Raw genomic sequence first — 72,089 nt, 5'->3', positions numbered from 1 at the left:
GCAACAAAATTACTTCAAATGAAAATAAGCCATTGAGTTCACTGCTGGGGTCTCCTGAAGTTATCAGCCATGGGCATCTGACTGAATTGCTACTTTTATAATCTCTCAGTGAATGCAACCCCTTCTTAAGTCCAGTGCTGACAGTTACCAAACATATTGTGCTACATTGACTGTCAGCATACCAGCCTGCTCCACTCCCCTCTCACCATTGTGTATTCGTTCTGGCCTATATCGCCTTACTCATAAATCATATCTCAACTTCTTTGTTCAAGGAACAGTTTTATGAGAAAAAGAGGAAAAATGTGAGGTAAAATCAGGGGTTTCAGGCCAAATCGGGTACAGTTGAGCGGTATGTCATAAATACATGCAAAAGCTATTAGTAAGTGGGACAATTTTATAGCATAAGTTTTTGTAATAACCCTAAGTGATTTAGCTTTTAAATAAATTAGTTGCACTCCAAACTGCAGTCACTCACACAGTACAACTGAATGATGATGAACTAGAAGTAGAAAAAAAGTTATCCACTGCAAACAGTTCAACTCCAGCCTCCAGTACTAAGTACAGTACAGTACAGCAGCCACTAAGTGCTATATCCAGTCAGTAAGTAGCAGCAGTGGCCTAAGCCACAGCTTCCAGCTGACAGTGGCACTCTATCCACAAAATAAAAATCCCATGAATTGAATAGACCATAGAACTTTCAGTTCCGGCTGACTACAGATTTTTTGGGAATGCCACTTGCTATCATGCTTAGCTTTTAGCCCACAATTACTGAATATAATGGTGAAGTGATTATTTTAAAATGCCAGCAAACAAAACAAGAAAGAATTCAACATCCTTTGTCAAAGGAAAAAACTTCAAAGACCAATACATGTAAGGTTCAGTTAAGGCATAGTTATTTACTTGCCGCAAGGAGACAAAAACATGCAAATTCAAGGATTTGTCTAACTACTAACAGGAAGTATGCTTATTCTTATACTATTTTACAAGACATGGCTTTCTATGGCTGATGTAATCAAACACAACTTTCAGTATTGTTCTACAGCAGATGTTACTCAGATTTTCTGCTGACATGACTAGATTTGTGAGAAACTTTTGAGAAAAAACAACCTGGCCTTGGTGGGCACTAATTCGTTTACAAGCTTCCATTGTATAGTGTTACATTTCAAGGTACTCTTCTAATTCATATACAAGCAAATGCTGATTGCAATTCATATTTTCAAACAGGCTTTGTCCTAATTATCTATAGCTTCTACAGCTGTGTATTTTCTCACAGCACCAACGGAACTTCTTGTCTAAGCTTCATACAAGTAGTATTGTTCTATTCATTATTTTCCTAACATAAGCAGGAATCATCTGCTTCTCAGTAAATTTCCAAGGCACAAGCAAGATTTTAGCTAACAATACAAGGTCAGAAAGCATCTGCAGTTTGTACAGATTTATGCAGTATGAAATAGAATAAATGTGTTAACCCTTTTCAAGCTCTAAATGCACTACGCATATTACTAATACACACATTAATACATATTTTTCTGACATTTCCCCCCTTTTAATACTTTTATTCTACTTTCAAAATAAGCATAAACAGTTTGTTTTCTTCTCCTAACCTCTTCCACTCAGGATTTGTAGTTAAGAGTGTCATTCAGTTTAAACTTATGAAAGCATTTTCAATCTTTTAACTGTTCTTCAAACTCAGCACTTTGATATAAGGTTTCAGAAACTGACATGTCTATCAAGTCTTTAATCAGTCTTTTCATGCAGGGGATGCCACAACAATCACATACTCCCAGCAGGAGCATTCCTACACAAATGGCAATCAGAATTTTCATTAGGATGGTACCCCACTCCCCAAACCATTTCTAGAAAAAGTCCGTCAGTGGGTTTGGGCCAGGTTTGGTCATGGCTGACACCTGCTGAATTACCTCAAGATGATTGTCTATCTCATGTTTATGAATATATGAAACGCATTATTTTTGGATTAAAGTGCAAGTACCACCTCTCACCGCTAGGGTGAAGTCAAGAGCCATGCAGTTTTGAAGTACTACAGTTCTCATAGCATTCAGTTCATCAGTCACCAATTCGAGAGCGGAAAAAGTTGCATTACTCATTACTGCGAGAAGTTTCGATAGTTTTCTCAGCTCCCAGATGGATTTCACTGCTCCATATGCCGGTAATATGCCTGCCCACGATATAACACTATCACTCAAGTCCATATGTCTCAGTCCTTTGCCTATGGAATGATGGTCTTTCCAACGCGCATTGATTTGTCCCACTGGATTTACAGGTTTCTTGATGACCTCTCGGACATTTTGAATTTTTCCTCGAGGCAAAACTGCAGTGTGTCGTGTGGCCGGAACCAGGTAACCCAAAAAACAATTGCCGGACCAATTCTCAGGTAACCATTTGTATGCCTTTCTGCCACACACAAAATAACAGTCCTCTACTTTAGTAGTAACCTTGCTATGAATATACACTTGCCCTGCATGAAACATTTTTCTATCAATTATAGACAGTTGTTTATAAAGAACAGAATTATGTTTTACTTCATCAAGTGTTTTGTGCATCAATCCAAGAAATGAATCATAGTTTGTATTACAATAAAGATCTACATTGTTACCTTTAGTGTAACATTTATAAGGAACAGTCACATTGCAATTGCTCCAACCCACCTGAACAGTATCATTTTTATAAAAACACACAGTTCCCTTTTGTGGAACAGACAAGTGCAATGCTATTTTATCTTGTGATGTAATGGTTAAGGTATCACAAATCAAGTTCTCCCAGGTCTCATTGACCCCTAGGGGGACTGTAGTCCTTAATAACCCCCTGTATGCTGTCGGCAAAGCTGTGCAAATCCAGCAATTAGAAACATTGAAAGTCTCAGCATACACATATTTAATTGCCTGGTAAGTGTTAAAGTTTGGATGCCAGTGTATGAGTAACGCTTCACGTTTATTCAGTTCAGTCTGTGTGGCTGGGAAAAGGAAAGGCCACAACAAAAAGATTATTGTCACTAGTACAGTTAACAGGATGATTATGCAATACATCTGAGGAAAGGGTTGTTCTGCATTCCTGTTTCTTCTGGACTCTATTATTTTTACTCTTGGCATGTGACAAGATTTTTGTCCGGTTCAAAGTTTTTGACTAATTTACAGTGCGTCAGGTGGATCCAGGAGGCGCACTCCGCTATCTTGACTGCAGTGGGTGTCGACAGAAGCAATTGATATGGACCTTCCCACTTTGGTGATGCCCAATTCTTTCTCTTTACTGTCTTCACCCAGATCCAAGTTCCAGGGGACACTGCCACTTCTGACGGTCTGGTTCATTCTTTATCTGAAACAGAATTTGACTGCAACAAATGTTTAGAATTTAACAAGTTTCGCATGTACTCAGCTAGTGTACTGTCTGCTTCCTGGTCTGCAGGCAGGAGAGATTTCCACTGAGGTATATAATAAGCCCTTCCAAATAATTTTTCAAAAGGAGTCAATCCTTTTTCATTCGGAACAGTTCTCATGCTCAACAGTTCCAGGGGCAGACAGTACACCCAATTTCTCTGCGATTCTACTATTAACTTCCTTAGCTTATTCTTTAAAATCCCATTATGCCTCTCTACTAGCCCTGCAGATTGTGGGTGATACACGCAATGATTTTTTAAAGAAATACCAAAATGTCTACTTAACTGTTGTATGGTCTGGTTTACGAAGTGTGTGCCATTGTCACTGTAGATCCTTTCCAGAAAGCCCAATCTAGGGATGATTTCTTTAACAAGAACTTTGGCCACAGTTGCTGCATCTGGATTTTTAGTCGGAAAGGCTTCCACCCATCTGGAAAACATATCTACAATGACAAGACAATACTTCTTATTTTCACATTTATTCAACTCTATGAAATCCAGGCATACAGATAGTATGAAATGGATATGGTGGTGTAGGGAAACTCTCTTGCTTGGGCTTTAATGCCCCTTGTGCATGATGTTTATTACAAACATGGCACATCGAACAGAATTTTTTATTGTAATTTAAGAATCCATATGTCATTCACACTTGGTTCACCAGCTGTACCATCCCCCCTGTTGAGACATGGCACTGCCCATGGCTCAACAAAGCTGCATATCTAAACAAATTAGACGGCAATATCGGATCTCCTTCTTTAGAGATGTACAGCCCCTTTTCGAGAATTGCTCCTCGTTTTACCCATCTTTGTTTTTCAACTTGCGTAGTAAGTGTCTGCATTGTCTTTAACATTTCTAAGTCTAAAATCTCAGAGGGTTGTAATTCCTCATTCCAAAGAAATACTTCTGAAGCTGCATGCTTTGCAGCTGTATCAGCTCTCGCATTACCTTTTGAAATCCTGTACTGTTGCTTGGTATGAGCTGTGCATTTATAAATAGCTACTTTCTGAGGTAACTGAATAGATTCTAAAAGATCTAAAATAAATTGTGCATGATTGATTGGTTTGCCAGTAGATGTTATCATTCCTCGATTTTTCCACTGTTGCGCAAAAACATGTACAGTAGAAAAAGCATACTGGCTGTCAGTAAAAATGTTCACACATTTACCCTTTGCTAAGGTACATGCCCTTGTCAAGGCAATCAATTCTGCTGCCTGTGCAGATAAATTGTGTGGTAAAGATTTTGCTTCTATAATCTCAATATCAGAAACTACTGCATATTCTACTAGGTTCTGTCCTGCAGGACCCCTTTTGCATGAGCCATCCACGTAGTATGTCACCTCAGCATCATCCAAGGGAACATCCGTAAGGTCTTTTTTAGGCAGTGTCTTTTGCTCAATCACCTGCAGGCAGCTGTGTGGTGTGCCATCTGCAGGGGTTGGGAGCAAGGTAGAAGGGTTCAACAATATAGTCATACAGGAAAGATGCCTAGCAGGAGAAAGATATGCTACCTTCTCTTGCAGTAAAATAATCGCAACTGCATGAGGCACTCTCAATGTGAGAGGGTGGAACAAAACTACTGAGGCCGAAGCCTGTACTGCCATTGCAGCTGCAACTACTGCTTGTACACAGTGGGGTAATGACCGTGCCACTGGGTCCAGTTGTAATGAATAATAAGCAATAGGACGTTGCTTGTCCCCATGCTGCTTTGTTAACACTGATGTCATATAACCTTGCTTACAATCTACAGTTTGGAAAACACGTTTATGATAGTTTGGTAATCCCAAAACTAATGAGGACACTATTAACTGTTTCAGTTTGCAGAAAGCAGATTCTGCTTCTGGTGTCCATTGTAACAAATCCTGTGCTGCCATAGACTTTTTATAAATCAGGTTAGTCAATGGTGCAGATTCCAAGGCATAGTTTGGAATCCAACTCCGACAAAAATTAGCCGTACCCAGGAAGGACATCATTTCCTTCTTGCTAGTGGGTTTTGGTGCTTGCAAAATCACTACTTTTCTGCCCTCATCTAATGTCCTACCCTCCTTGGATATTACATATCCTAGGTATTTAACTTGTTTTTTCCAAAGCTGCAGTTTATTTTTGTTTACTTTATGTCCCTCAGTGGCTAAAAATTGTAATAGCGCTATGGTGTCTTCTTTACAATCTTGCTGGGTGGGGGCCGCCAGCAGGATATCATCAACATAAAGCAAAATCTGGCTACCTCTTGGTGGGGTAAATCCCGCCAGGTTGCTTGCCATTTCTTGTGAGAATATTGTTGGACTTTCACAATACCCCTGTGGTAGTCGCGTATATGTATACCTTTTCCCCTGAAATGTGAATGCAAACCAATACTGGCTGTCAGGGTGTATCGGTATCGAGAAGAACGCATTGCTGATATCTACCACAGAAAAATATTTCTGTTGAGGTTTTAAATCATTCAACAGGGTGTGTGGGTCTGGCACCGTAGGTGCCCTTGGTATTACTGTGTCATTTACAGCTTGTAAATCTTGGACCATACTCCACTCTCCATTCGCTTTCTTAACAGGAAATAAGGGTGTGTTACATGGTGAATCAGGAGATTCCACCAGCAACCCTTCCTTAAGTAAAGCTGCTATAATAGGTTTGATTCATACCTCTGCATCTTTTCTTAAGGGATACTGTCTTTTTTGTGGTCTAAATGCTGACTTTGGCGTTATAGTAACTGGTCCCGCTGTACGAATAAGTCCTACATCTGATTTTCCTGTTGACCAGAGAGTTTCTGGTATATTATGTAAGGCATTCTCTTCCTCCTTCAATAGGAGTGCTAATCAGCTGTCCTTGCTAGACTGCAATTGTACAGTTGGGTGGGTCTGAGTTATCCAATTCAACTTCTGCATTTGCATTCCCTGTTCTGACAGTTCTAACTCTGTCTGTTTTTCCCATCTCGTGACTTTTTCTCCTAAGTCTACCCATTTTACATTCTTGCCCTTAGTTAAGCTAACATGTGGTAATCTATTAGATTTATAGAGTGCAAAGAACTCCTGGGGCAATGAACAACTGGCTACACTGTTCCCTTCTGTATCCCAGTACAGATTACGTAATATCAATCTGTTTGCATGATTTCTAAACAATTCTTGCTCATATTCCTTACCGGGTCCTGGTGTGTTACAATAATAGAGTACAGTGCAACAAATGCTGTTTATCAATGTCAAGGGAGGGGAATTTGCTGATGGCTACGTTCATCAACTCTTCGGTCACTGCCCCTGGACCAGTCATAACCAAGTCCTGGCTGTACCAATAAAACATTTTGCCCTCCGTTTGCACTGCAAAGGTATCAATTTGTCGCTGTGCTTCCATACCCTGCATAGTCGGAACTACTGCTATACCAAATAGCTGCATAAGGTCTCTGCCCAAGAGGTTTACTGGGCATTTTGCAGAAACAACAATTTTGCTTTTCTGGGTCAATCCTGAAACAGGATCAGTTATCACAATATTATGGGAGAGGGACTCCCGATACAGCTGTTCATTAGCTGCTTTCACTAATATGTAATCAGGTGACTCTGAGTTCTCTGGCAGTTTGGAGGGATGTATCAGGGTCCGTGATGCCCCTGAGTCACACAAGAATCTGACTTCCCTCCCTTCTACCAGGAGTGTAACTTCTGGTTTCGTGTCTGCTAAATAGAGCTCTAAGCTCAATAAAGCCAAATCTAATATTTAATTTTCTTCACTATCCGTGACTTCCTGCACTTCCTCTATTTCTTCTGTCACATTCTCTACTCCCTCTATCACATTCTCATTTGTCCCTTCTCTGCTATCCCCTTCTAGTGATTCCTGACTATCATATAGTTAGTCCTCACCCTCCTTATCTTCCGTGGTTGCTTTCTTGTTTTTCTTGCAATCCCTTGCCAAGTGTCCCTTCTTACCGCATTTAAAACATTCACCCCTTTTCTTTTGCCCTTCAAAGTCCTCTGATCGCTGATCAGATTGTTTGTTTCCCTGGGAATTTATCTTGCCCTTTTTCCCGGACTGTACTACATAAACTTCTGCTCCATCTTCTACAGAAAATACTTGGGCTTTCTTTTTCTTTTTGCTATTAAAATGCCTAGCATATTCAAGTAATGACTGTAACCTGCTTGTACGATGATCTACTATGTGCTTTGTAATAAAGCTGCTTATGGGTGCAATACTGCCTTTCAAAAATGCATTCTTTAACTGCTGCTCATATGGGGAATCATGTGTCTGATCTTCAGGAACCTGCATTCCACGATGGTTATTAAAATATTCTAATAGTCTGGCATAATATCTGTCAATAGTTTCACCTTCTTGTTGGATGCATTGATTAATGCAAGTCCAGTCTGCCCTAGGCTTCCATTTCTCAGAGATTCGGTCTGTAAGACTTTTCACTCTGTTGTCTAATTCTGTGCTGCTATGTGGGAGGGGCCTGAGTGCAACGTCACAGGGATTCCAGTCGCCACTAATCATGTGCCAATCTGGTCCCACAATTTGTCTGACTACTTTTTCTACCTCTTCTCCATTTAAATTATAACTTAGTCTCATTCCTTGCAAATCTTCTAAGAACTTTCTAAAATTAACTTTTGGATGGGGAATTCCCTCAGTGGCTTTCCAGATGTCTTCCGGAGTCCATGGTCTAGACACTAGAATAGTTGGGTCCTGACCTTCTTGCCCTGCCTGAGGATTAGGCAGTTCTATAAGTGGGCATATTTCTTCTTCACTCATAAATCGTGAATTTCTACCCATTTGATATAACTCAATGTCCCCTTTTGAGTTTCCTGCCTGTGTTCGAGACCTGGTCTCGACGGGATCTCTAATAAACGGTTTTGCTTTTGCAGTGTCTCTACTTACAGTGACAGCAGGATATCACAGGGGTGAACTAACTTGTTCACTTGCCTCATATTCTGGTAAGGGAGGTGGAGGGGCTGACGCTATTACTAAGTTATTGTCCTCCCTATCTAAAAACATTGCTTTTGAATTATTACTCTTTTGTTCCCTTCGGTTTACTTCCTCAATCCACCTGTGTGCCTGAGGAATTCCTAATTGACGTTGCTTTTTTACCCAACCTTTAGAATCGGTTTTAAGCTGTTTGACAAGTTTGACAAGCAATGATTTTTCTAGTTTACCATCAAATTCATACTTATTAACCCATTTTGAGTAGTATTTAATATTATCAGCACGCTGTGACTGCACGTATTTTGCATCTTCGGTTAACGGCGGACTTTGGGATCTTTTTGTACAATTATTACCCATTTTGTTCTACCCTTTTAATCGTTACGTAACTCCTTATTTTTAATGTGGTACCACGGATTTTGTTATAGTCTCTTCAGAATGACTGCCTACCTGCTCTGTTTCCCTGATCTATGACAAGACAGCAATTTTTTTGTCCCTGACTTGTATAAACAAAGTCTTAACAAAATAAATACAAATCTAGTCCCTGATCTAAAACAGAAAAAAAGGTAGATTCACCTTACCTGAGCCTTCGTGATTGATCACCTGGTTCGAGCAAACCCAACTTCAGTCGCAGATCAGAAAGTGGCTGGCCTCTTTTGTATGACAATTCAGTCAGAGGGCTTTTCAACTAAGAAGAACCAATGTGGTTTCTTCCCCGTACGGTTTCAAGCCACCTGGCCTGTCTGATCCGAGGCGAAGTGAGGGTTTCTGGTCCAAAGGACCAGTCTGTCAAAGGAAAAAACTTCAAAGACCAATACACATAAGGTTCAGTTAAGGCATATTTATTTACTTGCTGCAAGGAGACAAAAACATGCAAATACAAGGATTTGTCTAACTACTAACAGGAAGTATGCTTATTCTTATACTATTTTACAAGATATGGCCTTCTATGGCTGACGTAATCAAACACAACTTTCAGTATTGTTCTACAGCAGATGTTACACAGATTTTCTGCTGACATGACTAGATTTGTGAGAAACTTTTGAGAAAAACAACCTGGTCTTGGTGGGCACTAATTCGTTTTCAAGCTTCCATTGTACAGTGTTACATTTCAAGGTACTCTTCTAATTCAGATACAAGCAAATGCTGATTGCAGTTCATATTTTCAAACAGGCTTTGTCCTAATTATCTATAGCTTCTACAGCTGTGTATTTTCTCACAGCACAAACGGAACTTCTTGTCTAGGATTCATACAAGTAGTATTGTTCTATTCATTATTTTCCTAACATAAGCAGGAATCATCTGCTTCTCAGTAAATTTCCAAGGCACAAGCAAGATTTTAGCTAACAATACAAGGTCAGAAAGCATCTGCAGTTTGTACAGATTTATGCAGTATGAAATAGAATAAATGTGTTAACCCTTTTCAAGCTCTAAATGCACTAAGCATATTACTAATACACACATTAATACATATGTTTCTGACACCCTTCAATACCTCTTTTCAATGTATCATAATGTTGGACGGTGCAGTGGTGCAGCGGGTGTGTTGTTACCTCACAGCAAGAGGTTCTTCATTTCAGTTCTTGGCTGGAGTGCCTTCTGTGAGGAGTCTGCATGTCTTCCCTGCTTTTGTGTGGGTTTCCACTGGGTGCTCTGGTTTCTTCCCACATTACAAAGACATGTGTCTAGTGTTTCTCCCTGGGCTGCCACTGAAAATTGGCTTTGTTCCAAGTTGGACTTTCCTGGTAAACAAATGTTAAACAAATAAATAAATTGTGAAAACAGAAGCTTATCAGGTCGCCAAATGTAGTTATGGTGAAAATAAAATGAACTAAATATGTTTGCTGAAATTACATTTGGCAATAGTGGAGTTTGCCTTTTTCTCAACTGTTATGTGAACCCAGTGTTAGTATATATCACTTTGAGAGGTGTTCATTGCGATCTCCCACATGGGTGGTGCAGAGGGTCTTGCCCCCCCCTAGAAAAAAACTTATCTTGGGATGTTCCCTAAAGGAAGCTTTGGTGAGCATTTTTTTTATGTTTTTACATTCACTGAAATTGCCTTTGGTGAATCAACATGAAATCTGTAATAACTGAAGCAGCATCTCAGCTGGATACTTTGCCTTCAGAAGGCATTCTGTGACTGGTCCCCTTCTCTTTATGACAGCTGTCTGACTTTGCCTATTGAAGCCATTCCCAGAGTGTCCTCCTTCTGTCTACGCCAGTTAATTCACTTTGCCTCAGAAGACATTCTCTGATTGGATACCTCTCTGTGCTGATGAGCTACATTTGCAGTATGTGAATCAATCATGGAATGAAAAAAGAGGCCCCACTGTTTGAAGCAGAAACAGAACAGTAAAACACTGCCTCTGATCTATTTCAGATATGGAACATTTCACACAGTATGGTATACTTATGTGCTAAGTTTGTTCCTCTCAAATCACTGAAAAGATTATTATCAATTAATTATCTGAAGCTACAGCAGTTTCACTGATATTGCTTTTCACTGCAGCAGATTTCTTCAAAAGTGATCAATTACCTTGGGTTTCATATGGTTTGTTACCTCTCCTCAAATCACAACCTTTAGTCTTTCAAATGATGACCTGTTCCTCCCAAAATACAGAGCAAGTAGGCAAGATCTCGAACAGTTGTTAAACAACTTCATCTAGAAAGTTCACAGCATGATAAAACTGTGTTTTTATTTACAAAATGTTTTGTAGATGTATCAATATAACGCAGTATTATATTTTTGGTAAAAAATTCTAACAATGACTCTATCACACAATCCCTTTCACGAGAAGCAGTGAATTTTAATGATAAAAATGAGGTGTGTTCCTTTTAATAAAGTTTATTTTAGAGGTATGCTGCAGAAGCGGATGGCATAGCAGGGAATTGTATCAGAATATCTTACAGTGTGAGCACCACAGTGGCTTGCTTGTAAGATCTCTTTTTTACAGCTCGCTTTCTTTTCTGAGTTCTGGTTACTGTCTTTGTGGATTATGTATGCTATCCCCATGCTGAGAGGGTTTTCTCCTAGTGTTTTTATTTTCTATCCACTTCAAAAAAACATGCCAGTATACTCTCTGCAGAACTGTTCACACACAGATGCACACATACGCACGTACACATATATCTGGAAGGATTATGTAACAGGTATAAAGACATTAAAAGCTGTTCATATAGTAATATATGGTACTGCTTTCTAAGCATCATTCAGTTTGTTTTTAGACAGAGGTGAGATATCAATTGTTTTGAAAGCAGACATATATCAACAATGTTGAAAGCACAAAGTGTTGAAAATGAAATTTGCCCCTTCCTCACTACTGTATAATCCTGGAGTTAGTATACATAATTAGCAGGGGGTGGGGTGGGGTGCAAGGAGGCTTTAACCCCTGAATAAAATTGGTTTCAACATTTTGTGTTTTCGACATTTTGTACTTCAACATTTTGAACTTTTGATGAAACACAGGGGAACCATCTATCTATGCTTGTGGCTCCAGGTCATGGCAGAAAAACAGCTATCGACCAGTCCAGTTAACAAATTATAAATAAATAAATTAGCTGATTTTATGCCATGGATAAAAATATGGCTCAACAGTTTATATAGATTCAGTAACGGTAAGCCTGCCAGTCAACTATATGAAAAGTAATAAGTTATATAATTCAGCAATTAGCAGGATTCTGTAACATGTATGTGGACATTAAAAGCTGTTGTTATAGTAGTATATAGTATTGCATTGTGGGAAGCATACAGTTTGCTTTTTGACAGAGGTGAGATATCAACAATGTCAACACCAGACACGAATGAACTTACATGGCAAGATAAAGGGCTTATAGATTTGATATAAAAAGTGACAGACGTGTAAGTAGGGCAGGATGAAGGAGATGGCAAACCTGGTTGCAAGCTGTTGGGGGAGTGATTAGGAATGCGGATGTAAAATACCACAACTGTTGATTTATTAGTTTCATTTAGTAGTGGTATTGCCTTACATTCGCATAAGCGGTTACAACTGTTTAACTGAATACTAATAGGTAGATCAGGACAATCAGAATGCTGGTGGAGATTATTTATTTATTTATATGTTTATTTATTTATTTATATTATTATTTTTTTTTTACTCCTCAGTCTTGGAAGAGCATTTTTTTAATTTTATTTTTCATTTATTTATTTTATCTCCACAAATTTGGTTTGAGGAGGCACCAGTGTAGGGGACTGCCCACAGTACAAATTTCTCAAGGTACTGGTCTAGACAATCAGTTAGTTAATGGTCAGAGAGGACAATATGCTGTCTGAAGAGACAAAAACATTAATTTGATATGGAATGCAACATTAATATGATGGAAACAATAAATGAAGAGGTGCTTTTTCCTAATTTGTGACGACAAATGATGGTTGGGGAATGTACAGCAGACTGGGACCCCCTCTCCACTCCAAAACACATAGGCACACTAGCAGGGAAAGCCATGTGCAACTCTGACTTAGTACTTAGTACTATGCAGCCTCAAATGTTGGTTAAAGCATAGCTATAGAAAAAGGGGGGTGAATTCAGTTATGAGCAGCCCCAAATGTTGGTTAAAGCATAGCTATAGAAAAAGGGGGATGAATTCAGATATTGCTCCTTGACGGTGTTAATCCTCTTGCTGCATTTTGTAAGGCTGATGTTACAGAAATTTGCATACTTGCAGAGAACAGAGTGTTACTGTCTTTACTCACCTCACTCTACAGTTTAACTTTTTAATCACTGTACATATATGCAAAACTAACTGAAGGAAAAACTTCATGTGCATGTCAGTATGTTGTAGGTGAATTTAAAGTTATATCGACAGGTGGCCGAGGTGAAATCCCATGAGTGTCAGCAGCCCCATCCACAAGACTTTGAGGAGTATAACGTCAATAGCTGTTTTCCATTGGAAATCACTGCTGGTGTGATTTCTGCTAGGTTTTACTCTTTTCTGAGATTTCTGTCATGTTCCTCTCTTTTTCTGAGCTCATCAGTACAGTATAATCTACAGCTAGTGGGGTTTGGTTTTATTGGCTTCAAAGCCAGAGTCAGAGTTGGTTTATCTGGTCACATCTCTGACCCGGTGCTCCTCCCTGGAACGCTACATCATATCTGTGCTGCCCTCATGTTGACATGAAGAGCAGAACAAAAACTCCCTTTCCTGATCTAGTGCTCCTCCCTTCTCTTCTAATCACAAAGAGGAGCTCACATAATCCGTGCACCATCCTCATGTCAATGTGAGAAGCAAAAACCAACCAGAAAAGTCCATTCTCGACACTAAAGATTGCACCCTCTGATATCCTGCCGCCAGAGTGGCTGGCTTCCCTTTCACTCCACCCTAGCTCCACTTTTGAGTCACCTCAGTGCACCATAAAGACTTAAAACAATTAAAAAGTAAAAAGCCATAGGCATTCAGAAGCCATGTAGCTGAAACACTGATATGTCCTTAAGAGGTCATCTTAATATATCCCATTGGCCTTCATTACAGAATTTTTTAAGGTATTACACAGAGAAGACTTTAGGTTCTTAGGTTCACAGGTAAAAACTAGGCTAATGACCACCAGTGCCTTTATAAGCTTTGTCATGCAGCCTAACCCAATTATGTCCTAATAAGAAAGAACCAAACCCAGATACTGAATACAAATCCACAATCCAAATAAACTCAGTACATGGCAAGCAGCTTCCACATGCACAAGTCTCTTTAATTCCATTACAAAACTTGATAAAACTCTTTAAAAATGCCATAAAATAAAAGCAAAACCAGTGACCACCTACCCATTAGCATCCAAAGGTACTCCCACCAACAAATTAAACAACATAGATATAAAGTGTGCCATAGTATCTCTAACTTTAATCCTGCTGAGTTTAACAATAGAGTCTCGTCCATAAATGGGTCCTTCCTCTTTAGCCTACCCCTTGAAAATACTGTACGAAAATGTAACTGCATTTTTATAAACATTCTCAATTCCCTTGTTCCCCTTGGGAATATCAGAGTGAATGCCCTCTTCGAACCTTGGCTCTCTCAGTCTACTCACTCTCTAATGCACAGGAAGGAGAATGCCTGGAAAAACTGGCTGAAATCAGAATGCTCCGTCCACCTCTAAGCTTATAAAGAACTCTGAAACCTCAATAAATAACATGTCATTAATGATATGAAAAATTTCTACATAAAACCTCGAACTAACCCTCATGACAATCCTAAACAATTCTGGTGCACCATTAATAAGGTTCTGTACCCAGGCAGCCCCAGTATACCTAACCCTTGCCCCAACAACTCCTCTTGAAACCGACTCCATACTAACTCATATTTCATAGACACTATCAACAAAGTAACCCAGAATAGCTGAACCTCTGATCTCACTATTCCTCCATGTACCTTAGGCAATATAACTACCTTCTCACTCAAACCTGTCCCCACAGCCTACATAAAATCACTAATAAGCAAACTTAAGCCATGCTCTCCTTCAGCAGACAATCTACCACCAGCCTTCCTAAAGCTATCTGCTTGCTCTATAGCCTGCCTTTCTCCATCCTTATTAACTCTTCTATCCAAGAATCTACAGTCCCCTCTATCTGGAATGCTACACTATTCCAAATACATAAATGACACCACTCCACTGAACTCTCTAACTATAGGCCCATAATCAGTCTGCCCCCCTCTCTTCCTTCTCACCAGTCAGTACTGGTGTACCTCAAGGTTCCATTCTCGGACCACTACTATTTAATATCTTCACTAACTGCCTTCATACTTCCTGCTCTCAGTCTTGTCTTGTATAATACACTGATGATTCCACTACCATCTGCACTTCTGATAATCTTCCACACCGCCACACTTTAACCCAAAACTCCTTCTGTTCTGTCAAACATTCACCTCCATACTTTATCCCAAAACTCCTTCTGTTCTGTCAAACATTGGCTAACCGACAATCAACTTGTACTTAATCCCAAAATAACTAAACTTCTCTTATTCCTCCAAAAATTTCTTTCTCACCTTAAAATCACTATTTACTATTACATCCCTCAACAACACCATTATAAACCTAGAAATTCCCACCAAGCTTCTGGGTTCTGTCATTGATGATCAACTAAAATTTGATCTCTACTTCCAAAATTGCATGAAAAAAGACTCACCACAAATTAGGCTTACTCTATAGAAACAAAAAAGTCCTCACCAAGGAGTCTAGACTCTCCTTTGCCCATGCCCATCTACTTCCCTGTCTTCGATATGCCTCACTGATCCTAACCAATCTACAATTCTCTGTAAATTCTAAACCTGAGCTCGCCTAAAGCAAAGTTGCTAGGTTCGTAGCAATTCAGCCATATAACTCATACCACTGCCTTTCTCTCAAAGCCCTAAACTGACTTGAAATCCCTCACCAGTTCTTATGACCTGAACCGCTCCTTACTCACTCAATTATCAACAAACCTGCCTCCTGCCCCATCACCTCTTATCTCCTTCTGTACTCCTAACCTCCCTCTCTCTGCAGTGCTGATCAACTTCTCTTAGAAATGTATAAGCCCAAAAAAAAAAATTGGCCAACATCGCTACAGCTATTCTATTGCCATAGCTTGGAACAAACTTCTGTTGTCTATCAGAACTATCTCCAATACCACAATTTTAAAAAAGTTTTAAAAGAATCTCTACTGAACTCATGGATCTGCTTCTACCACAACCCTGCCTAACTCTATTATATTTTTCATTCCATATTTCTTTATTCCAGGCCCTGCCCATTTGCTGACTACCGTACTGTATTTTGAGATTTTTATTATATCTATAGTACTATTGCATGTCTTCTATAATCATTTACTTGAATACTTGTGGACTGAACTATTTTTGTACTGTATGTAAGATGTAATAGCAATGTATTGTTACTTGTGTATTCAGTGTCCGTTATGTATCTTAAGCTATTTGTAATCTGTGTCATTTGTACTCTGTGTTACATCTGCTTTTATAACTGTTCATTTTGGAGCTTTTCTCCCTCAGCTGAAAATGGGCTCATGCTCATTCTGACACACCTGGCTAACAAATGTCAAAATAAAATAAATAAAAGTATAATCTAATTTAATTTCAGTATCTAAAGTTACCTGGATACTAACTAGGAAAATGTATCTCCTTTATAGAGCCAAACTGTCTTGCATAACATTTTGTAAATATTCCTATAATCTGTCATATCTGAGAATAACATTTGGAATCTGCACACATCAATTTTTAACATCTTTACTCCTGCCACATCTTATGAATCTAGGAAATGTTTTCCTTTGAAGCTCAATATCTTTAAATAAATGTTCTTTAAAATGTTCTTAATCTTGTCTCACACTACGTTTAATTTATCTCTCCAGCTTGTTTATTTTAGTTTTCAAAGTTACAGTTCAGCCTCTTTTCCACTTCTTATATTGTTTTTGTCTCTCATCTTAATTATCTTGTTTGTACTGAAATATATCCTCCTATGTGTGCCTAGACCCTGATTTAAACATTTTTTTTCATTTTTTACATTTAAACTATTTCCCTTTCCAAACTTGTCACATTCCTTCTGCAGTTTTTCAACCAAATATATCACTCCAGTTAGTCTTACACAGTGATGGTTTTGCTTCCATATACTCTTGTCATTCATCTTCTGTGCATTGGTTTAGATTTCAGTTTGTCAGAATTATCTAGAGATAATTTAACCATTAGAACCCCATGATCACTGCAAATCAACTGTGGTAAAACTTGATGAAAAGTCATAGTCATTTCCTTACGAACACAATATCCACTATGTTCTGCTCCCTGGTAGTTTTTTTTTTTTACAATCTGAAACAATTGTTGTTCCAGAACATATGTTGCAAATAATTCCCTTACTAATGTTGTTGCATCAATATTTTCTTTTTTTAATTAGCATATTCATTAACAACTCATAATATTCTATAACATGAACACATATGCAATTATAATTAACAGAAAAAACAACAACTGTATCACTTTAGTGCATTCCTCGTGCATGGTGCATTTAATAAAATTAGCAGTATTAGCTAGTGTAGCAAACCATGTTTTAAATTACATTATTTACAATATTTACATCTCACATAGAAGTCTTATTGGGTTCCAGTAGTTCACTACTCAGTTTAAATGAGATTGCCCTTTTAGTCTCACCATGTCTTGCACTGCTTACTAATCTTATTGAGATCCCCCACTACTAGTAGATTCTCCTGAGTTCTATAATCAATTAATCTTTCCAAATCCACAATCTGGGGACATCTTTCTTGCTTCTGTAGTCTTGTCAGATATTTTTTTTTACCCAATAACAGTATTATTTCCTCCAGTCTTTCTCTATTTCCCCAATGTACCATCTGTAATCTGTTCCCACCATCCACCGGTCCTGCATTAAGCTCATTCCATGTCTGCTCTGGGGAAAATCTTTCCGAATTTCTACCAGAGTATAAAAATATTTATGCAGGCACTTCCATGCAAATATACTAAAATTCCCAAGCTTGCTGATTTGTCTCAGCCCTTTCCACATGCCACCCAGTGTTGTAACTCTAGGTTTATATCCAGGGCCTTCCCATAGTTTTCCAATAACTCTTGTGCCCTACTTTGTTTAAGATCTCTGATAACTTCATGCAATCTAGTTATAAGACCTTTACTTACATAGTCCTTATTCCTCTACAATCCACTCTGTCATCTGTGGCCTGTCTGCCTCTTTTATTTTTTCACAGCCCATGCTTTACCCCAGCTTGGTAAGGTCCATGTATTAGTGAAAAGCAGATTCTTGCAAGTCAAAGTTCTCCTTCACTTCTTCCCAGTTTAGCAGTAGATCTCCCACTAACATATCTGTACAGCATTTCAGTTGTGTGTGCAGTTTGAACAAATGTCTTGCCACTGCTACCATAGCATTTTACATACCTGTTCTTTTTGGAAGAATATCATGTGCCCACCCTTTCAATGGCTTTTTTTGAATAATTTTCTCAACTGTATAACACAACTCATTCAAGATGGGAAGACTCAATACCTGCATCGGCTAGCCCCAACGTGCCTCCCAGATATCTATTTGTCCCAAACATTTATTTTTTCATGAACTACTATAGTCCATTTTGCTGGTTGTACTGTGCCACTACACTTCCCTAATAAAGAGAAGTAAGAAGCCAAGAAGTGATCCTCTGAGTCTGAAGCTGTTACACCATTTAGGTGCATAAGCAAAGTGACTTTATCCCAGCTGTTTCAGGGCTTTTCCCTCCTTGCAAAAAGTCCATCATACAAGTTCTAAGTTTGTGAATGTCTTTTTTCCTTGGCATAATCCAAAATGTCTGACCCAGGTATAGTAAGTGGGAAATTACATGCAAATGCAGGCCAAGTACCCTTTGCTCCAAATCTAAGTCTTAGGTCATACAATGATTTTTTTTTTTTTTTTTTGGAATTGGATTCATCACTAGTGCATAGGATCTTTCACTGGATGCTTCATATGTACTTTGTAGCCTAATCCCCAGGAATTTAATTTCACTATCTATCCACCAATCAGAGTGTTTCATGCACTGAACTTCCCCTACGGACAAATGTGTACCATTCACCCTGGTTTTCCCCTTATCTATCTTATATCTGGATAGCTTTCCAAAGTCTCTTAATAGGTTCATAGGTTCATACTAGGCTATTTGCCCTAGGGCATTTATAAGCCTAGCCAGAATGTGTTTGGCTTTCGCCACCCATTTTAAATTTATTTTGCTATGCCCTTTTTCGAGGTTAGTATACTGTGCTTCTGTCTAACAGTGACACAGAAGTGATACCCGGGGTAAACCTACGATCTCCCATCCACTCATCAAGATTCCTCTTGAAGAGAGTCAATGAGGGACTCTGCCTAACCTGGACTGGGATTTTATTCCAGAGTGAAGGGAGCCTCTGGGTTATGAATCTGTCCCTCCAGCATGTCCTATTTATTTCAGTGCTGAGGTTCAAGTCTCTCGAGCGCGTAGCTCGATGGGATTTGGATTTTCTGAGGTGCAGCATGTCCATTAATTCCGGGTTGGACATGGCTTTATACGTCAGGCACAGATCGCCTCTGAACAGGTGGTATGCCACTGAGTAGAGCTGGAGTTTCTTTAACCGGGCAGAATATGGCATCTGTTTGAGCCCTTTGATCCTCTTGGTGAGGTACTTTTGGGGACTTTCCAGTTGCTGCAGGTGTCTGGTAAGGTACATTGTACCAAAAGGGGCACTGTACTCAATTATGGGCCTGATGAGTGAAAAGTCCAGGAGTATCCCAACCGTAGTTTACTTAGAGTGAGGATCACATCATCAGCATATTGAGCTATTTTTAATTCCACCCCCCAACTGTAAAGTGCAATACCTGACTGGCATATTTTTTGTGCCATGGTCTCCAGTTATAAAGCAAATAATAAGGGGGGACAACAGCCAACTTTGTCTTGTGCCCTTCGTAATCTTTATGTCCTAAGACAGGTTTCCCCCCATATTTACCTGTACCATAGCTCCCCATAAAGCTCTCTGACCCCTTTTGAAACCTGCCTAGGAAAGTTAAATCTATCCAGTATCCCAAACATATAATTCCACTCTACTCAATGCAAACAGTGCTACCTTTTCTTACTCTTTTGTGCATGATGAATTGATATTAACGTTAGCAAGACCCAATCTGTTTTATGCACTCTCTCCAACTGCAATTCTGCCTTTAGAATCTGAGTCCATTTGAATAGCAACTTCTGTATGAAAAACCTGAAGTCTTTTCCTTACATATTTTCTGGCAGATCTGCTATTGTTATATTTTTTCTCATGGCCCAGTCCTCTTGTTTGATAAGATATGTTTCTAGAAGCTCCATTCTGGCATTTGCAGTGTACAACGTGCTTTCAGTAGTGTGTTTTCCTGAAGAAGAGATTGTAGGGCTTCTAAGTGTTCATTTACTGCCTCTGTTATCTTTCCCACTTGTTAATGTAACTGTCCAATTTAGTATTCACTAACATTCATTCTTGAAAGACATCCCTTAAAGTTATTTCAAGGCCATCTATATCCATGTTTGGAGAGACTGAGTCCTGGTCAGCCATCTCCTTGTGCACCCTTCCTTTTTGAGAAAAACATGTTTTATGAGATATACCAGTTTAGGTTTCTCTGTTTAAGTTTCATTCAATCATTCCTGATCTCTTGGTTCCTTTTATTCAGTCTATTTCCTTAGGTGTGTCACTTTTTTTGTACGATATTCACATTGTCATCGTAAGTGGAGAGAAAAATGTGCTTACTCGCACCACATAAGACTCAAAGTCTGCTATTGAATCAATATTACTCCAGTTTGCTTCAGGTAAATTTAAGTTCCAATCCATTACTATTTATCCTCCTGTGTTTCATGTAAGAAATGAATGAATTTCTTTAAGTGATCAGCATTTAACTTTGGTCTATACACTCCAATTGTTATCTGTTCCAGGCTTGTCTTTATTGCCACAATTACACGAACTACAGCTTGGCGTTATCATTGCACATGTAATAATCTCAGGTCTGATAACAATCTTTAATCCCTATCATAAAATCACTACATGATTTTTTTGTTAGAATGTCTGTTAAAGTAAAACATTTAAATCCTGACAGAAATCTGACAGAAATGGTTTCCAGTCATTGTTTTTTAACCATGCTTCACAAACAATAACAACACTAATCTTTTGAGAATGTAGCAAATTTTCCATTACAAACTTTATTACTAATGCTCTTAGCAAAGATTCTATCTTGTTTTAGCAAATATTGCAATATATCTGCTGCAAAAATTCTCTTGCTTTGTCTTGACAAGTGCACACCATCTTGTCTAAACACATGTACCCAAAATTAGGCTTTGATGTTCTTCACATTTCCACTTTAAAATGGGACATTTTTTCATGTACATATTTACCTAAAAAATATTTTTATTCACTCTGACCTGACTCTCCTTTCTGCAATTGATTTGTTAAAAATATGTGCCAACACCTGTACAAACTATACTAACTAAGACAGCTATACGTTCCCTAGTAACAGTCAGAGAATCCTTGAAGATGAGGTCGTTTATACCAACATGAATAAAAACAGATCCGTACTTCCTTCCATTAAGGTTCCCCTAATAACTGAAATCTCTGGTTACTAGTAAATAATTTCTGACCATATCTGAAGAATCTTAAAATTCAGTAATATCAATTCTATCAATTGTTACAAAGGAATGATCTCTCTTCATCACAGTTAGTTTTATTAACGCCACTGATCTCTCTTTATCACCGTTAGTTTTATTAATGCCACTGATCTCTCTTCATCACCGTTAGTTTTATTAACGCCACTGATCTCTCTTCATCACCGTTAGTTTTATTAACGCCACTGATCTCTCTTCATCACCGTTAGTTTTATTAAAGCCACTGTTCTTGTTGCTTATTTCATTTGCAGACATACAATTCTCATCCGGCTATCTTTGTACTTTCACAGCTCTGAGCCATGTTAACAACTTCTGTCTCTCTCCTTTTTTTCTTTCAGTGATGTTCTTCAATTCTCCGAAGTTCAATTTTGATTTCTTCTATTTAATTTACCCTTTGCCTCTGTTTTCTCCTTTCTCTGCGTGAAAAAAAAATTGTGCCATTTTCTGTATACTGGATGTTTTCTGATTGAACAATATCATTACTCCCTGTAGTCTGTGTGTTAAGTAACACAGGAAGGTCCATTTTAGCATATATATTGTCTTTGCATTAAAGACATTAATCGCTTTCTTTTTCTTCATAGGTTACTAGGCTGGAGCCCTTACAAGCCTAGCCATATTTATCCTGAGTTACCCCAATTGTCAGTGGTTAGGTGAGTTAAGTTTGCAGAGGTAAACATCTATGATAATTAATGCCAACTGCTCTGTCCATGAGGCACATGGGCGCCACCCCAGGAGTGAATTTGTGGTCACCCATTCATTGATCTAGGTTCTGTTTGAAGAGGGTCAGGGCTCTGTTTCACGTGAATTGGAGCTTATTCCAAAGAAGTGACAGTCTTTGGGAGTTGTATTTATCTCTCCAGCATGAATTCTTCATGTCAGAGGCTAGGTTAAGATCCCTGGAGTGAGTGACCCTAGTGCAGTTTGATTTACGAATGTGTAGCACTTCCATCAAGGCCAGTTCAGAGACTGCCCTGTAAGCCAGGCACAGGTCACCCCTTAACAGCCTGTAGGAGATAGAATACAGTGACATGGCTTTCAGTCTTTCTGTGTGGGACTTGTTTTGTGTACCCTGTATTTTCTTGGTGAGAAACCTCTGTGGTCTGTCCAGGTGTTGCAAGTGTCTGGTGAGGTACATGCAAAAGGGAGTGTTGTACTCAATTGTTGGCCTCATGAGGTCCAAATATAATGGAATTATAACATCCTTAAATTTAGATGCAATGCCTTTACTTATGAGATGTGCAACATAGAAGGATTTCCTTACTACTGTGGGTACGTGATGGCCAAAGTTCAGTTGCTATCAACATGAATACTCAGATCATAGAACATTGGTTCTACACTTATGGGGGGGGTGCTGTCTATAATGTAGTTAGCAGGGATATCAGCTTTCCAAAGCATTTAGCTTTAATTCATGGCTTTAGCATCAGTCATTTGTCCCCATTAACCCTTTCTCCAGTATATTAACATCATTGGTGACTCATCGATTGCTCCCAATTTGCAATTGTCAGTGTACTTGGTCAGTCACAATCTGTCCATGTTTGCCTAGTTTTTTGAGAAATAAATACTGAACATTAAAGGGGACAACACAGAAACACGTGGTTCACCACTGGTCACTGATTTTCTGCTAGAGGTGAAGTCACTCACTTTAACAGTATGTGCCCTGGTGGTGAGCCACTTGGCTACCCATCTTCTGATGTAGGGGTTAATTCCCAAATGGGAGTGTTTTTCTATGATACCTGAGTGGGGGATTGTGTAAAATGCCTTGGCTAGGTTACGGTAGGTGGTATGCACTGTCTTTCCCTTGTGCAGGGCCTTGGTGATTTTCTTGAAGAAGTCAACCAGGTTTAACAGGCATGCTCTAACCTTAACGAATCCAAAGTGGGTTGGTTCCAGAGTTTGGAGATTACTTATGTCCTTGTTGAAAAGGTCCATAATGATTCTTTCCATGGCCTTGCAGATGAGGCTAGTCAAGCTTATGAGTCTATAGTTCCCAGGTCGGTTTTGGTTGATGGTCCCCCTTTGTACAGATAGATTACCGTTGCTGCCTTCCATTCTGCTGACACATAGCCAGTTCACAGGCTGTGGTTAAACAGGGATCCAGGTGGGTCTGCTAGGTCATGTTTTAAGTTGCTTAAAAGGCTACCTAGGATGTTGTCTGGTTCCATTAATGCCACATTTTTTGCCTTGAAGAGTGCAGAGATAACCTACTCTCTTGAGATAATAGGCCGAGGAAGGGTGATAGGTATACTTTGGGGGATGACCAGTGGGGGCAGCTCCAAATCTGTCAGCTAGCAGGTTGGTCATTACCTCTAGATGAGTATGGGTATGCCAGCCACAACCAGTTCAGTGCATAGCTGGGTATTCTCTTTTAGATTTTGGATGTAGTTAAAGAATGCCTTGTGATTATTCTTAGCCTGGGAGGATATTTTTGCTTCTTAATTAGCGTTGGAGGACTTGACAAGATTTCTAATTTCTTTGTTTAAGCTAAAGATGGATTTCTTCCTCTGATGAGCCAGTTCCCTGTTTTTCTTGGACATTAGTTTCTTTCTCTTGTTGTATAGCCTGTTTATACTAGGGGTCCACCAGGGTGGCTTGTTTTTTCAGCAAGACCTGGTTTTAATATGGTCAGATACAGATGAGTCTATACAACTGCTTAAATGGTTATATGGGACACTGGTGTACACATCTGTATAGTAGTCCATGTTATCTGTGTTTGAGGGTGCTTTGAAACTTCTTATACAATCACTTAGTAGGACAGAATTGTCTTGGAAAAATTCTTAAGAGTTTTTGAACTTGATGGAGTATCTGGCCTTATAATTACATCAAACAAGACTGATTTATGGTCCAATCTTACCAGGAAAGACATCAGACGGGGGGGGGGGTGCTGTACTCCCCCATGTTAGTGAGTACAATGTCCAGGACATTTGAGCCCCTGGTGGGAGTGCTGTTCCAGACAAAGTCCAAGAACCTCTGAGCCAGCATGTTTGTGGTTGTTTATGTTTCCCAGTTAATGGTAAAATAGTTAAAATCACACAAGAATAAGGTGCTGGGCTGTATGGCAAGTGAAGCCAGTAAGTCCAGGTATGAGGTCTGCTTTTCTTGTTTCATGGTGGGGACCTATAGCTAACTATGCTGTGGTAGGGGGTTTTGCCTATAGTTAATTGTATATGTAGCTCGAAAGTCTTACTGTTTGACCAAGTAATTTGTTGTAAACTTCTTCCTTTCTTTCTTTTATTATTTTCCTCTATATACTTTGAATGCTTTCAGATTGCTGAATAGTTGTATTTTGAATCCAAAGTTGTCATCATTAGTCTCATGTTTAATAGGGGTTCAGTTATCTTTAATGATAGTGGACACTGCCTTTCCTAAATGAGTTCTATTTGCTCTTTGCTTAATATTATTTATCTCACCAGGCCAGTCATCAGTATATGTAACAACAGTTCTCCAAGCCGTGCCAGTTGCACAAGTGCAATTATCATCATTGACTGTAGATTTACTTCTAACAATGGTAAGCAAATCATCCAACTTTTGACAGGAGGACATAGGTCTCCAATGTTGTCAGGTGTTACCTTTATACACATGTATACATAGCATTTAGCACACTGTACAAGATACTTGTGCTTTAGCAAATCATTAATGGCACGCTCATTTAAGGAATCAGTTTAAAAAAATCAAGCTACAAATGTTTGAAGAAATAAAAAAAAAATAAGGGAGACACACAGTCCCCTGAATGACTGAATAACCATGTCTTTCAGCTATGTTGAGGCATATTATTAGTTGGGTTTTAATATTTTATTCACTAGTCTCTGAAAGGTGGTTGGGGCTCCATGTAGGCCATTTGGTAACACTGTGAACTGAAACTGATCATAATTTTTTTTTTTTATTTGGTAGAGGCAGAGTGTAATATCTGTCAGTATATCCTCATCAGGTGTAGTGTTGTCAAGTATCTAATCTTCCTTAAGTTCTCTATCAACTCATTAGTTCTGGGCATGGGTAAACTGTCAAAGTCTGACATGTTATTAAATGTCCTAATGTCATTATAGAATCTAAGACTTCCATCAGGTTTAGAGGGCTAACATGGAGTGCTCCAGTCAATCAATGACTCTTCTATGATGCCTAATTTGAACATTTTTTAAACTTTTTTCCCTTACTAACTACTTTTCTGTCATTCATTCTCTGTAAAGGTCTCCATCAAAAAAAAGGTTCGTTCTCCAGCTGAGAACCAAAAAAAGGCCCTTTGAAACTACTAAAAGTTTAACAAGTGGTTTGCTACAGTAAAAAACTACACACAGAGCACTGTGTGCTTCAGTTCTGACTGCTAATGCAATTTCATTATTTTTTTCTGAGTGCCTGTACAGGGCTGAAACACTTCAGCCCTGACCGCTAATGCAATTTCATTATTCATTTCTGAGTGCCTGTACAGGGCTGAAACACTTCAGCCCTGACCGCTAATGCAATTTCATTATTCATTTCTGAGTGCCTGTACAGGGCTGAAACACTTCAGCCCTGACCGCTAATGCAGTGTTGGCATTCAGATTCTGTTACTGTCAATACTGCCTTGGTCAGAAAGTATCTCTTCATTTTGTACCCGGTTTGTAACTGCTCCCCTTTACTCCACTCTAGCTATGCTTCTGCCAGTGGTTGTCTCCATATGTTATTCTACAAGTTTAGTTCTCCTTGACATCTCTAATAATACTCCTTTATTTCTTAATAACATTTCTGTTATTTTGTTCTTTTCTACTTTTGACAAAGATTTCTTCGTCTGTACTTAAAATAAGAATTCCCTGGTCCCTCTTGTATGAACATCACTGGGTAAATTTTATGCAAAATTCTTCACTCCTTTCCATGAATTCAACACACTAATGTGATAAATGTGCCCTTTCTTAACTGTTTAACCTTATAGTTAACTGAATTTATTGTTTGCATCACCAGACATAGCCTCTGCTTTTACAAAAATTGTTTTCCATGCAGGACACTGCCAGTAATACATGGGCTCCTTGGTTAAATTCTGAAAGATGAGTTTTCTCATTTAAAAGTCGTTGTATTTCCTAGCATCTGTGCACGAGCTCACTTACTATGGGTATTACCAGCTTTGATCTAGCTTGAAAACTTACACTGTATTCTATCACACTTTTAAATTTTATATTTTCTTTTATCCAAGTTTATTTGGCAATGACAGCCCATCCTCTCATATACCTGCCATACAAAAGTTCAAATGGGATAACCTTGGATGATGCTTTTAATACCTATTTTACCGGGAAAAAGTAAGTAGGGTAAAACTGGTTCCAGTTTTTATCATCTACATCAACAACTTTCTTCAGCATTGATTTTAATGCTTTATTGAACCTTTCTACTAATCCATCAGTCTGGAAATGGTAGAATAGTACCTTTAACTATCTGAATTGAAAACACTGGCATAAATGATGCAGTACCCTTGACATAAAGGGTGTGCCTTGCTCAGAAAGTATCTCTTCATGTATAACCACTCTGGAAAATAACAGTACCAATTTCCTGGCAATATCCTTGTCATTGCTTTTGCATAATGGTACTTCTGGAAATTTGTTAGCATAGTCTATTATGACTAGAATTTACTGACACCCACTGATCAGTTTTATTATTGGCTTCATGATGTCCATAGCAATATATCATACCTCTCAACCTCTTATTGGAAACATTCTAGAGAAAACCCCAAAATAATCGGTGGGGGAGGCCAAAATCACAGACAGACTTTAAATATTGATCTTATAAACTCAAAAAATTGCTAGAACACAGGTTTTGTATTAGCATGAATTTTCAGAATTATATGGATTCTGAAACTCAGATATGTGTTATTATTTAGTGACTTCAGTTCTCAGGGATTTGCCAGAAACCACCGATTTTATGAAGAAGAGATAAAATATATGATGCAAAATGTGGATGTTCTGAACACTTGAGAGGTATGTAACAAATGCAAATGATGTTTCTGTGATAGGCATTAGGATGAAGGATTTTTAGTTCCAGGATGATGTACTGTCTTCTGGACAAGAAGAACAGAGATTATCTATCTCTTTCAAAATACATGGCCAGTACAAATCCCGCTAATGCCCATGCCTTAGTTTTGCCCATCCAAAGGTGACAACCTAACGTGACTATTGACTATCATCATTACTGGTGCCCTGTAAGGTTTTTGCACTAATTATTAATGCATAATTTCTTCCCTTTCTTAATTTACTCTGTATAAGAAGTGATATTTTAGCTCAAAGCATGGGTAAGAAGTAATTAGGGCATCTTGCTTACTGTCTTCCATACTCCCTTGGTTGTATTCTCTCTAGTCCTACATAAAGTATTACCTCCATATTATGCCTTTTTAAAGTTTAGGTGGCTGATCTGTAAGTCCCATAACTCAGGGGTTACATTCTGCAGTAACCTGCCTCAACATGGAAGGTGTAGCTCCTCCTCTAAAGAAACAAGAGCATGACAGCTTCTTCTGTGTCTTCCCCTGCAAAATATAGTGCTGAACAGAAATGACCTGATTTAACATTCTCTAATGTCAGCAGAGGCCTTGTGGCTTCTGTCTTTTCTTTTAGACTTGTCTCACTCGCCCTTGGTATAAGTGAATACCACCCTATTACTTAGTTTTCCTTCCTCTGTTGTTCACCCACTACAAAGGATATGTCAGAACAGTGAAGAGCAGAAGCAGCCATAAGGAACAGGCAGTATTTTCGTTAAGTTAATGTTTAACATCCCCATCTAACTGGATGGGGCAGAACCAGTCACTACTCACACTGAATGCCTTGGGATAGCATTGCCCCCAAACCTTTGAGTGCAGCTGAGAGTGTCTACTGCTGCTATCAGTGACTGGGTTCACCTGGCAGTCTTTGGCCCTAAATACTGTATCTGTCCAGAAGGTGTAGGTGCAGAGGATGTCCCATAGTTGTGGTAGAGGGCTATTACTCACCTTCATGACCAGTGTAAGCCTGCAAACATCTCCCTCCATTGAAAAAAAAACTTCCTTGGTCTCCTCCAAAGAAATCAGTGCACATATACACACACACACATACACACACACACACACACACACACACACACACACACACACACACACACACACACACACACACACACACACACACACACACACACACACACACACACACACACACACACACACACACACACACACACACACACACACACACACACACACACACACACACACACACACACACACACACACACACACACACACACACACACACACACACACACACAGAGAAAGAAGCAAACAGTTTTCCCATCATTTGGCAAGACAATCAAGATAACAGCTCACACATGACGACTGTTTTATTTTTATGGAGCCGTGCTTTATTACCCCTTATAGGCCATTATAGGCGATCACATTTTTCCTTCCCTGTGATTGCTTTTTTCTTTTCTCTTTCATTTTTGCAAACCAAATTCTTATAGCAACTACTTTTTCAGTTCTTTACTTGTTAAGTATTTCCCCTGATAGGTTCATAGAGTTATAGATGTATACTAGCCTAATGACTACCAGGACCTTTATAAGCCTAGCTGTGCAGTCCAACACAGTTCTGTCCCTATGTATCATGGGTGTTTATTAGGAGGGGGTAGAGGTTTTGTTGGGAGGTATGTTAGTCTGGGCATTACTGTCTGTTATCAGAGACAAGAACACTAGACCCGGGTTGAATTTTGGATTTCCCATCCATTGGCCAAGGTTACACTTAAAGAGAGTGAGGGATGTCCTCTGCTTCCCATGAATGAGAATCCTGTTCCAGGGCTTGGGGTTCCTCTGAGACACATATCTGTCTCACCAGTGGGTCTTTATCACTTCATTGAATGCTCGTTTTAGCGAAAAATTTCATAGGGGAAAGGACGTAGTTGGCCATCATCGGGCATTTGCTCTTTTCTCCATTATAGTATGATCTTGGCGTTGGCATATATAGCTGAGAGGGTGTGGGGGGCAAAGCCCTCCACACTAGGGGTTGGTGGGGGTGAAGACCCCCACTTTGAGGGTTTTAAATTTTGTTTTATTTCTTCTGGTTGGTAGCTAGCCTACTAGTTTTTTTTTTTTCCCAGGAAATGTTTGGCTGGAACAGTTGTTCGCTTAATTGAGCTTTTGCTAATTTGAGTTTGAAGATTACCTATTCGCTCAATTAAGCTTTCGATGAAGTAATATAGACCCTCACCAGCATGTCTTATTTATGTCACAAGCAAAATTTACATTCCTTGGATCTTGCTGTTTTGATGCTGCTCATTTTATAGATGCGCAAAAGGTTTATCAGCGCTGGATTTGATGATGCCTTGTATGTCAGGTACAGATTGCATCTCAGTAACCTGTAGGAAACAGAGTATAGACATAGGGCTTTAAGGATCTCCATATAGGACAGTGTGTTTATACCCTGAACTCTCCTGATAGGGAACCTTTATGGGCACTCCAACTGTTGCAAATGCATATGAAAAGGAACACGTACACATAACGTTTATTCTGTTGAGTTTTACATGCAACATTTGACAGTCATTTGGATGCTCTTGGTGCATCACCTCTTATTTTATATTTATACGCACTGCTGTGTGACATTTATCATGAAATTACTCCCAGCTGTTCAGAATATTGAATCATTGTACCCCTGTATAAATATGGAAATTAGGTGCCTGAGAACTACAAGATGTTTTTTATAGCCATTTCCTTTTTAATTAAATGGCTGCATCCACTTTTTCCTACTAAGAAAAATATTTGTGGAGGTTAGTACTAATTTTCAAGTATATATATATATATATATATATATATAGAGAGAGAGAGAGAGAAGGAGTTCACATTGCCTAATTTAATAATTAGTACTAATTTTTAGTTTTATTGGGGATGTTATTAAGTAAAGCATATTTTATGCATGTGATTTAATTTCTATGTGCACCATCAAAGAATTAAGCAGTCTCAGCACTATAAGCTGAAATTAAACATGTGTATTTGTTACTCCATGTTTAATTAATTTGCAGAAGTGTTCATCACACATTCATAGTATAACCAACATTGAAAATGATTTTTAAACATCAGCACTATGCACACTTAGTATGTCTAAAGCGGTAAAACCTATTATTGAGTGACACACTTCCAAAATAAAAACAACAACCACAAAAAGAAGTGCACAAACAACCAGGGTTTGCTGTACACCAAGGTTTGTGGTATACAGTGAATCTTAGTTCTTCACACACTTCTTTATATCTAAAACTGAACTAATCTGTATAGTATAGAAGGAATTCACAACAGGACTCAAGCATTCTAAATGTATTAATTCTTATTAGACAACATGATCTTATAAAGTGATTGTTTATCAATTCATTTCTGACAAGCCTCATTGAAATTCTGGTTCATATGAAAAAAGAATTAAACCTTCTGCCTACACCACTCCAAAAAAAAGTTATCTTAGAGATTTCCAAGTTCTGCCCCCCCCCCCCATGTTTTTTTGTTGCCTAATTCAATAAATTGTTGTAATTCTGAGCTTATACTGAGTTATTAAACTGAATAATATTTTATGCATTTGATTTAATTTCTTTGTGCACCACCAAATAATTGAGCAGTTTCTCCTCTTTAAACTGAAAAAAATATATATACTTGTTGCTGCATTATGACTTTCTTTTGGGCTTTTTATTTGAATTTATTTATTTCAGGTTAAGTACACTAGATCAGCAGACACATTTTTGGCTACAACCTGTTACATAGTACAAACCAAGGATGCATACATCAATACAAATCCTAGACTGACAGTTGTTACTGACAAAACTACAATGTTGTATATGAATGGACAGACAATAGTAGCATGAATAACAACAGCAAAATGCATTGATTGTGCTGCGGCAAACAGTAATGTGCTTAGCTATGTTAGCAAACAATGCTACTTAGTATAGCTTGACATTTTCTCATTTACCAAATTGACTAAGGTGTCATTTATTTAAAAAATAAATCAAAATCATACATGACTGCCTAGGAGCCATTGTATGATGAGAGTTCTTTTGTTGTATGTATTTTTTGTATAAAAGGATATGGACAGCATAATATTTTATAGGTCTTTAATAAAAGGAATGAAGCATATAATTTCAGTTCTTTACAATAATTATATAGAAATATATTCTCAAAATATTTTGAAAGATGTATCAATTTTTTGCTTGCTGCCCTTATATTAATAAACAAAATCATGACTTGTTCATGGCCAGAAATGCAGACAGGCTTTATATGGTGTGTATTTATTTATTTGTGTAGTGCTTCATTAACAAGAATGAAACATGTAGATTGAGTTTGATATAATAGTTATAGAGGAGGATATTTGCAAACATTTGGGTGAGATTAACTACTTTTTGGCTTTTGTTGTTTTGTGTACTAATAAAGAAGTTCATTACTTACTCACAGCCAGTAAAACTAGCAGACTTTATTTGCAATTTATAGAATGTGGAAACTGTACATCAGCACCCTGATTGGAGAATGAATGTTGTCCAGCACGGTATTAATGTACAAGTAATATCCACTGATAAATGAGTCCACCGCTTCACAGCAACATATCAAGCTGCCATGGAGCTCAGACTGTAAAAAAACTAACAGACGCCATTACTTTACACTTGCTAAGCAGCGCTTTTGCTGTTTAGCGAGTGTAAAAGAAAAATAAACAGAAAAAAAGTGTATGTGTGTGTGTATGTATGTATGTGTATTTCAAAATAAAGTGCCAGCACCCAAGATGAGCTGAAATGAATAAATTTATTATAGAAACAAGTGAACTAGACCGGTTTCAGCATATAGCTTTCTTCAGTAGTATAAAAGGAAACCCTGGCAGGAGCCAGTAATTTATACACAAGTTTCAATAAAGAATATGACATCATTTCCTGTCTTAGGAAAAAATTGAATAGTTACCATAAATCCATACAAAATAATTGTTAACAAAAGATGAAGTATAATTAATCAGAACCTAATTGATGATGGTGTCTAATAGCACAAACAAGCTGAAAATGAAGTGCAAATAAATATGATTAATAGAATAGAAAACTTACAATTTATCATTTAGTCCTGGGGAAAAAAGGCCCCCCAATTTAATAATCCATTTTCTTTCCTTGTTATTGAGTATGTCGCGCCAACCTGTTTTGAATGACCGATTGCCAATAATATGATCAATAATAATAAATGAGAATTTGGCTGTAGGATGGTTAATAGTATGTCTGTACAAAGCATTTGTAATGCGTGCATTTCTAATATCCCCTAAATGTTCCGACACTCTAATCCTGAACTGTCTGGAAGTCTGACCCACATAGAAGGCTTGGCAAGTACATGTAGCTAGGAAGACAACCCAGTCCATGCTACAGTTGCCAAATTCATATATGTTGTATAATTGTCCAGTGTTCCTACTGGTGAATGTTTTAGTTTTAAACATATAGTTACAGAAGCTGCAATGCCCACATGGATATGATCCTATTACTTTGTCCCCCATTAAAGTTCGTTGATGAGTAACTGCTTCCCTAAATTTTGTTTTCTTAAAGTAAGAAAAATGTGATCCCAATGTCCTTCCCTTTTTGTATGAAAATGAACATCTGTTGCCCAAAACGTCATCCAAGTCATTGTGAGATTTTAATATATTCCAATGCTTGTTAACTATCTCTGAGAGTTGAGCGGTGTTTCTCCCATATGTGGTAACAAATCTCAAGATGTCCTGTTGATTTTTGCTGGAATGCTGTTGATATTGCAGTAGACTGTCTCTTGACTGGTTTTGTGTCCAACGCATAGCTGAACTGACATTGTTTTTAGTGTACCCCCTTGCCAAAAATCTGTTGGCCAAGTCCTCATGGTGCTGCGATAATTCTGGTTGGGAGGAGCATATCCGTTTGAGGCATAAAAATTGAGATTTTGGAACATTATTAATAGTATGTCTTGGATGAAGACTGTTGGCATGTAGCAAAGAGTTATACTGAGGGAATTTGCAGTATACAGATGATTTAAGGGTGTTGTCTTCCTGACAATGTAAAGACACATCTAAAAAATGCATCTCATTCAGATGATAATTCACAGTAAATTCCACTCCCCAAATATTACAGTTGAGATGTTCCACAAACTCATGTAGATATTCACTACCTCCTTTCCAAATAAGCCAACAGTCATCCAGATATCTTCTCCAAATGTCGATATCTGAAATGTATAGATTATGAAGCTCATCATAAATGATATGTCCCTCCACATACCCCATAAAAAGGTACGCATAAATGGGTGCAAAAGAAGCACCCATTGCTGTACCCTGTATTTGCCCAATAGCAGTCCTGTTTAAAATAAAAAACATTTTTGGACAAAACATGTTCAGCCATATAGATGAGCAATGTATTGGTACTAGAAGGGTAAATGTCAGCTTTGTTCAACCAGTATTCAAGTGCAGTTAGTCCAGCCCAGTGTGGAATATTCGTATATAATGATTTGACATCAAGAGTGCACATTAACCAGTGTGGTTCTAACTAGGAGTCTGATACTATTTGTAAAAATTCCGTAGTATCCTTGAGTCTTGCTCTGACTAGTTGTAGCAATGGTTTAAGTTTCTCAGTAAGGAATGCTGACAAGGGTTCCGTGAGTGATCCTATCCCTGAAACTATAGGTCTACCTGGTGGTTTGTCAATAGATTTGTGTATTTTGGGTAACAAGTACAAATATTGTTTGGCAGGATCCGAAATGGTCAGATGAGATAAAGTGTTAGCTGTGATAATCCCTTGATCAACCGCCTCTTGTAGAAATTGATCTATTTCTTTTTTAAAGTTAGAAGTAGGGTCAGTGGGCATTCTCATGTAGTGATGAGGGTTAGACAACTGTCTATTTCCCTCCTCCCAATAATAATCGGAATCCATGACAACCACAGCACCGCCCTTGTCAGCTGGAAGTATGATAATGTTTGTATTATTTTTTGAGGCAAGTTAGGGCTTGTTGTTCTGTTGAAGATAAGTTATGTCTTATAGTATTCTCTGACCCCATATAAAAATGTAGATCCTTAATCACGGCATGTTGAAACACCGCCACATTTTTATCCATCGGTGGATGGAAAGTAGATCTATGAAATTTGAATTCAGAAGATCTTTGAGATATGGTTTGTGGATCTTGTTGCCTGAAATATAATTTAAGGTTAATTTTTCTGCAAAATGCTATGGTATCAGATACAAAAGAACTTTTGTCAACAAAAAAGCCAGGGATGAATCCAAGTCCTTTATTAAGAAGTGTTAACTCATCAGATGTTAAAACATGTTGAGATATGTTATGTATATTGGTAAAACCATTGTCTATTTCGTTATGGAGAGAAAGAGATCTTCTAAGCTTTGTACCCTTGTGTTTGCGCCCCCCTCTGTGCTGTTTGTTCCTAAAGGGTCAGTGGATGTGCGCCCTCTTTTGGAATCAGGTGAGATGCAATTAATTGTAGATTCTGTGTCCGTGGTAGATGATTCCTCACCCGAAGTAATAAAGGATGAGACCCCTTTTTTGAGTATTGATCTGGGTCTTTTTCTACGGGCAGAGGAGAGGTTCTTAGTGCCCTCAGCAAATCTCACACCCCTATAGGACTCAAACTGTCTACCTTTGTCATAATCCTCCCTATCACGAGAGAATTTGTGTAATTTTTTGGTCTTGAGATTATTTTCAAGAGAAACAAGTTCTTTGGACAATTTGCTCAGATTGTCCCTGAAATTGGCCTGTTCCTCAAATTTTTTCAAATCGTTGCATATTTTCTCAACATCTCCAATGTTAGTTTGGACTGTATGATCGTAGAAGGAAGCCAGTATATTGACAAATGACATTGAAGCCTCCTGTTGGGCTTGTTGCCAATCTTTTAGTAAAATGTCATCCGGTGTACTAACTAATGGTTGTACCTTTGACCTAAGGCCTCTAGGTGAAATTTGTTGGTTCTGATAAGCTTTAAATAATTTAGAATGCCATATATTTGTCCATAGGGTTTTAACTTTTTTACCCAACTGGCTAAATAGTAAATTGCAACCGTCAACTGGATCCGAATTCTGACATTCAGTAAGGCCAGTCTGTGCTGTTTTAATACCAAACACTTGGATGTCATCCTTGTCTGCACATAAGCCAGACAAAAGTTTGTGTAGATCCATGACCATAAGTTGCTGAAAATGAATGCAGTCCAACCTGAGAGCTAAAACTTACTAATTAGAGGGACAGAGAAATAACAGGGACAGAGCTGAGCAAAAACACTCAAAGAAGTCAATTTATAGTTCAAGTTTGAGTCCAAGGTAAGGGAGAAGCCGAGGTCTCTGGCAAAGTAACCTTAGTCACAGATCAGTCAGCAGTAAATCTGGTGTAAGAATAAACTGTAAAAATGCATGAGGGATACTAATAAACCACCCTAATACCACTAGACAGATGTTGCTTACTGAATGCAATATTGATTGAAAAAGAGGGTAAAATTCCCAAGATGGATACCCAATGGGTAATACTAGCTGTCTGTGTTAATAATTTAAATATATATCAAAGCAGTAAATCACAATCTTGGATGCTTGTATCTCAAACTGTGTATATTATCCTACAACCAAAAAGTTGAGGAACATCCTAGCTGCGTATTAAGATGTAAGAAGAACAACCGTGACAAATGTGGGGCATGAAAATGAGACCAACCAAGGCTGGAAATATAGAGCCAGATGGTACCAAAGAGCACCTCTATTCCATGCTATCTAGAATATATAACCTTGAACATCCAAGTAAAAAATATTGGTACAATTCTGTTCTTATTTTTAAAAAAACACAATGGGAAATGCAAATGAAGCCCCTAAAATAATTATTATGCAGCTATCAATTCTTAAATCAGTGACAATATTCCAAATGCAAACTAAATATTGGACATATGCACGTGTCAAAGAAAAGGTTAAAAGTATGTATTGATAAGTAGTCTAAGAGTCAATGATGGTAATAGAACAAATAGCTTGCTATTGTATATACAAACATAACTAAATCTTCACAAACACAATGGTGTTTCATATCCAGCCACCAAAGGTAGATAGTAATTATTAGTCAAAACTAAGAAAAAAGCTCAAAGAGCTTATGCACATAAGACCAAAAAAAGATAAAGGTTACCAACAAAATGAAATGTAATATAAAGTCCAGAGCTGTGAAAGCACTTTGTAAATATTCATACATGAAATGATGTTACTTATAAAATATTAGAAATAATCATGTAAATGCATGAAAAAATCAACCTCTCCACCACAAAAGTTGAATATCAGTTCAGCAATAGTGTTCAGTGGATAAAACCAAAGTCTGAAAAGAAAGCAAGCCACGCCAACAAAGGGAAACAAGATAAAATGTACCTTTAAGCCAAATCAGCAGGCAATGTAGTCTTCCCTCAGTTAGGATAAAAAAAGCACTTGAATTCACCCAAAGAACAGTCAAACTCCAAATATATGTTTTTTCAAAACAGCGTTGATGGAAAAAGTAATAATCCCAGACAAACGATTCCTTAATAGGCAGTGAACATCCAAAAACGACCGATGAACATAATCCAATGTAATATATGTAGGAAAATATCCAATCTGGTCCCCAATGATAAAAAGCACTAAGAATCAAATTCTTACATTTGTAGTATGTCCAAGACAGGAAAATGAAGTAGAAATGTTTAATCAAACAGCCGGAGAAATCCTTCTTCTTAAACCAAGAACACCAGGAAAGTGGTGTTAGTCCACAGCTCTCTAAACGCCAACAGCTAGCACAAAAACGAAACTGCAACAACAAAAAGCTAGCAAGTACGGCTGATGCAAGGCAACCAAACTAGTGTGCATCAAAATAAAGTGCCAGCACCCAAGATGAGCTGAAATGAATAAATTTATTATAGAAACAAGTGAACTAGACCGGTTTCAGCATATAGCTTTCTTCAGTAGTATAAAAGGAAACCCTGGCAGGAGCCAGTAATTTATACACAAGTTTCAAAAAAGAATATGACATAATTTCCTGTCTTAGGAAAAAATTGAATAGTTACCATAAATCCATACAAAATAATTGTTAACAAAAGATGAAGTATAATTAATCAGAACCTAATTGATGATGGTGTCTAATAGCACAAACAAGCTGAAAATGAAGTGCAAATAAATATGATTAATAGAATAGAAAACTTACAATTTATCATTTAGTCCTGGGGAAAAAGGCCCCCAATTTAATAATCCATTTTCTTTCCTTGTTATTGAGTATGTCGTGCCGTTTTTTTTTTTCTTGGGTTGGGGGAAGATAAGTTATGTCTTATAGTATTCTCTGACCCCATATAAAAATGTAGATCCTTAATCACGGCATGTTGAAACACCGCCACATTTTTATCCATCGGTGGATGGAAAGTAGATCTATGAAATTTGAATTCAGAAGATCTTTGAGATATGGTTTGTGGATCTTGTTGCCTGAAATATAATTTAAGGTTAATTTTTCTGCAAAATGCTATGGTATCAGATACAAAAGAACTTTTGTCAACAAAAAAGCCAGGGATGAATCCAAGTCCTTTATTAAGAAGTGTTAACTCATCAGATGTTAAAACATGTTGAGATATGTTATGTATATTGGTAAAACCATTGTCTATTTCGTTATGGAGAGAAAGAGATCTTCAAAGCTTTGTACCCTTGTGTTTGCGCCCCCCTCTGTGCTGTTTGTTCCTAAAGGGTCAGTGGATGTGCGCCCTCTTTTGGAATCAGGTGAGATGCAATTAATTGTAGATTCTGTGTCCGTGGTAGATGATTCCTCACCCAAAGTAATAAAGGATGAGACCCCTTTTTTGAGTATTGATCTGGGTCTTTTTCTACGGGCAGAGGAGAGGTTCTTAGTGCCCTCAGCAAATCTCACACCCCTATAGGACTCAAACTGTCTACCTTTGTCATAATCCTCCCTATCACGAGAGAATTTGTGTAATTTTTTGGTCTTGAGATTATTTTCAAGAGAAACAAGTTCTTTGGACAATTTGCTCAGATTGTCCCTGAAATTGGCCTGTTCCTCAAATTTTTCAAATCGTTGCATATTTTCTCAACATCTCAATGTTAGTTTGGACTGTATGATCGTAGAAGGAAGCCAGTATATTGACAAATGACATTGAAGCCTCCTGTTGGGCTTGTTGCCAATCTTTTAGTAAAATGTCATCCGGTGTACTAACTAATGGTTGTACCTTTGACCTAAGGCCTCTAGGTGAAATTTGTTGGTTCTGATAAGCTTTAAATAATTTAGAATGCCATATATTTGTCCATAGGGTTTTAACTTTTTTACCCAACTGGCTAAATAGTAAATTGCAACCGTCAACTGGATCCGAATTCTGACATTCAGTAAGGCCAGTCTGTGCTGTTTTAATACCAAACACTTGGATGTCATCCTTGTCTGCACATAAGCCAGACAAAAGTTTGTGTAGATCCATGACCATAAGTTGCTGAAAATGAATGCAGTCCAACCTGAGAGATAAAACTTACTAATTAGAGGGACAGAGAAATAACAGGGACAGAGCTGAGCAAAAACACTCAAAGAAGTCAATTTATAGTTCAAGTTTGAGTCCAAGGTAAGGGAGAAGCCGAGGTCTCTGGCAAAGTAACCTTAGTCACAGATCAGTCAGCAGTAAATCTGGTGTAAGAATAAACTGTAAAAATGCATGAGGGATACTAATAAACCACCCTAATACCACTAGACAGATGTTGCTTACTGAATGCAATATTGATTGAAAAAGAGGGTAAAATTCCCAAGATGGATACCCAATGGGTAATACTAGCTGTCTGTGTTAATAATTTAAATATATATCAAAGCAGTAAATCACAATCTTGGATGCTTGTATCTCAAACTGTGGATATTATCCTACAACCAAAAAGTTGAGGAACATCCTAGCTGCATATTAAGATGTAAGAAGAACAACCGTGACAAATGTGGGGCATAAAAATGAGACCAACCAAGGCTGGAAATATAGAGCCAGATGGTACCAAAGAGCACCTCTATTCCATGCTATCTAGAATATATAACCTTGAACATCCAAGTAAAAAATATTGGTACAATTCTGTTCTTATTTTTAAAAAAACACAATGGGAAATGCAAATGAAGCCCCTAAAATAATTATTATGCAGCTATCAATTCTTAAATCAGTGACAATATTCCAAATGCAAACTAAATATTGGACATATGCACGTGTCAAAGAAAAGGTTAAAAGTATGTATTGATAAGTAGTCTAAGAGTCAATGATGGTAATAGAACAAATAGCTTGCTATTGTATATACAAACATAACTAAATCTTCACAAACACAATGGTGTTTCATATCCAGCCACCAAAGGTAGATAGTAATTATTAGTCAAAACTAAGAAAAAAGCTCAAAGAGCTTATGCACATAAGACCAAAAAAAGATAAAGGTTACCAACAAAATGAAATGTAATATAAAGTCCAGAGCTGTGAAAGCACTTTGTAAATATTCATACATGAAATGATGTTACTTATAAAATATTAGAAATAATCATGTAAATGCATGAAAAAATCAACCTCTCCACCACAAAAGTTGAATATCAGTTCAGCAATAGTGTTCAGTGGATAAAACCAAAGTCTGAAAAGAAAGCAAGCCGTCGCCAACAAAGGGAAACAAGATAAAATGTACCTTTAAGCCAAATCAGCAGGCAATGTAGTCTTCCCTCAGTTAGGATAAAAAAAGCACTTGAATTCACCCAAAGAACAGTCAAACTCCAAATATATGTTTTTTCAAAACAGCGTTGATGGAAAAAGTAATAATCCCAGACAAACGATTCCTTAATAGGCAGTGAACATCCAAAAACGACCGATGAACATAATCCAATGTAATATATGTAGGAAAATATCCAATCTGGTCCCCAACGATAAAAAGCACTAAGAATCAGATTCTTACATTTGTAGTATGTCCAAGACAGGAAAATGAAGTAGAAATGTTTAATCAAACAGCTGGAGAAATCCTTCTTCTTAAACCAAGAACACCAGGAAAGTGGTGTTATTCCACAGCTCTCTAAACGCTAACAGCTAGCACAAAACTGCAACAACAAAAAGCTAGCAAATACGGCTGATGCAAGGCAACCAAACTAGTGTGCATCAAAATAAAGTGCCAGCACCCAAGATGAGCTGAAATGAATAAATTTATTATAGAAACAAGTGAACTAGACCGGTTTCAGCATATAGCTTTCTTCAGTAGTATAAAAGGAAACCCTGGCAGGAGCCAGTAATTTATACACAAGTTTCAAAAAAGAATATGACATAATTTCCTGTCTTAGGAAAAAATTGAATAGTTACCATAAATCCATACAAAATAATTGTTAACAAAAGATGAAGTATAATTAATCAGAACCTAATTGATGATGGTGTCTAATAGCACAAACAAGCTGAAAATGAAGTGCAAATAAATATGATTAATAGAATAGAAAACTTACAATTTATCATTTAGTCCTGGGGAAAAAGGCCCCCCAATTTAATAATCCATTTTCTTTCCTTGTTATTGAGTATGTCGTGCCAACCTGTTTTGAATGACCGATTGCCAATAATATGATCAATAATAATAAATGAGAATTTGGCTGTAGGATGGTTAATAGTATGTCTGTACAAAGCATTTGTAATGCGTGCATTTCTAATATCCCCTAAATGTTCCGACACTCTAATCCTGAACTGTCTGGAAGTCTGACCCACATAGAAGGCTTGGCAAGTACATGTAGCTAGGTAGACAACCCAGTCCATGCTACAGTTGCCAAATTCATATATGTTGTATAATTGTCCAGTGTTCCTACTGGTGAATGTTTTAGTTTTAAACATATAGTTACAGAAGCTGCAATGCCCACATGGATATTATCCTATTAGTGTGTTTGTGTTTCTGTCTGCGTGTACGAGTGTGTGTATATGAACGCAGAAAAGACTGTGACTGTGTGTGTGTGAGAGATCGAGAGAGACAGCAATCTTCTGTGAGTGAATGCATGTATGAAAGCAGAAGAGACTGTGTGTGTGAGAGATCGAGAGAGAGAGCAATCTTGTGTGCATAGTTCTCAACTATCCAAATTTTCGCAGAATGTCCAGATTTTTTCCTCATATTTTTTGTCTGTTCCTCATACAATTTGTAGTTTTCTGAAGTTTTGTGGCAAATCAGTGAGGAATGAATTCACTAAATAATGACAGGCATTTGAGTTTTAGGCCTTATATCTTTCAGAAAATGGATTGTAACACAAGACCTTTTATTCTAGCAACTTTCTAAGAGCAATATTTAACATTTGTCCCTATTTTAGGGGCTTTGTTCCCCCCATTATTTTTGGTTTTGTCCAGATTTTTTGTACTAAGAGGTTGAGAGTTATGCTTGTGTGAGTGAATGCAAACATGAAACCAGAGGAGACTGTGTATGTATACATATGTGTGTGTGAAAGCAGGACAGACTGTGTATCAGACAGAGAGAGAGAGAGAGAATGGGCTGTCTGTAAAATTGTTGTTTTACTTATTTATTTTTTAAGTACTATATTAGCTTTTTAATATATTTTTGATGTAAAATTCTTCTTCCAACACCATTAACATATACTATTGAAAGTTTGAAACATTAGGAGGAATTACTTTACATCAAAAATATATTAAAAAAATAATATAGTACTTAAAAAATAAGTAAGCAAAACACAACAATTTTACAGAGACCCCATTCTCTAAGTGCAATAATGCCTTCCAGTGTGTGTGTGTTAATGGGTAATTAATGCCCTTCCAGGGATATAGAGACCCTCTACCTGCAGTGTTGCACCTCATAATACACCTGGGCGGGCATTAATTACACATTATACCATGACCCCCCATTAATATTCCAAAACATGCACACTGATTGGTCGGCGTGCACGTTGTAAATCGAATTATACTAATGGAAAAAGGTCCGGTCGCCCGGACTTTTTCCATAAGTATAAGTCTTTTTTAAAACACTGTCTCGCTATGTTAAAGGAGTTTAACATAGCGAGATGGGTTTAAAAAAAGCAATGGAGATCTTCCCGTTACTGTTTTTAAACCTGTCTCACTATGTTAAACTCCTTTAACATAGCGAGACAGTGTGTAAAAAGCAACGGAGATCTTGTGTTCTCCATTGCTTTTTTTTTTAAAACCTGTCTCGCTATGTTAAATGGGTTTAACATAGCGAGACAGCTTTAAAATAAGCAACGGAGATCTCAGTTGCTTATTTTAAAGCTGTCTCGCTATGTTTAACCCATTTAACATAGCGAAACAGTTTGTAAAAAGCAACGGAGATCTTGCTTTCTCCGTTGCTTTTTTCAAAACTGTCTCGCTATGTTAAATGGGTTTAACATAGCGAGACAGCTTTAAAATAAGCAACGGAGATTCTCTGTTGCTTTTTTTAAAGCTGTCTCACTATGTTAAACCCATTTAACATAGCGAAACAGTAAAAAGCATCAGAGATCTTGCTTTCTCCATTGCTTTTGCCCACAGCTCTGATGTACTGCATAGGGATACGCATGCGCAGTACATCAGAACTGCCGCAGAATACCAGACAGCTGTGGAAGGGCAGCAAGGAGGCATTATACAATGCCATTATTTAAGAAAAGTAATTATTTGATTTCTTAAATAATGTCATTGTATAATAGCAATAACCCACTTCTGGGTGTGGGTAATGCTGGATTTACCACGGTTGGCTTTGTTTGGCCACTTGGACTTCATAATCGTGACCAAACCACGCCAACCGTGGGTAAATCCAGCATTACCCACACCCAGGCGTGGGTTATTGCTATATTAACACACAGCCTATCGGGCATTATTGCTTACATAGTTTTTCCTTACTACAGGAGTTCTAACACTAAGAATTATGTTATTAACTTAAGAAACTGCCTGCTACCCTAAACACCTCTCCAAATGTAGTCTAGGTACAATTCTGTGGTAAAATCACAAGCTACATAAAAATTTGGAATACAAACACTGTGCAGAATGTGGATTTCCATGGTAGTCAGGGGTGTCACAATGTGATTTACTTATGCTGAAAGGCTGACCTTACCACATTAGTGTTTATAAATATCATAACAGAGAAGCAAAAATGCTGGAGGGTGTAATGTAGGTCAGCTGAGCTGATCTAAAGATTTGGAAACTAATGCTTTTTATAAAGTAAAACTGAAGATAATGCAGTTGTGTATAATGGAAAAAAGTTATATTCCTGGTGTCATGAACCAAAGTGAGTAGTCTTAAGATGTAGTCTTCATAAATGCTCATGCTAAAGAAATATGCCATTAACTAAGAATTTATCTGTTTCTACTAAATACTCAGAGCTCCTACAAATGAGTTATGAGCTCATTTACAGTTTTAAGCTTGTAAAGCAAATAATAACATTTTACAAAAGGATGCATTTAATCAACTACATTCTGAGTGCTGTAACTATGCTAAGTTTAAGCTAGCTTCATCTAAAATCACTTGGTTTCATGTCATTAGCATCCAGGAAAGAATTTCTAGAATAATGTGTCTAAACTACTTCTATTTATTTTTAAAGAGAAAATATATAACAAATAAAATATGTATTAGATAACTAAGTGATAATTAAAGCTTACACTCACAAATATTATAGAAATATAAAAATCTGATGCAGCCTACAATCATATATATATATATATATATATATATATATATATATATATATATATAGCTATTAATGAAATGATGTAGATCGTTGCAAAGATACGTGTGTTCCAAAAGTGAGAGCATCTACACCATTCAAAACCATATTTCTTTATCACACGTTTGCATTAGTAGATAATGTATTATTCATGTGATTCATAAATGGATATACAAATATCCCAATGAGTGGCTTTACAATTTCAGTGGCAGACATTTACAGAAATTAAGAAAAAGACATTGATTCAGTGAGCTTTCACAGCTTTATTCAATACGTATTGAAGACAATACAAATAAGCATATCCCAAGAGTTAAAGTGCCTTTTTTTTACTGGACCCCTCCTGCATTATCTAAGCTTCTTAGCTAGTGATATAAAATAATGTAATAACTGAGAATTGTGCTTTTGTCTAACCCTGATGCATTGCACTGTCTTATATGCAGCAGATTATGTCAATAATTTTTAGTTGATGGGACCTTAGGTTTTAGCTGATGCAACAATGTTGATTAAAGAGACAAAGATTACTTTCACCTTAACCATACTTATTTTCACCCTTCTCACTTGAAAAGTACATATTTATATCTTTTAAAAATGCACCATAGATGTACATGTGACATGGAGACACTCCGGGCTGAGTTAGAATAATTTATTTACATTGTATTTCAAATGTGGTAACAAGAGTGTTGTTCTGAAACATCCTAGTTCCTTTTATAGTGGACAACTAGCCGGACAAGGAGACAACCTGACCTGCTCGGGGTTGCACAATATGCATGAAGGAATGTGTCCATCTTACAACCCAACAACCAAACTGTTTCACTACACTACCCTGTTCAGTGAAAGAACAGTATTTGAAATGTCTTACTGTAATATAAAGACATTAGCGAAAAAGCACAAACTTCAGAACTCAGAAGCATGAAAGACACATATTACCTTAAATTGACATCATCAAGAGTAACAGAAACTGTTAATGAGTACTAGAAAGTGAAGAAGCTGAAGAAAAAAAAATAATCAAGCTATTGTTGAAACTCAATGCCTCTGTTATTATTTATCCTGAGATTTAATATTTGCCTTTCCTATCTGTAGAAGGTTACATATTTATTTAACATTTGTTTACCAGGAAAGTCTGACTTGGAATGAGCCAATTTTCAGTGGAGGCCCAGGAAGAAATGCTCCAGACACATGTCTTTGTAATGAGGGAGGAAACACACATGAATGCAGGGAGGGCATGCAGATTCCCCACAGAAGGCAGCCCAGCCGAGAAACGAACCAGAGAACCTCTTGCTGTGAGGCTGCAACACAAACCACTGCACCACTGTACTGTCCATATCTTAATTTGTCTGGTAATTTAGGAGCAATAAAAGAGTAAAGAAGTTGAAAGAAGTTGTCTGATATAGGAAAGTAAAAGTATGAAACATGTAAGTATATACAGAATGACTGAAATGGGTCTATCAAGTCTAGGACACAGTCTAGGTGCATGCTTACCAGGGAATGATGACTATGGCTGTCTGTAGAAAACTAAATAGTTTTAATTGCTCCAAGAATCTGAAGTGGCAAGAAACCAGATAAACAGTTAGAACATGTTAATTCTTTGAGATGAACCAGAGCTCAAACAGCCACATGTTTCTAAGTTATCAGTCACTCAAATGTCCCATATCATGGTGTTGATGTAAGAAAAAGTCTGGTATCTTTTTACTCTGTAGGCCCCTTCCCTTCCTTTTAAAGTTTAACTCTCACCACTAAAGTCCTCCTTATAGTTTTAAGCATACACTTCTCACACCTCTTGAAATAATGTATTCCCCCTTCCAAAGTGAATAACTTTTGCTCCATTGCAACTCTTTGCCCTCTTACTAAAATACGTGAAAAAAATCGTCTATGATCAAAAACTGGAATACATTACTAAATAGGATATTCTTACTGACAGACAATATGGATGCTGGACTTCCTACAGAACAGTTACAGCTATCTGTTTACTCACTAACCATATCAATTCCAAAATGGATCAAGGGAAAGTTTATGGTGCCATATGTATGAACTTTAAAAGGCATTTAATGCAGTTGATCGTTGCCTGTTACTGAATAAGCTTGAAAGTACAGACTTTTCACTTGAGATCTTTTAGTGGTTTCAGAGCGATCTAATTAATAGTACACTTCTATTAATTTCTCCTGAAAACTCTTCTGCGACTAGCATGGTCAACACAGGGGTTCCTCAGGGGTCAGCTCTTTTCTGTTCTTCTGTACTTGTTCTTTATAGATGATCTCCCCTGGGACGTTCCTCAAATCAAGTGTTTGTTATATGCAGATGACATTGTTATTACACAAGCCAATAACAAACATAACACACTCAACACCAACTACTAGACAACTTTGAGGCAATTTGGAAGTGACTCCATGCCAATAAATTAACTAAAAATATACAAAAAACAGTTATATTATTTGGTACGCTTCTCAAGCTGCATTATACAAATACCTTCACTATTATCAATCCTTATGGAAATCAACTACTTTCAACCATGCTTCAAAAGCTCTTAGGAGTAACCTTTGATCAAAGTCTCTCCTTCAAAGACCATACAGAATCCACTATCGGTAAAGATTTATCCCAACCTAAACTCTCTTACAATATTTCCAATAAGAAGTACATAAATCTATTTTTTATAGAATCTAAGAAAAAAATATTTGGCTTTCCTTATCTTGTGTCACTGTGACTGCAAGTAAAAACAAAGGTCTGCCTGCACTGACAAGTGTCACATTTATTTGTTTATTTATATTTCTTTACCACGGTAGTGAACTGATCCCAGTGGACCACTTGCAGACACAGCCTGGGTGAATAGGATCACATAAGAAATGTACAGCTATAAGGATATACCTTAACAATATCTGCATGGCACATACTACTAAACACAGAAAACAGATTTCAGGCAGTAATAAATATTATGTATATGCATGTACTGGCACAATCAATGATTGACAGCGTATTAAGCTAATTGCTGGCCCTGCTTCTTTTTCCATGATGGAAATCAGTTGTTGCACCACTCAAGAAAGGCAGTCATGGCTTAAAGGTGGACCTGGCTGTTCCTTTAGCCATGTTTAGCCTTACTTCTATAGCAGCATTTTTCAGTTAGCCCTGCAACTTCAATGAATATCAAATATTAATTTGTTTGTTTGTATTTTTTCACCAATCAGCCCAAGTGGAAACAAGTTTGGATGTTCCTAGGAGCCTCTTTTCAAAATATTAATTTATTTATTTATGCCTTCCTGGGACATTCTCATGCCACCCAGGGGAGAAGTGTTTCATTATTTGAGAGATACTGGCTAGGTGCTATGGTTTCCAAGCAGAGAGGTTGTCTGGGGAAATTTAGAGAAAGACCAAAGATGGGATATTTTTCCATTATAATCTACTACAATATTGATCCAAAGACTTTGAATATTATGATTAGCACTTTAAAGAACACCACCACTGTTGCACCTTATTCACAAGATATTTGAATTTGTTTGGCTTATGCTTTTTCACTAGATTATTTAGGAAATGCTCGGGCATTTGTGGATGTATGTGGACTGCTAGGCATGCAACATTCTGCAGTTTCTTAAGTGTAAATGACTGAATATTTTTAGATGTGAATATTGGTTTCTATGAGTGAATGACTGAATATTTCTAAGCATGAATACTTACAAGTATGGTGAACAGAAGTCCACATTTTGATATTTACTGAACTTATTTTCTAAGGGTGCATATAGTAAACTATTCAGTTCCTTAGGCCCTACCACAGTTGTGTTTGCACTTTAAATGCTGTTATTGCATGACTCATATTTCTAGTGGCTTGCCTACCTCACACTCAACAACATATAACAAACAGGTCAGAATATGCAATAATGTGAAATGGAATTATTTAATTACTACATTATAGCAACAATACATCTCCATTTTCATGTTCTCCATTTGATTTTTGAAGCCAGAAACAGTAATGTGTTTGGTATGTAAGCAGGAGTACCACAGTAAGGGAGCACACCGCACATCATGGATGGCTCTTTTCTTTTTTTTATATTTACAGCTTGAAAAGTGAGTTGTCGGGCATTGCTGAGTGCATCTCCCTTACAGAGTTTTGAAATTTGTGCTTGAGGACTATATGTCTCTGTGTGTCCCATTCCCCACTTCTGCAAAATGTACTAAATATTGATGAAAAGAACAATATTCAAAATAGAGTTTTCAGTCTTAAGATTTTTTAAAGCATTGAATAAACAGAAACCGCTGCATCTTTGTCACATGGATAGAGGAGGGAAGTAGAACAAGTGAGAGATGGAGGATGGGACAGAGACAGAGGTAAGTACAGAGTGAGAGAGAAAGACTCAGAGAGACAGAAACATAGGTTAAGTATAGAAGGGGAGAGAGAGAGAGAGAAACAGAGGTATGTATAGAGAGAGAGAGAGAGACAGAGACAGAGGTAAGTAGAGAGGGAGAAAGAGGGTGAGAGACAGAGAGATAGAAAGTGAAGTAAGTATAGAGGGAGATAGAGGGAGAGAGAGAGAGAGAGAGAGACAGAGACAGAGAGACATAAACAGAGGTAAGCACAGAAGAACAGACAGAGAGAGAGAAAGACAGAAACAGAGGTAAGTATAGAGGAAAAGAGAGGGAGAGACAGAAACAGAGGTAAGTATAGAAGGGGAGAGAGAGGGATAAAGAGAGAGACAGAAACAGAGGTATACATAGAGGGAGAGAGAGACAGAGAGACAGAGACAGAAACAGGGGTATGCATAGAGGGAGAGAAAGACAGAGAGACAGAGAAAGAAACAGAGGTAAGTAGAGAGGGAGGGAGAGAGAGAGAGAGAGAGAGAGACAGACAGAAACCAAGTTAAGTATAGAGGGAAAGAGAAGGAGGGAGAGAGACAGAGGTAAGTATAGCAGGAAAGAGAGGTAGAGACAGAAATAGAGGTAAATATAGAGGGAGACAGAGGGACAGAGACAGAAATAGAGGTAAGTATAGAGGGAGAGAGAGGGAGAGAGAGAGAAACAGAGGTACATACAAAGGGAGAGAGAGAGACACACACACACATACAGACAGAAACAGAGGTATATATAGAGGGAGAGGGAGGGAGAGAGAGAGAGAGAGAAAGACAGAGACAGAAACAGAGGTAAGTAGAGAGAGACAGAGACAGAAACAGAGGTAAGTATAGAGGGAGAGAGGGAGAGACAGAGGTAAGTAAATAGGGGGGGGGAGACAGAAACCAAGGTAAGTATAGTGGGAGAGAGAGAGAGAGAGAAACAGAGGTATGTACAGAGGGAGAGAGAGAGAGACAGAGGTAAGTAAATAGGGGGGGAGAGACAGAAACCAAGGTAAGTATAGTGGGAGAGAGAGAGAGAGAAACAGAGGTAAGTATAGAGGGAGAGACAGAGACAGAAACAGAGGTAAGTAGAGAGAGAGAGAAAGAGAGAGGGAGAGAGAGAGAGAGACAGAAACAGAGGTAAGTAGAGAGGCAGAGAGAGAGACAGAGCAACAGAGAGGTAAGTAGAGAGGCAGCGAGAGAGAGACAGAGCGACAGAAACCGAGGTAAGTATAGAGAAAAAGAGAGAGAGGGACAGAGACAGAAACAGAGGTAATTATAGAGGGGGGGGGATAGAGAAAGGGGGGGACAGAGACAGAAACAGAGGTAAGTATAGAGGGAGAGAGAGAGAAGTAGAGGTAAATACAGAGGGAGAGAGAGGGAGGGAGAGAAAGAGAGACATAAACAGAGGTAAGTACAGAGGGAGGTAGAGGGAGAGACAGAAATTGAGGTAAGTATAGAGGGGGAGAGAGGAAGAGACAGAAAGACAGAGACAGAAACCAAGGCAAGTATAAAGGGAGAGAGGGATAAACAAAGAGTGAAAGGCAGAAAGAGAGCATGAGAGACAGAAAGAGGTATAGAGATAGAGAGTGAGTGAGAGGGAAAGTGAAAGAGAAGGAGATAGAGAAAAGGCCAGGAGAAAGAGACTGGGGTGGAGAATGAAGTGTAGAGACAGAGGGAGAGAAATGAAGGACATAGAGGGAAACAGAGAGGGAGAGAAGGAGAAAGAGATATTGAGAGAGGCTGAGAGGGAAGGACAGGGAGAGAGAGGATAGAGATAGAGGGGGAGGGAGGGAGAGCAAGACATGGAGAAAGAATGGAGAAAGGAATGTATTAAAAGTCAGTAGAAGCAGACAACTGTGAAATATTCTGAGTTGTTTTGTTTTTAACTACAGTGATTTGAGGGAAGTATATGAAGGAGAAGAATGTGTGCAGAATATAGTTGGAAAAAGCTTGTTTTTCTTTCAGTGACATGCCTTCATCCTGGTCTGCTGTAAGGTCTGTGTTAGTCTGGGGAGTGGTGGTCATTATTAATGGCTGTGTGTGGCTGTAGTTGGTACATCTGCTATAATAATCTTGTCTCAGAGTTATCTTTAGGTTTGGGTATTGGTTTTCCTGGATGCCTGCTTACCCACATACTTAATATAATCTTACAAGTTATGAAAGACCTGTGATGCTCAGATTACACTATCCACATTTTTGAAATTAAAATAATAAATATATATGAAGTGCAGGCTGTAAGGCTACAGGTAAGTATAATTCAAAGGCAAATAGCCGAGTAAGTTAAAACCTTGCAAAACACAGGAGATAGAATATAAGCAATTATTAATCTAAAGATATGCATTAGTGTTTGCATTTTACAAGCCAGTCCCTTCTTTCTGTACATTTAGCACAGTTCTTTTAATGTACCCCCACTGTTGAGAATGCTAAATATTCAGAAATCATGTCACTTGTACCAAGACACATTTATACTAAAGACAATTTTTTGGGTTATTTATGGTGACACTATTGTGATACAACTTTCCCTTAGGTTCACTTTTGCATACAATATGTTTCTTACAATATATAAGGATTCCAAACGTATTAAGTACAACCTTTAATAATGTTTAACTGTATGTACAGTCTGTACGATTCAAATATACGTCAGGAGACACAAAAGGCCATTTAAGGACACTGACCTTCTTATCGAGTTTCATTTATTCACACCTGATTCCAAACAACAAATAAATGTGTGTAGTCATATTTGTGATATTAAAGAAGGCGGTCACCTATTCTTTTCCCATTTATTATTTTAAGACAAACTTTTCAGAAATGCAGTAGCCAGAGACCACCCAGACTTACATACTATATCATTCTACAAAGAATAGTACCTCTGGACAAAGTTACTATATCATATCGTTTAATTATTTATTTTCTTCAGACTCACAACACTTTCCATGTCCCAAATTTGTTTTTCACAACATATTTTAAGAATGGAAGGAAGTATTCCTACCTGCCAACTTTGCCAACAACACTTTTTTAGTAAGTGCTGTCTCTTACACAGAAACGTTTTGCTGCCTGTTTAAAATGTACTTTGCTCTTTAGCTCCTGCGGCTGGATGCATCTGAATTTGATCTCTGCTTTCCTCATTTTTTTAAATAATGAGTGCAGGTGACAAGCCAAACAAGTTGCTGAAATCTCTGACATGCACGTAGTGAGAGGGTAATATATTCATTTTCTTTTAAGCATTTGCTACAGTAGTTTTAAGTTTTATACCGAGCTGGAGTTCTGTTGAGAAAGAATTAAATCTAAGTATGGAAGGCAGAACACCCCCCAAAAAACTGGTATTTTCTTTGTGCTCTGAATTTTATTGGATGCAATGTTTTGAAGACATAATGTATTCTCTTATTATATCACCATATACTTCTCGCATTAAGCATGAAACTGGCATCAAAAACAGGGCAGATTCGTTTTTGAACCTGGTTATCATTAGGATATACACTGCAGAAATATACAAGACCTGCTCTGGAAAACAACATGGCAAAGTCAGTCATGGTTCAGAATTTGTAATCTTTTCCTGATTTTTATGTAGAAAATGTATTGGTTATGCTCTTTGATAATCCTCACCTAACTGTCAAAACTAGGTGTATTCAGTTGGTGGCACATGGGACTAATCTGACCCTTGAATCATTTTTAGTTGGCCTTTCATGATTTTCAAGCATGTATCTATCAGACATTTTATGATTTCTGCATGGTCAAAGATGAATACATGAAAATCATTTTCATAAGTTAATTTACCCATGGAAAAAAACTCAGGCGACAACAGACACAAGATTTCCCTTTTTTTTTAATGCTGCACTGCTAAATCAGTTACTAACCAAATGAGCGGTCATGCTACAACTACATTCATTCACTAACTTCATTCATAAGGTGTGTACTATGACCAACCTTTACAAGAGCTTAGTGAAAAACTGAAGTCGTAGATGTACAGTTAGTACTACAAGTCCAGTTATTCTCTGGATTTGTTCATAATGCTCTTACTATGACCAACCTTTATGAATGATGTTAGTGAATAAATAAATGAATGAATGACATTGTACACATGTGGTCAAGTGCTACTGCTCCACTCCTTCTCTAATGTCATCCATAATGCAAAACAGTATGAGACACCACTAGCTGGAAAATTAATATAGTGCCTAATGATGTTTTCTAGAATAATACTGTACCTCACTTCTTTTGTAAAGTACAGTGCAAAATGTCACATCTTCTCTCACTGACCCTCAACATCAAACAATATGTTAACAACCAAATGCAATAATATAGTATTAAATGCAGGTTCTGCAGACATTTTAATTACTTTACCTTGCTTTACATCATATATTTATCATTGTTACATGGGATTTATTGGGGAACATATATTATGGCGCTTCACTCAATGTCTTGTTTCATAAGCTGTCTCCTATCCTAAAATATCAGAACTGCTGTGCATAATGTACTGTGACCAAATGATGATTCACTAACACAAAATTGAAAATTCATGGTAAGAAACTTAAAATTAGAAACAAATACAAGACAAATGTTCTAGTAAATGGATTTGCCCTCAAAAGAAAACCATGTGGCTGGCCTACTCTCTTCTTTTCACTGTCTGTTGTGTAGGCTGCAACAACTAATGCTTACTGTTCCCACTACACATAAAAATTGCCTCACATTTACCTTGCCTGATGCACTATCATCACCTCATCTATTCTTTTAAAATGCTTTGCTAATTTTAACAAAATGTCTTCTTTAGAAAAGCTATTCCATTATTCAAGTACAGTCGTTGTCAAAGCAAATGTACATTTTGCTCTACTTAAATACTTCCTTTTGTTCTGCCTTCTATTGAATATAACGACAAATTAAAAAAATGGAATCTTTCTTCCAATGCTTTGGCACTATCATTTATAAAGAAAAACAGGTCTAAACACATTTCTAAACTATGTGGCACCCTATGTTTATCTCAGATTACCCACTATTAGAACTTTGTATCTTATTTTTAGCTATCATTTTACCAGTGCTACCCCCTAAAACCCAGGACAGGGCTCTTTAATTAGTTCAGAAACTTTTTGTATGGCATTCCTGCAAGACGAGAAAAACGTCTAGGAAACTAACTAATGAAGAGAACATCCAGTGCTAAATTGATTTAGATATTTGCTGTTGGATATAACTTATTGCTCAGATAAAACCTAATGGAAAAAATCCACTGCTGGTTTTGCCTCGCTAAGAAGAAAATCAATATCATCATCGATAAGAAAATAAACGCTGCCCTAACTGTGCATTCTATGCTAGAAAACAGCAATTTTCACAATATAATATGAGTCGTTTAAAAGAACTGGTGTACTAATTTAATGTGGGAATTGGCATGCAACCTAAAGGAACAGAGGGTGACTGGCAATGTTGCTGAAGGCTGCCAGTCACACTGCAAACATAATAAAGCTGTATTTTTCCCAAATGGTCAAACTGACTAATATTGTCAATGTGTAATGTAATGTTATGTTTAAGAATAATAAATTATTTTTATCTCTGGTTAAAATATATGTGTGAAAACTTTATTTTTATGTACATTTCTTCATGCTAGACAGGCAGCATGAATAGTTGTTAATGTGAAGAAGGCATGGAGAAATGGGAAGGGGGTGTTTAGTTGCAATGTTTTCTGATGACATGAACTCTGTAGTAAGGGGCCATGGCAAAATCATTGGATCGTATAGTGACGTTCAACAGCTTTCAATGAGTCCAGGACATTTCTGTAGGCTCCCTGGTTGTCAAGCACAGAACATGTTCTTCCCTTAGTTGTAACTCAGTGGGTTTCATTAACTGAGGGACTCCTCATAGAACGGACTCCTACAAAGAAATCTTCTACAGCCCTCCCACTGGTATATTAGAGCAGCTATAGCATTATATGCAAACATTTCAGTTGATATAAAAATGGAAAATACCCAAGGCATATTGAATATTTACTGGTTAAGAAATTCAAAGGCTTAACTGAATAAATTACTAGCATTTAGTAATGTAAAACAACTAGTTTCATTCCCCACAAGAATCAGCATAAAAGCATGAAAACAAACTCATCCTCTCTACTAAATGATCAGAATTGATATTTTCTCAGTGATCGATTCTTCATCATCACATGCTGGTCCTTCAGAATCTTAGAAACATCCCCATCTTAAAACACATTAATTCATTTAGTCCCTCAAATGGAGGAACCACCCTTCATGTGGAACTGGAACATATTAACTGCAAATAAATATACTTAGATAATAATACCATAGCGGCTCAGTCCACATTTATAACCTACATGAACCAACCAATAATAGACTCTTTCCCCTGAAAGTACATAGATTAAAAGGAATCTCATACACATGGATAACAAAACAAATAAGACTACAGTTTAAACAAAGAGACTATGCATGAAAAACTGGAAAAGCTGACCCCACAACAAGTCAAAAAATAACCTCTGCAGAACTAAAAGCTGAATGCAGAACCTTAATAAATACAGCAAAGGGATTTTATATTAAAATCAGTCAGGTATTTAACCAACAACCTACAATCTAAAACAACTTGCTACCAAACCTTAGATATTAATATGTTTATGACAGTCAGAATTACATCATGAATATGCCATGCATTCTGAAAGTGAAAGCCCAGTTCCAACACTTGTACATCCAAGGATAGCTCAATTCATACCAGACATCCATCAGATCTAAAACTGGAAAAGATTATTGAACTAATAGATGGAGACTGATGAATCTTTGAGTCAAGACACTGACCAGCAAGGTAAGCCTTGAACACTGAGAAAAGACCTGCATTGATTTTGGCATCATCCAGGTGATTCAAATAGTGTTTTTTGATAAAAGAGGAATTAAAAAAAGGATTCATTTCATTTTTACTAACTTATTTCAGTTAGAAAAAATTAAAAAACAAAAATCTGCTAAAGTGTGCTAGAGAAAGAACTGAGGAGCCTGAATTAGTGTAACAAACATTAATTGCCGCTTTTGTAAAGAACTTCATCAGAAATCAGAGAAATACAATACACATTCCAGTATATATACAAAAATCAACCAATAAAAAAGCATCAATAAAATAACCAATTAAGAACACATTAGACTCTTAAAGTAACCTAAGTCTTCTTTCTTTTAAAATATGTTTAATATTAATAGCTTCATTCAGACCTGGGGACACATTAGCTTTTAACTTAATCTGCCACCTGAGCTCCCTGGTGTCAACTACATTTTTATAATCCCCACCCCTCTTATTCTCTAAAACCTTTTCTAAAGCTGCAAAGGTGAATTTCTTAAAATTATCACAGGAACACGAATGTCTATAAAGAGCGTTGTGTCTTCAACTTTAATTGCATAAAGATGTTCCCTTATTCTTTGCCTAAAACGTCTAGTGGTCATGCCAACATAAAAGCGGCTGCAGCCAGACCACAGCCCAATATACACAACTCCTGTTGTACCACAATTAAATCTTCCAGGAGCCTCTACAGTATATGAAAGATGCTCCAAAAAATAAATGGTCCCTCATTTTATTGATGCTTTTTTATTGGTTGATTTTTGTATATATACTGAAATGTGTATTGTATTTCTTTGATTTCTGATGAAGTTCTTTACGAAAGTGTTAATTAAAGCTTGTTATGCTAATTCAGGTTTCTCATTTCTTTCTCTAGTGCACTTTAGCAGCTTTTTGTTTTTTAGTTGTTTGTGGTGCTGCTTTCCTTAGGTTGGCCAATATTTTGTTTTTATTTCAGTTACACTTATGGTCACCTGTGTGCTGATACAGCTCTTCTGTACTTTTCTACATTTTTTTTATTTTTAGCCCAAAATGTAACTGCTTGAATTTGTAATTAGTCTGGGGGCCATAACTTTTGTAGCTGTATTGCAGTATGTGATAGCATTGCGATTGGACTACAGGATATGTGTTTATGCAAACAAATATTGTAACTGCTTGAATTTGTACTTAGTCTGGGGGCCATAACTTTTGTAGCTGTATTGCAGTATGTGATAGCATTGCGATTGGACTACAGGATATGTGTTTATGCAAACAAATATTGCTGTATTTTTGCCTAAAAGTATATTTGGTTATTTCTGTCTGGTCTATACCATGGATTTGTAGTCCAAGTTATAATGAGTGACAGTATTGTGACTTACTATAGTATATGTGCTCATAAAACATCTATTCTTATATTTTTTTGCCTAAAATACATTACTGGTTATCTCTGCCTGGTGCTATAGATTTGTAGCCTGATTCACAATAGTGTGAGTATTGTGATTTACTGCAATTGCTGTGTTATCTTTAGCTTTTCAAATCCTGAATTCATTTATTAATTCTGCTAATTGCCTGATATACTTCACACTTAAAAGTGCCCTCTGCTTGTTACATTTACAACTGTCCCTGATTGCACTTGATACAATTTGTTACTGCTGCTCCTCCCGTGCTAATTTGTTGCATAGCCTCTCTTTCCCACTGCTGTTTCATCCTGTGGATACATAGCTACTGGCTTTGTAAGCCCTGACCACTGAGAAAAGAAGCTGCATTGATTGTGGTGTCCTCCAGGTGTTCCAAACAGAGTTTTTTGACAAAATGAAAAGACAAAAAGCTTCACTGATCTGTGCTCAGCACACTGCTGTGGTTGGACTTGTTCTGTAGTGGGTTCTTTGCACAAGAGCTTTTTCTGTATAAGAAGCCTTGCTAAATCAAGCAGCTCTCTAATTTTGTGGCTGCAGTAATCTGTGTTTAGTGCAAATTAAGGCACTCTGAGCTGAAGGAAACCATGTCTAGCCTAAATTTCTGTTGTCTACTTAAACTGATAAACCCAGCTTGTACATCCATCTGATACCCTACACATCTCAACTTAGAACTAAAACTAACATTATAGATACCCCTGCCCCCAACATCACTCCTCTTGAAATCATGAGCCAGCGCTTCCCCACAATGTCTGTGGCCAGCCGGATTGAGATGGGTATTTTGAGGCAATGCAAGAATTGTCACATGCTGCCTGGTGATCACCTGTTAATTAAACAGCATAATGCTGTGTGTGAGAAGTGTACTTATATAATGTCTTTAGAGGCCAAAATCTCATATGTAGCAACCAAGACATCAGGAACATTAGCAGTGCACCACACAACACGACTTACTATGACAGTCATACAACACATAATTGATCATATGCTGAGGTTTTTAAGGCCAACTTGCCTAAACCACAAAGACCTCCAAAACAAAACACAGGCATTAAACACCCTCAGAAACACTTCTGTCTGCAAAACCTACCACCTCTCATAGTACTTGGTACCCCAAACTCTTAGATGTTAAGACCATAAGGCAAACATTTACCCAAACAAATATTCTAGTTACTGGAGACTCTACTGTAATACTTACATATACACCTCTTACCAGACTGAGCAAGAAAAGTGGGACACTCATTTTTTTTGTCCAGTACCAGGATCCATCAGATCATGCATGCACTCAAGCTCTTGAACAGCAAGTGCCAGTATGACTCTGTCATAGTACATGTGGATGTTAAAGACTTCAGACTTACTTCCCTGGACTATATGAAGATAGACATAATGGAGGTCTCTATGTGTTCCAGGCAGGTATGTGCATTGAGCATAATTCTACAATCTCCAAGGATCATGCCACAATATGAGGAAAAATAATCAACTTCAATAATTGACTTAGATTTTGGTGTCATTCGAAGAGGGTATAATATTTGTCAGCCTTGAGGGGGGGCATGTTTGACAGACCACTCAGCTTCACTAGGGATGGTCTGCACCTATCCCCTCTAGTTTTTTGAATACTGGCTAAGACATTCTCCACCTCCATGCTGCCATTTCTAGACAATGCCAACCAGATATACATCATAACAGAATTAGCAAAGGATAATATGTAGGCATTTATTGATCAATACCAGGAGCCTAAACAGAAAAGTTCCACTCTCTACAAGCCCTCCTCACCCCAGGGGATGTACACCTCTGCAGAGTGACCGCAACATGGTTTAAATTGTCAGGGAGCATTCCCACTGTGCAGGATTATAATGCCTTCCACACATTTAGACCGATGTTTATCAGGAAGTGTCTTCCATCTAGCCTAATTAAGCACCCTGGTGCAGTAGAACTTCTTCACCTCCAACTTATCATCAGTAAAGTCACTTACTACATTATAAACAGTTATAAATTCCCTCTATGACCCTTGCTAGTCACAGCATCTACTTGGAAGTGGAGTCACTCAGTTTAAACCCAATACCATTTTCCTGGGTGACGTTAATCATCCAACTATAGACTGAGAAAACTACACCATCACTAGTGAAGTAGCATAGGGGTTCCTGGACTTTGTTAATACAAATACAAATACTCTAGAACAACTAGTAGTGAGAGTACACACTGTGGCAAAAATGCCCCTGACCTTATCCTTACTAATACGGGAGAGTAATGTGTATTATATTCACTTATTAGGTCAGACAATAAAACTGTTTCCCTCTCAGTAAAACTGAAATTTGAGATACTAGCAGCCCCTAAAATATTTAGAAACTGCTCCAAGGCAAACTTCCTACTTCTGATACTCTGGCAAGTTTCAAATCCCCCTCCAGTTTGTCATACTCCACTGAGCATGCAGAAATGTATGCCAATAACTTGTAACAGCATATCAACAACTGCATTGAAGCTGATGTACCTGCAGGAGAAGGCATAAGGCTAACCCCCCCCCCCCCAAAAAAAAAAAACTCCTTAGTGAACCACAACATAAACATTCTTTACAATAAAAGGAAGAGACTCATGGCTAAATATAAGTAAAATAACCCAAAGTGAGCTAGATACATCATCATTAAAATAAATAAATAAAATGAGGAGTTTAATCAAAAACACAAAAGCCAAGTATGTGGCAAAGACAGCAATCCATGCAAAGGCAATCAAAAAACTTTCTTTAGCTACATTTGCAACCTCAATACCTCTATGCAATAATGTGTTGAGCTGAATGTGAATGACACCTCCTATACTGAAGCTGAAGACATAGTAAACTTACTAGTTCACCCCTCTTTCACCCCTTTTATCTCACAAGATATCCCTGTAACTGATACTTTCTCCCTGCATGATCAAGTTTGGAACACACTGTCAAAGACAAGGAATACTGCATCACTGGGCCCTGACAGTATCCCAGGATGTATCTTAAATAGTATGAAGCATGACTTACCTGCACCATAACAATGCTGTCCAACCTCAGCCTTCCCACAGGCTTTGAATCAAGAAAATGGAAGACAGCTACAGTCATATTGCTACACAAGGGAAGGCCATTCACTGACCCAGGTAATTACTGGCCATAAGTCTGCCCAGACTCATTTGTAAGGACATGGAAATACTCATCATGGAATTAATCAATAAGGATGTAGGAAACCTCCAAACACTGGACTCATCCCAGTTTGGGTTTGTTATAGGCTGATCTTGCTTATTCAACCATGCAGACTTTTTCAAAAAGGTCACCAAAGCAATGAACAAAGGCAAGATAGTGCATATTGCCAAGCTAGAGCTGGCCAAAGTTTTGTCACACAATATTGCATTCAGGCATAATGGAAAACATATCCATTTGGAATTAATCCCTATGTCACCCACTGGATTGCTAGCATTCGCACAGATAGGAATCAAGAGGTCAGGTTAGGGGAAACTACCTCCAAAAAAGACTAGTCACCAGTGGAGTCCCACAGAACTTGGCACTGGAGCCACTCCTGTTTAACATCTACTCCTCTGAAGTAAAGACAAACACCAAGGGTCTCTGGCTGACAAAGTTTGCTGGTGATTGCAAGTTAGGAACAGTCACTAAATCCCCATTTGATTCAGCCATTCTGCAGGAAGACTGGTGCCAGAGCCATGGACTAAAACTAAATGTCCAGAAGTACATTACTGTGTCTCTGGGAAACCCATTAACACAGCAAATAATCACATTGACAATACTCCCCTTAAGAGGTCAACCCTGTGGTTAGGGATTTAGGAATATATGTGGTTAGTCCCCTTACATTAAACACACGTGTGCACAGGGCTAAGGAAGCCATTCTATGTTGCACAGCTTATAAGGGAAATGATGACCTCCAGGTCCAGGGTTGTCATGGTACCCCTTTACTCTGCTCTCATCTTATAAGGGAAAGGATGACCTCCATGTCCAGCGTTGTCATGGTACTCCCTTACTCTGCTCTCATCTTATAAGGGAAAGGATGACCTCCAGGTCCAGGGTTGTCATGGTACCCCTTTACTCTGCTCTCATCTTATAAGGGAAAGGATGACCTCCAGGTCCAGGGTTGTCATGGTACCCCTTTACTCTGCTCTCATCAGGCCAGTCATTGAGTACAAGGCCTCCTTTGACATTTATTTGGCCAGGCATATGCAGAAACTTGAACACCCACAGAGGTTTCTGACAAACATAATACAGGGCCTAAAACATAAATCCTACTTGGACTTCCTGAAAGCGCTGTCACTGTGTTCAGTATCCCACAGACTGCTGAGGACTGCTGAGAGGTGACCTGTGTCTGCTTCATAAGGCATTCTGTGATACTATACTGATGAACCTAATGCACATCTGCAAATCAATTGGTATCAGAAATACTTGTTCCAGGGACCCAAACCTCTTCTGTAACTTACACAAAACAGTTTTGAGAGACAGGTACATCTCTCTGACGTTACATCTCCTGTTGAACAAGCTTCCCCTCTACGTTAAACAAAGTTAATCCCTGTCCCTATTGAAGTGTAACCTGGCTCTATGACTGGAATGATGGAATTTACCTCAGGAATGCTCCCTGTGCTACTTATGGACCAAGACAGAGCTTAAATGGCTTTCCTGTAATGTGGCCCCTATAAACACTCAATATTATTCCCTATAAATAATCACTATTTCAACCAAGACTACTCACTTTCCCATTGGGGTAGTATATAAATATAGATCTACCAGCCTCAATTCTGTGCTGAGATACCAGATGACTAGCGGTTTCTGAGCTTCCCAAAAAACATGTTGCCTGTTTTTTTTTGCTTATTTATATTATTTATTGCACTTTTTTATTGCCTGCTGCCTATGTTAGTACTGTATTTATATACTGCGTACTAAACTTCACTGTTGTACTGCAGTTGTTTGCCTTACTGTACCTGTTAAATAATATTTTATTGCTGTTTTCACTGTTTGCTAAGCTCTTTTTGCTATTTTTACTGTTTGTTAGCATTTTCTTGTACTTTTCACTGTTGAAAGTAATATGTTATGCTTGTTCTGGTTTTCCCAGCAATTCAGTGTTAAAATAACTGGATTGTTAGCTGTTTAAAACATTCTTTTGACTCTCATTGGTGTTTTTTCTGTTGTTTAAAGCATTGTTTAGTGTCTCACTTCTATTTTTCTGCTGTGTTAAACATTCTATAGTGTTTCCCACTGAAACTAGGGTAGCTTGTAGCTGTGGCATAGTCCAGATACAGGTTTGCTGTTTGTAGTGGTTGTTTGTTCTGAGCACATTTTCCAGGCCATCTTTGATTGGAAAGGGCCCTTCTGCATTCTAGTGAGAGGAGTGTGCTAATTGGAACCTGTTTGTTAAAGGATGGTTGGTCTAGGGCTTAGAGTAAGGACCTCCATTTGTCCTTTTGAACCTTTTTAAATTTTTTTTTTCATGTTTTTAGCTTCTGGTAATTAAGCCGCGCATTTGAGCAGATTTCTGCTTGTTTACGCGTCATGCAGCATTGCGGACTGCCACTCAATTTTGCACCTTAGCCGGACAGATAAATTCAACAATTTCTCCCTTAGTTACAGCTGAAGCACATTAGTGTAGCCTTCATCCTTAGTACTTTCTCTGGTCAAAAATTACTGCTAGTTAGCTGTAACCTATTAAACCACCAGCAAAAAAATCCCCCAGCAAAAATATCCATCCACTGAGCTCCTCCTTGATTGCTCCTGAAAAGCCCTCCATTTGTGATAACAGTTCTTCAACCTAGCATTATGGACAGTTGGACTATCCTTGTTTCTCCTGCCAATCTTGTTGACTTGGGGTTCTTTAGGCAGTTGCAACTGCCTCATGTACACTGACAACCCTCTACTAATAACTCACTCTAGTACAGAGTATGACAGATGTATCTCCACCAAGAATCTTGAATCCATGCTCTCTGACACAGGAAACAGTAACAATGAAGAGGTTGTCAACCCACCGATCACTACTCATACACATAGTACTCATCAAACACAAAAATCAACAAATGTGGAGGTTCTCTCAAAAAACATACTGAAACACCAGAGACCTCCAAAACACAAGACTGCTACAACTAACACAATTATTACAGCACCCATGACACATAGCATCACCAGTGTCTCACCTACACTCAGGTCTCTCAGCAACAAGTACCATTATGACTCTATCATATCATGTTGGAGTGAACGACCTGAGACATACCTCAGTGGACTATATGAAGAGAGACATGCTTGAGCTCTCTGAGTATGTGTCCCAGGCAGGTATGTCCCTAGCCTTGAGCAGCATACTGCCCTCACCTAGAATGATGCCACAATAGAAACAAAAAATGATTGCTTTCAATAACTGTCTTAGTTTTTGGTGTCATTCAAAGGGGAGTCCAGTTCCTTTCAACCTGGGAAGCCATGGTCAACAAACCTCACTGCTTTGCCAGAGACAGTTTGCACCTGGCACTACTAGGCTTTTGGCTGTTGGCAAAGCCTATTGCCTTCCTCATTATGCCTGTTGTAGGCAAGGTCTTGAAAACAAACTTACCAACATGAAATTTGTTAATCAAAACAAAATAAGGGTCATGCTGCTAAATGCTAGGAGCTTAAACCAAAAACTGAACACCCTGGAAGCACTTCTATCACTGGAATATGTAGACATTTGTGTAGTCACAGAAACCTGGTTCAAGGCCTCAGAAAGTACCCTGGCCTTGCAAGGCTACAATGTTTTCCATACCTTCAGACCCCAAAACAAATGTGTGAAAACTAAAGGAGACAGTGTTTCTATCTATATTAGAGATAAATTCACCTCCTGTCTAGTTAGACGGGACAACTCCATGGAGTTACTCCAAGTACAGGTTACTGTGGGTAAGACCCCCATTCAAGTCATGGCCAGTTATAGATCCCCCTCCATGGGTCTTGATGTGCACAAAGTCTACTTGACCAAACTGGAGTCAATCCAAATATTACTGAACACTCTGGTTATGGGGGATTTCAATTATCCCAACATCAACTGGGAAACCTACACTAGCCCTACTCAATAGTGCAAAACTTCCTTGACTTTGTTAAGTCAAATGCCCTGGAACAAATTGTTCAAACTCCGACAAGAGGAACAAGCATACTAGATCTGGTCCTCACCAACATGACAAACAGATGCACTGCTGCAACTGTCGGACCCTCATTAGTTAATTCTGACCACAAACCACTCACCTTTGAGCTGGCACTAACACCAAAACTCACAAAGGGCAAAATCAGACGACTAAAAAACTTCATCAGGGCAAACTATACCCTCCTAGGTGAAGGTATAAATGCATTCCAAACCCCACCCCATCTGGAAGTGGTAACTACACCGAAGCTCACACTACGGCCCGGTACAATCACTTGCATAATTGTATAGACTTGGCTATACCAGAAAGAATCAAAGCCAGAGCCCAAAGTAAAAACAAGCCACCATGGTAGACATCCAGCATCAACAAACTTTACAATAAATGCAAAAGGTTGCTGTTCAAGAAAACAAAGGTGAGGCCCCAACAATGGAAAAGCACACTCCACAGCATCAACAGGGAAATAAGACATCGATCCTCTAAGGGCTTTGAGAAAAAGCTAGCAAGCACAACCAAGGATAACCATAAGACCTTACACAGCTACATACATAGCCTAAAAGGTAATGCCCAAGCATGTACAGAACTAGTGACTAATGGTATCACGCACACTGACCCCACAGAGATAGCAAACCTGCTAGCGGGTAGGTTTGGTAAAAATTTCACTCCCCTTATCCCCTCCAAACTTATCCTAAACCTTCCCCCAACCTCCACCACTATACACATCTGAAGATCAGGTCATTAAAGCCATGTCCAAGGCAAAAACACAGCCTCTGTGGGACCAGACGGCACACAGACTGTCTTCTAAACAGGCTAAAACATGAATTAGCATTACCACTAAGTACCCTTTTCAATCATAGCCTAACCACAGGCTTTGTTCCTGCAGAACAGAGAACAGCAACAGTTATTCCCTTCCACAAAGATGGCCTAGAAGCAAAACTGGGGAATTACAGACCTATAAGCATGACAAGCCTCATCTGTAAGGCCATGGAACATATCATTATGGACCTCATAAATACAGACATAGGCGACCTCCAAACACTGTATTCAACCCAATTTGGCTTCGTCAAGGGCAGATCCTGACTGTTAAATCTTGAGGATTTCTTCAGAAATGTGACCAAGGCCATTCACAAGGGCAAATCTGTGCACATGACATACCTCGACTTGACAAGGCGGTTGACACAATCTCACACTTAGGCATTACTGATAAACTTAGCAAACTGAATGTAAACCTCTTTGCTGTAAGATGGGTTGCCAAATGGCTCACAAACCAGACACACACTATTAAGGTAGGTGACTCCACATCAACCAGCAGACCTGTCACCAGCAGGATGCCACAGAGGTCAGTACTGGGTCCCCTACTGTTTGGTATATACTTCTCAGACGTTCAGAGCAAAACAAAGGGGTTGTGGCTGACCAGGTTTGCGGATGACTGCAAATTGGGTGCAATTATCAAATCCCCAAATTATGTCAGTATACTCCAGGAGGGTCTTACGCAGACCAACAATGGGTGTTTTAGTCACGGCCTCAAACTGAATGCAAAGAAATGCATCATTATTCCCTTTGGCAAAAACAATGTCCCTTCACACTATCGAATCAACAACAATACTCTAAGTACCCATGAAGTGGTAAGGGATCTGGGATCACAAGTAGACTGCAACCTTAACTTCAACCACCATGTGTCTACTGTAGTAAGGAAGGCTTTCTACATAGCACACTTGATTAATAAAGGCATCACCTCAAGAGCAAAGGAGGTATAACCCCTCTATACTTGGCACTAATCCGACTCATAATTGAGTATAATGTCCCATTTAGCATGTACCGTACAAAGCACCTGCAGTAATTAGAGAGACCTCAGAAGTTTCTAACAAAAAAGATCAAGGTACTCCAGCATGTGCCATACACAGACCAACTAAAGTCCCGTTCACTATACTCTGTATCATGTAGACTTTTAAGGGGAGACTTATGCCTGGCTTACAGAGCAATCTCAGACCCAAACTTAATGAATTTGATGCATATCTTTAAGTCAAACGGGACTAGAGCTCCCAATTCCAGGGACCTAAATATGTCCTGTGACTTAAATAGGACATGCTGGAGGGACAGATTTGTCTCTCAGCAACTGCCGTGTCCTTGGAATAGGCTGCCAATTCATGTGAAGCAGAGCACCTTTATGACACTGCTCAAGAGAAACCTGGACGAGTGGATGGACACCGTAAATTCTTACCAGTGATAGTGCCCACAACCCTCCTGGACATGTGCAGTCATTACTAAATGCAATCCTAGGTATTGACTAGTATATCTATAGTATTAGATTGGGATGGATCGGCTAAGCTTGAAATGACCCACGGGTTGATTGCCTAGTAAACTCTGATGATCCTATGATCCTATTTGGACTTAGTTTGGGTAATTTTAACTGGTGATAATCAGCTAGGTTTAAAATAGCCCACAAGGGCAGTTAGCCTAGCTTTTACCTATGACCTATGAACTATCTGTATAGAATACAACCTTTCTCATGTTGTCCTGGGCTGTCCACTGCTAATCTCATTAAAATTTGTTCTAATACTTAAGTATATTTTTACAATTTTAGACTTCTCTGCCATGATTGTAAAATTCTGTTAATGTGTAAATACTAGTTACTTTTCATTTGGCATTGTTGCATATAGTGGAGTGTATATTTTGCTTCTTAATTTATGCTTTAGCAAAATACTAGATTGCATTACAGTATGGTATGTTTTGTACAACATTTTATGGTCAAGTCTATGTGCTTGCTTTAATGCCTGATCATGGCTAGAAATGTTCATGGCTAGAAATGGTCCTTGGGCCAGTATATCAATCCAGTTAACAAAGTCAGATAGTTAAATAAATAAATAAACAAACAACACAAAAGAGTATCACTCCAGGCATGTTCCGAACGAAGATCATGCATCAGCTCTTCCAGAAAAACACTTGAATCACTCAGCAGCACTCTGAATCACCTTTATCAGGCTTTGGTTCCAAAGGAGCTGGTCAGTTAGAAAATCAGACTTCAGCCACAGGTGGCAGCAAAACTGAAGTCAAAGGCCTGATGTGATATTTTCTGGGGCAGTCCTTTAGATAATGTTTGTCTCTGAATGTCAGCAGTTCATATTCAAAATTCTACATGATTCTTTTTCAAATCAGCATGTAAAGGTACATCCTCTTCTTTTGTCAGAAGGCTAGAGTGAGGACTTGTTGAACCTTGAGAGAGAGCTCTACACTGTTGTCATAGTAGGGGCCAAGTACAGCTTTGATAATGGACACCACAAACTCTGGCCCAGGTGACTTAAATAGTTTATATTATATGCAGAGAGTAAGGATGCAGTTAACGGTTAGCAAATAACAATTAGATTGAACATACAGAAATGTCATTAAAGTATGACATATTACTGTTTTTATTAGCTATTTAGGTAGATTGCCTGCTAGAGGATAGATAAGGAAATCATAGTATTAACAGAGATAGAGGAGGAAGAGAAGATGAGGAAATAGGGGTAAGATTACCAAAATCATATTATTAACAGAGAGACAAGATGAGGAGAGACAGGTCAGATTGGAGTGAGGCAGGGGCAAGACTGTCCTTTGATCATGTAATCTTTTAACTATTAGTGGTGGCTCTTAGGTCTGGGGGAGTTTATTCCACATAGTAGCAACTGAATGACTATATAGATGTTTCCCAGTTTGTTTATTGGGCTTATAGACTTCCAGGAGATGTTGGTCGGTACTGCGGGGACACGATTTGTGAGTGTATGGAGAGATTAGAGTAGAGAGGGCATGGCAGTGAGAAGGATTTGTAAGAATAGAGTGAGTGAGGTGGAGTTGTAGAAGTAAGAGTTGATTTTGAGCTTCTGGCCAAAGGACATTTTGTGGGGCAGTGCAGTGGTGGGAGTGGTAAGGGAGATTTGCAGCAAATTTAGCTATTTTATTGTAGGTAGTTTCCAGTTTAGCCATGAGGTTGGTTTGTAGGTTAGTGAGAATAGGTGCAGTGTAGAAGAAAGTAGGTAGTAGAAAAGCTTGTGCCAGAGATCATTTTGTGTCCTTAGTCATGTATTTTTATTCCTATATAGTAGGCCTAGTTTTTGGTGTGTTTTTTTGATGGCTTGTAGAATGTGGATGTCAAACTTAAGTTGGTTGTCAATAACAGCACCAAGGAGTTTAGTATGAGTTTCAACTGAGCTATAAGTATTGTTGAGAGTTGTGGCTGAGAAGAAAGTTTTGCAATGTTGTAGATTTTTAGGGAGGAAGAAAAGTAGTTTTGTTTTTTGGATTAAGTAGGAGTTCATTGCTAGTTAACCATTTTTCAATGGCCAGAAGTGAGTCTTGGGTAAGGGATGGAAGGTGGGGGAGATTGTCAAAACAGAATATAACAGTGGAATCATCTGCATACTGGATAAGAGAGGAGTGGGGGCAGGCAGAGTTGAGATTATTTGTAAAAATGTTAAAGAGGAGGGGCCCTGATATTGAACCTTGGGGTACACCAGTATGAACAGGAAGGAAGGGAGAGGAAGCTGATAGCCACCTGACGGACTGGAGTCTATTAGAGAGGAAGCTGGTGAACTACAGTATAGTAGATTGGGAGAGATTAAGGTCTTTAAGTTTAGATAAAAGCAGATTGTGGGATATAGTGTCAAAAGCTTTGGATAAATCAAGGAAGAGACTAGAGACTAATTTGTTTTCATCCCGAGCTTTGGCGATGGTCTGAGTGAAAGTTATGAGAGCAGTGGCAATGCTATGAAAACCATGTTGTGTTGGTGTTAGGAGATTGTTCTGAATGAGCTGTTCAAGGATTTGTTTGTGAATACATTTTTCCATAACCTTGGAGAGGGGAGATGGAATAGCAATGGGGTGGTAGTTGGAGGAGTCAGTAGAGTTCCTGCCTTTATGGAGATAAATGACATTGAATTTCTTCCAAAGTTTGGGCACAGTGTTCTCAATGATAGATTGATTGATAAGTATGGAAACGGGGCAGGCAATGGAATTGGAGGCAATTTTGAGAAATTGAGGGGGTATGTTGTCAGCAGAAAGGGGAACATGTTTTAAGTTTAGAGAGGAGAGATCTGATATATGAGTGGGGCAGATTTTAGAGAGAAGGTAGAGGTGGGTGAAATAGGGAGGGTATCACTAGACGATGGGTTTGTATACTTACTTTTAGCAAGAGTTTTAATAGAATTGATAAAGAAAGTATTTAGAAGAGTAGCAGTGTCGAGGTCAGAGCTGTTTAGACAGGGACTAGGTGTGGAAGGCTTACCTGGATAAAGAATCTTTTTAACATTGTTCCAAAATAGTCTGGGGTTAGAGTGAGCGTTATTTAGTGGTTTCTGATAGTATTGTTTTTTATCATTGTCAATGTGTTTTTTGGTACAGTTCCTGAGTTCTTTATAATTTTGCAGATGGACTGGGAGATTAGTTTTTTTCCATGTCCTCCAGGCCTTATCTCTCTGCAGCATAAGGTTATGGATGGGTTGAGTTAGCCAAGGTGAAATATTCAATTTTAGTCTAACTTTTCTGATTGGGGCCAGAGAGTTTTGGGTATTGAGGAAGATTTTGTTAAATTTGGAGATGGCCTCATCCAAAGGAAGGTTGAACAAGAAGGACCAATTAAAGAAGGAATGTATGTTATTGAAGGCATCAGGGTTAAAATTAGAGAGTTTGCGACAGTCTTTAACATGGTGGAGTCTATAAAGCTGAGGAGAATGTCTGTGTACTAGGGTGGGAAGATGGTCACTGAGAGAATCAGAAAGAGTGCATGGATTGTGATAAAGCTTAGGGTTGGAAGTTAGAACCCAGTCAATGATTGTGCCATTGCTGGTTTGTTTATTATATCAAGTGGGAGTAGAGATTAGTTGAGAGAAGCCATAAAGGTTAATGCAAGTATTGGGAGAGATGGAGTTAACAGTGGACCAGTCGATGTTAACATCACCCAAGATAATGGTCTCATAGGTGATGTTATCAGAGATCCAGGAGAGAAGTTGTTCGAGAATAGGAAAGTTATTTCTGGGGGGGGGGGGGGGGGGTGTAGATTGCAGCAATTGCAAACTGTTTGTGATTATTAAGTTTACAGTTGACTAAAAGCATCTCAGCAGTGTGGAAATTAGGTGGGGGAGTGGGAAGAAGGTAAAGTGAGAGCTGTACTGAGTATAGAATGGCTACATCTCCATCTTTTTTTGAGTGACAGTCAAGTCGAAAAATATTATAACCTGGTGGAAGAATTTCTGAGTCTGAGGTATGAGGTTGTAGCTATGTTTCTGAGAGAGTTAGAATGTCTGTGGTATACTGAGCAATCATAGCATGAAGGGGACATACTTTATTTGATATACTTTGTATATTAAGTGAGATTATAGTGAGGCTTTTGGAAGTAGGGAGGTTAGGCGAGTTAAAGGAAGTAGCAGAGTGAGGGCTGGTGGATATGGTAGGAGCAGAGGGACAGATGTTAGGGCTATCAGTAGAGCTGGGTGTGGAAGCAGTGGAGTAAGGCCCCAGGTTGGAGTGAATGTCACGAAAACATAGTAGGTTAACTAGGAAATTTAGTTAAAAAATGTTTTTACTCTTAAACCATAGCAAACTGTATGCTACAATGTAGCAAGCAGTTGCTACAGTTTAGACCACACACAGAGGCCTACAGCACTCAAGTCTGAGTACAAATGCAATACCAGCTTTTACAAGCCAGTATTGCATTTAAGAGTGGTCAGGATGGGCTAATCATGCTCCCCAACACTTTGTGGCCTGGGCAGTTGTCCCTATCACCCTGCCCTACCTATGTTACTGATATATCTTATGCTTCATGCATCAGCCTGCATAATATATATACTCTTCTAGAACTGTAGCTTTATCATATTTCTAAGGTATGCATGTGTTTTTTCTGTTTAATAGGGTTTGAAAATATGTACTTAATAGTTATTGATAAGCTCATAGATCACAACTAAATAAGCTTACAGACTGCAGTTTCTCTGTAGAGGTTGTACAATGGTTTCCCAACAACCTATCCAGTCGATTCTACACTATATATAAAGCTTATGATTCCTCAGTTAATGGAATAATTTGTTGCAGAGTCCCACAAGACCATTCTAGGACCCCTTCTATTCTTATTATTTATTAATGATCTCCCTTGGAACCTCCCAACACGTGACTCCATAAAGTATGCAGATGATATAGTGTTCCCTAGGCATGGGAAATCACCTCATGAAATCTCTACAAAGCTGCAGTTTAATTTTGAAGTAGTTTAGAAATGGTTATCTAGAAATAAACTTGTAATTACCATGAATACTACTGTCATGCTGTTTGTCACAGCTCAAAAGATTAAATGTATCCCTATCTTTGTTATGACTGATCCCTTGTTTAACATTTCTCCTAAAACCAGCTTTCAAGGATACTCGGAAATATGTTAGATCCGTCTCTCTCGTTTACTCTTCGCATAGCCCAAGTTAACAATGTACTACGACAACTTAAAGCAACCCATTCAATATCCAGTCTCCTCACTCCAGAAGCCTGATGCTTTATAACCATTAATGTACTCATTCCTAGGATTGGATACAGATTGCCCTTATTCTTATTGCAAACCCATTTGCTCATACCACATTATTACACACCACTGACAGTAATATACTATGCCTCATCAACCAGCTAACGTTAGAGAATAACACTGCACTAAAGTAACAAACGGTAGGTGGGTACAGTTCCAGCAAGAAATGAGCTTCTGCTTAACACTCTTACTTATGTAGTGTCCTTAATACCGGATACTGCCCACCGTTAAAGACCAGACTCTTTAATAGGGATTGTAATTAAATTCTTAGAAATAGTGACAACACTCGATTAGCCAAGCCCCCCTTACAAATTATTCACTTCTGAGAAAAGTCTTCACTAAAAATGTCCCTTCCAGTTGGAACAAACTATCAGAAGAAATTAAACAAGCCAACAAACCTACTAACAAAACAGCATGCATGTAAGTGTTTCAGGGATATGGGCTAGAAAGTACATGTAAGGAAAGGAACAATTATGTATTCCATCTACTGGCTTACTATGAGCTCAGTTTTTATTGTACGCATTGAAATGCTTCTTTGGAACTGAACTATGAACTAATTTGCTCCATCAGTAATAAACTGCACCTGCCTGAAAATTTAAAATGATTTGTTCCGAAATTAAAATTTAGTGCTGTTCTATTATCTGCTATTATCTATAACTATGTTACTGCCAATGCCTATGTAAATGTATATATAAATAGTTCTGCATTCTGTTGTATGATTAACTGCATGTTTAATTGCATTGTTTGGCCTCTCTGTCTGGAGTTGTGACTGAAAAGAGTGTTTGGACTGGTTCACCTTCTCGGTTAACAAATACAACTGTCAACAACTGTCTTTCGGGTTTTCCTGGTTAGGGGTCGCCACAGCAGAACTCTGGTCTGTTAATGATTGGCAGTGAGTTTTTATGGTGTTGAGGTGCCAGCCCAGCACCCAACCTTCAAGGAAGGAACACCCACACACGCATGCACCTACCTGCATGTC

The sequence above is a fragment of the Protopterus annectens genome, chromosome 1.part0, assembly GCF_019279795.1.
Source record: "Protopterus annectens isolate FY-2018-M chromosome 1.part0, PAN1.0, whole genome shotgun sequence".
NCBI lineage: Eukaryota > Metazoa > Chordata > Ceratodontiformes > Protopteridae > Protopterus > Protopterus annectens.
The sequence above is the reverse complement of the archived record's forward strand: the minus strand, read 5'-3'. Positions refer to the sequence as shown.